This window comes from Actinia tenebrosa, unplaced genomic scaffold (assembly GCF_029948245.1).
Source record: "Actinia tenebrosa isolate PJP-AT-01 unplaced genomic scaffold, QUT_ActTen_1.0 utg344__unscaffolded, whole genome shotgun sequence".
NCBI classification, from domain to species: domain Eukaryota; kingdom Metazoa; phylum Cnidaria; class Anthozoa; order Actiniaria; family Actiniidae; genus Actinia; species Actinia tenebrosa.
Genome location: NW_028292606.1, coordinates 1 through 72,089, shown reverse-complemented (window position 1 = coordinate 72,089; position 72,089 = coordinate 1). Strand labels below are relative to the sequence as shown.

Sequence of the window (72,089 nt, the reverse complement as noted above, 5' to 3'; positions counted from 1 at the left end):
CTCAAAGTCAGAGTGATGTATGGCACCTGCTCAGAAAAAAAAGGGTAACAGCAAGCAAATTTGGCATTGTCGCTCGCCGGGTGTCACATTTTGACACCCTTGTCAATCAGCTAAACCCCACCAGATTTGTACAAACTGCAGCAATGAGAAGAGGCATTGAACTTGAACCACATGCTGCCATGGTCTATGCTAGCAATGCAAAGGGTGGAAGAGTAAACCTCTTCCCATCTGGGCTGATTGTCCACCCAAAGTGCCCATGGCTAGGTTGTAGCCCAGACAGGAAAGTTTATGACCTTGATGCCGTAAATAATGGTCAGAATCCCTTTGGCTTGTTAGAAATAAAGGTCGTTAAAGAGGGGGAAACATCATTTGACAATGTGAGGTATCTCACCAAGGACCAGAACACTAACCAGTACAAACTGAAAACAACAGACATTTATTATTACCAGATCCAGTGCCAGCTTGGACTCACAGGATTAGAATGGTGTGATTTTTTCAGTTACATTGACGAAAATTTGTTTGTTTGCTCTAGAATTAATTTTGATTCAGTGTTTTTCCAGCAAGCAAAGGACAAAGTTGATAGTTTTTTCTTCAATTACTATTTACATTAATACACTAAGATTTTTGTTGTTGTTCTCAAACCATGGCCAGATTTCTTATGATAACAAATATTATATTATTTTTATTAATGACAAATCAATTCATAATCTTAATTTATTTTTTATTATATTTATATCATATTAGTATTATATTTATTTGTGCTATTTAGATTTTGTGTTTGTTCATTAGTTTTTTTTTTTGAGTTTTCATTTACAAACAAATTGAAATAGTTACAAAAAGCAATCCAAGACACATGATAAACCAACCTGCATTAAAGATTATCTAATGGGTTATGTAAGCCACATTAATCATACATTCACCAACTTCTTACAGACACTATGCCTCATTATTACCATTGGATAAAATAAGTGGGCCTTGAAAATTTGTAAGGAGGCAGGCTACAGTATATAACTGATTGACTGAACCTAAAGTGGACAATGGCACATCTGAATCAAAAAAGTGGTACTCTTTGACTCTTCTTATTGCCCTCTCGACATGAATTCTAAGACTTGCTAGTGTCTTTGTTTTTTGAACATCTGCGGCCTAGAATTGTTCCTGACTTTCAAGAAACGGAGGAATATTTAACTCTACCCGCTTCTCCCTAAGTAAATCTTCAATGTCAAACCCTTTGTCTGCCATGACTGAATCACCAGGTTCTAACAAATCTAGAATGCCGCTGCACCTTGTGATTTCCTTATCACTAATCCCCCCTGTGTAAAGGCTAGAAACGAAGCTAATAGCTCCATTAGGGGTAATGCCTATCAAACCCTTGAGTGTAGTATTACTCTTATAACTAGAATAAAGCTGCGACTGAAGTAGTAGGGAGGTAGGTGTTTGAACAAAAATCTCTGTACAATCTAAAATGACACGTGTGCTTGCATAAAGCTTTTTAAAACCTTCTGGCATAAACCTATCAACATCTTGCCTTGAAGGCCAGATCACTTGACTACCAAGAAGAAAATACAAAAAATTAGTCCATGTGATCAATTTCCTGCAAACTGACGATTTATGTATTCGGAACCTATGAGCTAAATCCTGTCCGAATAGACCTAGTTTGAGGCGTACACAAAACATAAACAATTCATCCACAAGAAGCATATTTCTTGAGTCTGGTCTACTTTCTCTTTCTCCAGAGGCATAACAATATGTCATTTGTGCAGCACATGGCTGCAAAAACTTAAAAAAGAACTGAATATGTAAATAGGATGGGAAACCTGTATAAAATCTTATGATCTCATTGTCTGTGCCAAATCTCTCAAGCCCAAATTTATTAAGTGCTAATTGTTCTGCAGCTTGCCTCTTAATGTCCTCAATTTCTTTTGCAGCTTCAACTTTAACCCTTTTTATTTCAGTGAGGGCAGCTGCAGTTTCATTTCTACTTTGTTCAAGTTGCTTTTGTGCATCTTGGAACTGTGCTCTGAGTGACTGGACTTGTGCTTGTAGGTCATCCATGCTGAAGGTTGTAGAAGTGCTGGGACTATTATCTTCATTGTCATCACTTTCATCTGTCTGAGTGTCTCTGTAAAAAGGTTTTGAAATTATGATGACACTCAGTTCACACTCAGTTCACACTAAATAAAAAATTATAAAAGACTAAATTATTAAAATTATAAAATTATTTTGGTTTAAACCAAAATAAACATCAAGTACAATTCCATCAGTCAAGTCTAAATGAAATGTATTGAAGTAGAAATATGTGATATTCATTACCTATCTACTTGTCGAATTATCTTTCTTCTTGCTTTGGATTTGGTTGACCAGTCAAAGATTGATGGTACAGCTTCTCTTTTTAGCAACTGACGTCCAGAATCAGTGGGAGGATTGTAATCTTCCTCAGTGAAGTGTTTTGAGCACACTCTGGTACTTTTGTTAACCTATTATAAATCAAATGTCCTTTTAATAACAATGTAACTGTATTCAACTATTTTTATCTTCATTACAGTTTTTTAAAGATCCACAGGCAATTCGTATTGTGCATTGATATTGTTAGATTCCTATATACCTTGAAGTGTGGGCCCACATCTCTTCGTATCTTCACCAGCCATTCCTTTTTCAATTGCTCATCCCTTGCACGGCCTGGTAAGCGGTGAAACTTTAAATCAGGATGATATCGAGAATCTCCGTTACACAAGGGAACACAACAATGGTACGAAGAATTTTTCTTGGTATGTGATGGCTCGTCGGGAGTTCTAACATCTACAGCGAATATATGTAAACATGGGTTAGTCTTGACTTTAGACGTGGAATCACTCTCACAAAAAATAAACAAATCGTCCATTAAAATGCCGTCCAATTACAATCGATCACCATTCACAATCTAAACTGTTATTTTAGAGATTTTAGAAGTCCAATAATTGAAAAGAAACCACAAAAAAGGAGAGTTTTGAAGTACATACCTTGCGAAGTCGCCATGTTTTTCAGCCGTCGAGCGGGCCGGCGGTGACAATTTTTTCGCGATAACGCGAAGAATATCGTTACTTCGAACCAAAAATCGAGTCCAAAGGAGAGAATTTAAGATTATCTTACTGTGTTTGTAGATAGGGCAAAAGGATTAAGCGTTTTGAACGATGAAACTATCGTATAAAACCACGCGTGCTTGACCTATTACAACTTTTGTTTACTGGAAGGCTTGCTCTCCAGTTTTGTGTTGCTAAGCGGTATCCAAGCACGTGACCACTAGCTGCAAAGGGCCTATTGTGACCGGAAATCTTCCATCATTAGATATACTTATCTGTCATCTCCCACATACCACAATCGCATGGGTACTTGGATAGGAGAAAGTAATTCGACGAATTGAGACATAACATATTTGAGAGTGCTTTTAGAATCAGTTCTTATTTATCTGTATTTATCTTTGAACGTTTTTAGGTATCTTTTGATATTTCTTGTCCAAAAAGAGAGATAACATAATTTTTTCGCCAATTCAGCACTGAGAAAAAGCAATTCCACTTCAATCATATTTAGACAACACGCCAGAATCGTCCAGAGAAATTTAAAATAGCTGAAAATGTAAGTGTTGGTTAACCCCCTTACTGAGGCATGGACAAATATCATTTCAAAGAAAATAATGTAAGCTGCAAAAAAAAAATGTATTTTAAAGATTTTTCATAAACTATGTTTATTCAGCTTTCAGAAAATGAATACTTTGTTTTTGTTATACTATAAAGCAGAGGAGGAGTGACTACTATCCCACAGTGCATTGCGAAAGCAAGTATATTGTCGAATTTTTTGGCACGTTGATCATTGTGTTCAAGTCACTGAAGCGTTTAGACCAAGAGATTTCTGTCAAAATATTCTTCAGAATAGAAGACTGTTTCAAATTTCTGCTCCTTTTTGCTCAAAAAGAAGAGTTTTTAAAGCATAGATGCCTCTTATTGAGCATCAACTTTCTTCGTAAGGCTTTTTGCCTGGGCTATTGTTTCAGTCTAACTTGAACATGGCGCTGCCCAAAGTAACACTATAATTATAAAGTCACGCTAAACAAAGATTTATTTCAAGAGAGTTCTAGAACCAAGCATCACATAGAATTAGAGAATTATGTTTTTTATTTAGCAAAATTATAGGCCATTCAAATAATAAACGTTCAGCTTTGCTGTGTTTCTAACAGCCTAACATTTTCTGATTGTAACTGGATGTCCGCCACTAATGGTCAAAGCCCGACTGAGGCAGTCAATGAGAAATTTGATTCAAGTTGTGTTTGTTCGACTTGGGTCATTCTGAAAAACAAAATGAAAGTCTATGTTAGAAACAGAGGCTTAAACAACCACATGACCAGTGATATTGATTCATTACTTAAAATTGGAATAGTTTCGATGGCGAGCGATCTGTAGTCATCAGCATGAAGCAAACGCTTCGTGACAACTATCTTCAGCTGGTAAATGTGAAAATAGTCAAATATAATGCAACATTTCTTGTTGAAAACCTGGGTCAAACTAAGTTCACTTTAAAGCTACAATGACATAACACATAACATGAGATTGACCCTCAAATTATTAAGTTATACATAGAGAAAGATACACCAAACTATCAAAAATAAAAAATCTCCCGAATGACAATAACATTGAAGAAAATGTAATATTATACACTCGTCTATTCAAGTCCAAAATTACACCAATGATAAATTATTATCTCCAGAACTTACTTAGTAATGCAGCAAAGTAGAAACATCCCTCGTTACTAGAATAAAAGCTATTTTCGTGTTGCCATTCAGTGAAGGCAGCAACTAGCCGCCATATTGATAATATCCAATCGCAAAGCACTATGGGATAGTAGTCACTCCTCCTCTGACTATAAAGTAAGTTATTTAAGTTCATGTGCGCAGTGGTCATCAACGTATCCTAATACCTTAAGTGCTCTTGAAATGCCCTTGAAAATAGCAAAGCTGCTGGATACTCCTTGAATAGTCCTTGAAATTGCTACAGTTCCTTGTTTATTATGATTATCTTAAACCTAATTTTTGTTGACAATTGAAGGGGTGAAAATGAAAATGGCTTTGATGCCTCAAGTGAATTGCATTAACAGTCTGCTGTGTGTTCAAGCAGAAACTTTAATTCCACTTTGTCACTGTGAGGCTAATTTAATTGCAGCTTTTTTTTTACAAGAGCATGGTATTTTTTGGCACAAATATATATTTTTGGCTTTGCGGGAAGCTACGCATCCTTTAAATGCGTGTGCTCAAGCAGAAATTTTAGTATAATATGGAATAAAAACCATTGCAGTATTATGAAACCATTGTGTGCTCAAGCAGAAAATAATATAATATGGGTACCGTTGATTCCATGGATACCCCCCTCTTGATCTGCCACTTCATTGACAGTCTCAGTTTTCATAAGTATTTGGTTTCAATCTTACATTTTCATCCTTCTGTTTTCTTTTTTTCTTCGTGCTGATAACCTCTTGTCTGATGAGTACTAAATCTATTCTATCTTATAATGCGTCGAGCTGAAATAAGTCGCTGGCGGACTTGTAACTCGTCCGAAATATGAGGAAAAAGCCTTGGATGCCAGAAAAACTTTCCCGTTTTCCTTGATCTTCCATTCTCAAACTTAAAATATTGTTTTCTTAAAAAGGAGAAAAGCTTGAAAAACGAACATTAAATCCATATTTTCGTCTAAATCTTTTTTGACAAAAACAGAATGTCGATAGGTCGTAAAAGCAAGTTTACCTGTAATGTGAGGTTTGTTTTGGCGTGTGGGATTGTAAAGGCGGAAACAAACCTTGACAGTGACCACCTATCATGATTGTAAAGCACCTTTGATTATCCATATATAACTGAACTGTGCAGTATAAATCATAAATCATCTTATTTATTGCTGGAAAGAGTGAAGCAGGCGCTAATGTCAAAAAAAAATCGACAAAGTGTCCTATCGATTTTCGAAGATCTTTTTCTTAAACTGTCTACGTGCACAAGAAGACGACAAACAAGCAGGCCATCAGCTTTAAGCAGGTAAGTTCTAATGGCCCACCTGTCATTCAGTGATTGGATAAGAAAACAATTTCAGTCCTTCATGAGTAAAATGCTTAATCTGGCTAGCTCCAGACAATTCTAAGAAACACAGCAAGTCTCAATGTTTACTGATTCTCTTCATTTAACATTTTCCTTTAAAATCGACCAGGAATTTCAAGCTTGGGCTGCCTGTGTTTTCACAATACGCAAGACAACATGCAGACTGATTTCATCGTAAGATTTCGATTGATCACAAGAAAACAAAGTTAAAGAAAGAACACCCACTTATTTAGCTACAGATACCAATGTGTTGCCACTGTTCCTCGTCTGGTAACGAAAGAATGCAATGAGGAAAAGAGACCTCAGGGTGCACAACGATGCTACAAGGAATAATCCGGAGAAGAAAACCAAGACATCACAAAAAATGGCTCTTTTTAAGGCCACATTATGGTAGGTGTTTTATTGTAAAATGATTTTTTGAAAGCAGTCCACCCCCTCCAGGGGTGAACCACAAAAAGGACAGATTGCTACAAAGGCATCGCGTCCATGGGGTATAGGGACTGTTGACCAGAATCTGTAAAAAAAGAATGTCAATAATGTAAGTATATATATAAATTCTAAGTATAAATGCATTAGATGTAAAAGATAAAAAAAGATAAGGATTTATTCTTGGGGATTTACAAGGGTATTCCATAGTTACTGGCCTGTGGCCTCAGAGCAAACATGTCCACAAGGAACAAAGGCATGAGTTGGTACCAGTTCTCCTTTATAGAAAGCTCTTTCAATTCCAATTTGCAGTATAAAGCTGCTTACCTGCAACCAATCAATCAAATTTACAGTTATGACTTATCAAGTATCATTAACAGCCAGTGTAAGGAAGCCATGTCGGCAAGGTCTCGATATGGGGGAGGGGGTAACATGAAACTGCAAAGCGCGGGAAAAAGGTTTTGAAAACAAAGCTGCGCTGCGTACGTGACCAGCAGCGTTCGAATATTAAGATGTTTAGAATGCAATCTTTGTTTCTGTTTTATTACGCCAACCTTAAGTGCACTTTTAAGTCACATTCGAAAGAACCATAGAAACGAGTCCAATTTTCATGTCCTGTGTGGTATAGATGGTTGTGCAAAGACCTTCAAAAATTTTCTCTTACAGAAATCATTTTATTCGCAAGCACAACATCACGAATGATACACAAAACGATTCAGAAAATGATGACTCTGGTGTGTTTGAGTGCTCTAGCATTAGTGAAGCTGATCTGACGAACGAGGAGGGACAAGAAATTTAAGGTCGGGCAGACAATGGACAATTCGACGCACAGCGAGAAGCCGAAGAAATGAAAAGGGCAAATGCTCTTTCCCTGCTGGAACTTAAAGAAAAGGGTCAAGTGCCTCAGACAATTATAGATAAGTTTGTCCAATCTTCCACAGAAATCGCAAGAAACAGCATTGCAATGTTGAAATCTGGCTTGACTCTGCTGGAATAGATTTCGGTGCCGTTCCCGGACTTAAAGAACTGTTTGATGAATCAAATTTGGCAATGAATCCATTTCCTGATATCGAGAAGGAACCACTGCAGTATAGATATTACAAGGAACATTTAAATCTTGTTGTAAGTTGTATGGAATGGAATGCAGACCATCTTGGGAATAAAAGTACTGCTATTGACAGAATATACGCCTAATTGTTTTTATGTAAGGGTGTATTTGAACTATTTCCCTTTTTTTTAGGAGCAAAAAATAATTCTTGGAAGATATCACACCAAAGTAAGACGAGGCCATAGACTTAAAAACATCCAAAAAACCGATGATGCCCTCTATATTCCATTACTTGAGTGTCTGGAGCAACTTTTAAATGATGACTCTATAGTGGAAGAGGGAAAGAAATAGTGAGTTAAAAAGTGTAAAAAACAAACCTTTTTTCAAATAAATAAAAAATCTCGATTTTGGGTTGCTAGTAAAGTGCTACCTGGCCAGCTGTTATGTATACGAGGGGGAAAGGTGGGGGGGATTTTACCCAAATTTCAAAGCCCAATCACCCAGCTTGCAGTATGTTTTTGCCCAATTCGATTTCCCTTTTTTAAAATTATTATTTTATTATCCCAGTCCTGGAGCATCTAGTCAGTGTTTGTAACACACATCTGTAATATTGTCTGACTTATACTTGTACATATACATGAATATAGGTAGAAAACCTGCATGGAAGATATGATGATTTGCTGTGTGATTTTTGTTTAAAGATGTTTTTAAAACTCACCCCTTGTTTGGAGCTGATCCATATGCACTACAAATTCTTCTTTATTTTGATGAGCTGGAAGTATGCAATCCCCTTGGTTCAAGAGCAACAACACATAAAATAGGTAACATTAGCCACATGTATGACACCTTAACTGTTGCTAAGCAATATCTACACTATCTAATTCTGCATCGCAGTACAAATTGATCTCAAAAATGAGGCTGAGATATATTCATTTGTATGAAGTGCAAGATAAATTATTAATTCTTATAAAACTATAAAACAAATATCATAAGTTACTGCGTAAAAGTGAAATGACAACAAAAGAACACAATAGAAAAGAGTTAACTAGCTTGTATAAGGCTGGCGTGTATTTCACGGGTTTATGAAAAACCACTCTAATTTGAAATAAATAAAATAAGGACAAACATGTTTATTAATGTGCTGTATGTATTTCTTATGTAGGTGCATTCTATTATACAATATGAAATATAAAACCAGAAAACCGTTCACATTTACATACTATTCAGCTTCTTGGACTGCTTCCCAATAAAGACATAAAAAATTATGGAATAGATCCTATCTTGGAGGCCCTCATGAGTGATCTACATCTTCTAGAAAGGGTAGGTCTACATATGCAATGATGATAAATGTGAGACATTATTTTAAGCTCTCACATTAAAAATGAATTAGGAAATAAAATTTTACTTCTATGATATCTTTTTTTAAGGATGATGGCTATGAATTCACTATTGTAGGAGAGCCAAGATCATTCCGGGGAACTATTGCTCGGGGGACAATCTTGGGTCCCAACTTTTAGGTGGCTTCAAGCAGGGCTCCAAGTCACATAGAAAATGCAGAGTTTGTATGGGTGATCCTGAAGCAATCAAAACATATGTATGCAATATCTAAAATAGTTAATTGAAATATAATTCTCATAATTTTTCTTTTCAGAATATGTAAAGCATTTAATGTTTTTTATTGCTTACTTACTTTTTTTCCAATTCCATGAGGGTAACTTTCTTCTAAGAACTACAGAAAGCCATAGTCAACAGTTCCAAAGACTTGAATTGGGTGAACATTTCAAAAAGACCTATGGCATTAATCAGAACTCAGTTTTAAACAACTCCTTTCTATTTTACTCAAAAAATAGAGTCAAAACTACTCTGGTTGTTTCCGTCAAACATTAATTGAAAACAGTTTGGTCTATTTTCTTTATCTAAAAATTTAAATTTACTCCAGCATTTATAATGTACTCTTATGTGCTAATGTTGAACTGTTCAACATTTCCATAGAGTTACTTTTACTCGGAGGAATACAAATTACTCTCGGCATGGTTAAAATAACTCTCTTTTTAGAGTAATTTTAACTCTCAAGTTACTCCACTATGTAGAGTAACTTTAACTCTTTTGGTAGAGTTATATCAACTCCTGAAAAATAACAGTGTAAAGTAGAGTCAACGTTGCCTAAAGTATACGAGGAGTAAGCACTTTTTTACTTTTGAGTAGTCTTATTCATAGTATTATCAATATTTATTTAAAACCAAACCCTAAAAATACAACTAATTCCTTTAATGTTTGTTTACATTGGAAGTAGTTCATTGAATGTATGAGAAATTGTTTATCCTATTTATCATTGACATTGAATCAGTAAACGATTTAAATCAGTAAAAAGCACTAAAAAGGTGAACAGCAATTTAACAATAATAAAACAATGGCCGATTCAATTGCTTTGCTTTCAGTAAAAAGCACTAAAAGGTGAACAGTAACTTGATAATAATAAAACATTGGTCGATTCAAGTGTTTTGCTTTCATTGAAATGTTCATTTAATGTTTGCGTATTGTAATCATTTATCTTATTGATGATTTTCATGGAATATCCGCAATTAACTATGAAAATTGGTAATCACTTAATGGTAAACAGTAACATAACAATATAGAACATTGGTGAACAGAAGTGCTTTGTTGTACAAGGAGTTCAATGTTGCTCTATAATAGTATAAGAAAACGTTTGGTGATGACTGTTCGTTCAATTTTCCAACAAAACGGCTTTGATTACAACGCAAGTATTCTTTATATACATTACTTGAATGTTGTCAAGGAAATCTGAAGAAATTCGGCAATATTGTTCTCCTTTATCGTAACAACTTCTGGAGTTAAAAGATGTGCCAATATCTCATTTCCAAATTTAAGGAATATTGGATCGTCAGTGTTATGAAGTTTAACTTCTACTTTCAAGGTTAATTCAAATGAGCACTTACCTCCCTTCATTGTACTACATCGTTTGCACTTCACAATTTTAGTAGTGCTTCCTCGGTGAATCTTTCTGGAACATTTATTGCATTTCAAATATTTCTCGAAGTGTTCGATTGTTAGAAGTTGTTCGATTGTTAGAAGTTCTTCAATGGTCGCCGTTCAAGTTCTTTGTTATCCACTAGTGGGGTAATTAATGTGTTTTCAAGAGTGGAGAGTTTCTTAGATTTTGTTCCACACGCACATTTAAAGGATGCATGTGGTAAACTTCTCCAAGGGTGAATTTGTCGATGTTTTCTTCCCAAATGTCAAACGGAATAGATCCAGTGTTGTCCGTTAAAACGCCATCTTGCAACTTCAGCTTCTCGTTGCCGACGACTACGATGTTTTTTTAAATGTATTGGTAAGGCTGTTGCATTTTAATTTTATCATAAAAGAACAGAGAATACATGTGCTTTGATCTTTTTGTAGGCTAATTCTAATTCTAATACAGGTGACGCAATAAGATGGAAAGGATATCAAAACCCCTGTGTTTTCACCGTTGTTCAGTATGATATCTCTGAGAATCGATTTGCTTTGAAATACTTCAGACAATACTCCGTCTATAGTGAAATTCTACTCATAGAATCCCAATAAACAAAACTAATACGAAACAATGACACAACACTCCTTTGTTTGGCACAATGAGAAGTTTAATCCAACAGAAGAAAAATAAGGCCTGGTTATAAACTTCTCAAACCTCCAAACCCGCCAAACAAAGGAGAGAAGTGCGCATCGTATGTGCGACTTGGAATTTACACGACATTGAGAACTCTAAGTATGATTTATAAGCCTCTGAAGCCCAGTCCCCATACACTTGAATAAATTCTCCCGGTATTCCCGTCTTAAAGGCCCAGGTGGTAGCCCCTCTTCGAAATGAGTGACCGCGATATCTTTGTGCGTGAGGGATTCCCGCTAAGGTCAATCTATCGCGAAACTCTCGAATAAATATCGACTTTGTTAGGGCAAATGACTGTCCTGCTGAGTCCAGTAAAACGAAGGCAGGCATGTGGGGTCTGGAAGGGATAAGCTTGCACATAACATGATACAAATGTACCGGACAAATGGGTGACCCAGGGATAGGTAACAGAGGAAGTGAATGAACTCGTTTACCGCACTGCATCGTCTTAGACCACGTAAAGGAGCAACCCCGCTGAACATCTGCTTATGTCCTCTCTACATAAATGCACCTGGGATCAAATTTCTTAAGTGACGGCGGGACTATGTTAGACACCCTAGCAAAGAGAAAAAAGGTGAAGCTGAATGCGCACAACAAAACAACATCCCGTTCATTAGAAAAGTCGCAGTTCTTAGCTATGGTCAACAGCAATTCAGGGGTGGCTGGCAGGGCACGGACTGGAATATGCCGAGCCAGGCGCTCTATACCCCTAAGGGTAATTTTGATCTCGTAAGATTGGAACTGCGACACAGATTCCCCGAGGATAATGTGTAAAAGCTTAACACCGCTCAAATAATTGCGGACAGACTCCGGTGTCATGTTACGAGATAGAAACTGACAATATAAGGATAAAACCTCGGTTAACACCGGAATGGCACAAAAACTAAAATAGTTACAAAATAAGACGTAAGCACGCCATTGCGTCCTGTGGTTCTTCTGAGTCCCTTCAGCGTAAGCTGACCTTTGTGTCTTTTGTAGGTCGCGCTTGAGAGTCACCATCTCCACATCTGTAAGACAAGTCAAAATTCAATGCTGAATAAGAATAAATCATTTTCTACGATAATATCTGTCATGACTGCTGAATCTGTTAACTGCTTAAACTGTTGCTCAGCCGTGTGGTTGAGATGCCAACGCGATAAACAATCAGCTATGTGATTGTCGTGAGTTGAAAGATGAATAGCGCTAAGCTGAAATTGTCCCAGCGCGGTACACAAGCAGATCTCCCTAACACATTTAGCTAGCATGCTGTCCTTCGTTCTCCCGGAATTTAGAACCGCGACCGCTGCTTCGTTATCGCAATACACTGTTATGTTCAAGCCCTTCCATCTGTGACCCCATAACCGTACTGCCACCATAACTGCTATCATTTCCAATTGATGGATAGGCAACTGTTCCTTCAAGATAAATTCAGGAAACTTTGCATGAAAGTAAGAGTCTCCTGCTAATCCTCCGCAACCTGTCACACACGCGTCGGTTGAAAATACTTTATCTGGAGCTGACCAATGTAGAGACGGGATAAGAGAAACTCCGTTATATTTTCGTAAGAATCGTTGCCACCACCGAAGATCTTTATGAAAACCTGAGGTCAAACGTGTGCGATAGTGATTGTGTTTCAACGAGCATAACAGTTCCAACATCCGATGAAGAAAAATCCTGCTCGGTCACACACATTTTGAAATGAATACTAGCTTGCCGAGTAAGGACTGCAATTGTATTTTTGTACAGCTTGTTTTATTCTTCCAACCGTTGAGCAGTTCTTCGATCTCCTTAATGCGGGATTGCGTTACGGACATTGTCATCGCTATAGTGTCAAATTGAACCCCGAGACAAATTACCGACGTACTTGGCGGGCATGCTTTTGACGTTGACTCCCTGAGGCCGAGGTCACCGAGCAGATTACCTAGGGAATTGTACGCTGTCCATGCTGTGTCAGGTGACTCGATTCCCATAAAGTCATCTAAATAATTGAGAACATTAAACCCGTGTTCCCCACATATATCACTGCATGAAATAATGGATTCACCATAGGTGCAAATATGAAGTGAATTTCGCGGTCTATATTTGCTTCAAATTCGCGCTCATCGAAAAAGTGACTCAAAAATGATGTTTGATGTGAATGTGAATTTAAGGAAAAACTGATGCAAATGTATATCTTTGCATCATTTTTCGTCATGTTTCATAGCCTTTGCTAGTATCATGTTTTTCACAGTTTCACGCAACTTTGCTTTAAATTCGCGCTCTTTGAAAAAATGGCTTGAATATGATATTTGATGTCGATGTGAATTTAATGTAAAACTGATGCAAATTGATATCTTTGCATATGTATCCATTATGTTTCGTAACCTTTGCCACACAGCTATACATAACTTCGCTCCAAATTCGCACTTATTTTTTAAAAGAAAAGGAAGAGAATATTATGATATTTGATGTAAATGGTAATGAAAAGCATAATTGATCTAGTATCCCCCCCCCCCCCCCCACCACCACCACCCAAAAAACCACCCAAAGACGTTTGTACGATCTTGTGTGCATAATTATATATTTTAAAACAATTATTCACTGAAGGTGAAGTTATATAATAGGAATATCACAAGACATTTTAGGGACCACAAGCACGTACTGGTGGATATGTTTTCGTTAAAAATCTTACTGAATCTTTCTGCCAAGAGGTTTTAAGCTTCTAAGCCGGCAAAGCATCCTGGTCCGGGTACGTTTGTCCACTGCCCATGGTCCTTTGCGATCGTTTTTATATTGTCCGATCCCGAGTCGACTACAACTAGCACGCGGAGTGTCTTTTTACGAAAATAAATGAATTCCTCTAATGACACGCAAGGTTTGAGACGTTCTGAATTAATAACTGAACGGTAAGTTGATCTATATTTAAAATGGATATCAGAAAATATTATTAAAACATGTAAGCTAACATGCATGCCATACCATGGTATAAAAGATTATGTAACTTATAATATATAGCTTATTCTTTGCACTTCAATGGAATATTTTCGAAAAATATGCTGTTCATATGTATAATCCCCTTTTATATTTTTGTTCATGATTATCTTCAGGTTATCTTTGAAGTTTGAAGAGTTTAAATGCACTGATATCCACCACAAAGATTGTGTTTTTACTGACTTGGTTCGGGACGAGCTAGTTTCTTCGTTTGGTAATGTCAGCTACAATGAACAAGGATTTACAGTAAGTAACGTTTTCAAGCGATCAGTACGAAAACGAAAAGGAAAAGGACGAAAAAGTATATACTGTGGAGTTCGAATAAAGGATACTAGTAAATCAAAACAAGAATTGGAAGACAGAATCGAAGATATCACGAAAGTGCACGAAAGAGAAATCAAAAAAAGGAAATTTGCAGAACATGTTGCTAATAATTACTACGAAGAATGGAAAGCTGAGCGAAAGGCAAAGGACAAAGCTCTTGAAAAACTAGTTTTTATTACCACATCTCATCTCCCAGATTCTTTCTACATAAAGAATGAACTTCTTAATTTTGAATCGAATATTAATAGTATCATTGGCTCTGGTGTTTTTGGAACAGTGAAACTGTGTCAGTACAAAGGCAGCTGTGTAGCAGTTAAATGCTTGAAAACAGAAGAATCAGAGCATATCTCCAAAGAGGCTGCACTTAAAGCCATATTACATGAAGCCAAAGTAGTGCTCAACTTGAAAAGTCATGAAAGCATTCCTACACTTCTTGGTGTCAGTGTTGATGAGAAGCCATTTAAAATTGTCATGCAGTTTTATGGTATTCAAGGTCAATCCATCTCATTGCTGTCACTATGCAAATGTGATGACAAATTGATGTTAAGTGAGGAACAGTGGCATACTCTTTTATATCGTCTTGCTAAAGCAGTTGATCATGTTCACAACTGTGGTTATATACATAATGACATTAAAACTGACAATGTCGTTTTGTATGAAAACAACTGTCAATTTTTGCCAGTTTTGATTGATTTTGGAAAGAGTTGTAAACGAGAACAAGGAAGTGCAAAGCACCTTAAAACTGAAGAACAAAATATATATCTACAGCGGCACAAGCACATTGCCCCAGAAATTGTTAATGGAAGCCATAAGCAGTCAATTTACAGTGATATATACTCTTTTGGTTATTTAGTGTATAACATATACAAAACCACATGCAAGACTTCATTCAAACTGAAGAGAATAGCCAAAGAATGCTATAAAGTAAAGGGATGGAATTATCGTGCTTCATTTGCCAAGGTTTTCTTGATACTGGAGTCATAAAATATAATGTAAATTTAAAAGATGTATTAAGTTTTGGCTGTTGTTTTAGGTGTGGAAGAACCAATCCTATGAGATCTGAAGCTGAGTTGCATTAGAAAGTAGTGAGTGCTTTTATCATGCACTACACCACCCAATGCTTCCCTGGCTAAAAAATACCTCTCAAATCCTATTACACCTGGGTCACATGTAGGGCCGCTACTAAGAATTTCCTAAAAAATACCACCAAACAATTAAGTCCTTGAACATAACAGTAGACTGTCAACAACCCTTCTTTACTCAATTTTTAACTTTTAACTTGTTCCTTCAAACTGCTGAGACTGTTTTTCCTTTGTTGTGCACAACTTAGGTAATGGAGACTAGGAAAAGAGGGACTGGACAACACCCTCCAATTTGAAAGTTAAGACATGAAAAGAATATTTTTGACGCTTTTCTCATAATTATATTTTTTCAGCTATATAATATAAATATCGAGCAGATATTAAGTGGGGGCTTGTTGGTGCTCCAATGATTTTAAATGTTGGTTGTTATTAGCTTTATTGAACAGTATGTTGCAACCATTATCGTTGAAGTGCAACCCTCAAAGTTTGAAGTGTCGTTCGCTGACTAGTTTCAACAACAGTCAATCATTGAACTGAAATTAAAAATAAACAATACATTCCTTGCTTGATACAAAATATGAAACTGAATTAATAATTTTAGAATAATATTATTTTTTAATAAAAATGATAACAATAATAAAAACTTTAGAATATTAGAAGAAAAATTAAAATCTCCCTCAGAATGAGAATTTATTGTTGCTTTTCAATTTCAGTTATTGAATTCACGGTCGGTGAAATGCTAGTCGGCGCGAATGGCACTTGAAATTTAAGGGTCACACTTCAAAGATAATGGTTATAATACTGTAGATTACACAATCATATGTTTACAAAGTTTGAATTGGGCTAGTCAGACATCACAGACTGAACACATATTGATTGCTAATAAACTATATTGGAATACTGTTGATAGTACTAAATTTTTCCAGTGTTATAAAAATTTGTTAGTTCTTTCTAATGGTGATGCTTGTTTTTTTGGTATAATAATGACGACTATTGATTAAGCTCCTATCAATGTCAGATATGGTCTAGCAATTCGAGTACAAAAATATGAAGAGAAAAAAGAAGAACATTAGGAAAGTGTCTAAACTGTTCTTATACCTTTCAGAATAATGAATAATTAATTCAAAGTATATGTCTTTTCCAAGCTATAATATCAAATACCTTCATTTCTGCTGCTCAAAACAGCCTGAAACTGGCAGAAAGGGAGACATTGTTGTGTTCTCCTCTAATATGAATATTTCAAAACTGAATGGTACATCACACCAAGTACTCTATTCTTAGGTGTTATAATGAACCCCTTTATGCCAAGTCAAAGCAATTCAATATGAAGGAAAAGAAAAAAAATTAAATCTCATGACATTTGGAACTCTATTGTTTTGTCCCCCACAATAAGCTTCCCCCCAAAGTGCTGCATTGGATCTATTGACATTAGGCATGATTTTTTTATGAACCCTCAAAATCTCACCTGCACATGTCCTCCCCAGTAGTAAAATAAACTGCCCCTTATGTTTAAATTTAATGGTAACTAAAACAAGATATGAAAATATCAGCATTGCAATTTGCGTGGCAAGGGGCAAACAACTAAAACATTTTCATTATTAAGCACCTGAATCGCAGGTACAAATTTAGCATGAATTCTTTGCAATGGTATAAAATCTGCAGGGCCTTCTATTTCATAGTGGTTATTGCACCACACTTGCAATGGTGCTCCCAAAGCATCTCTTCTTGGGTGTACTTGGAACCATCTGACTTCAGCCAAGATACAGGTTTCCATACAACCATCGACCTCTACATTCTGTCTTATAAAGTGTGTTACTACTCCAGGTCGGACTTTAGTACCAGAGGTATCTATCCTTCCATTTACTCCACACCATGCTGCTAAAATAAACCCAGACCTGCTCTTTCTTGTTCCACTTGACCCAAATAGCTCACCAGCTACATTTATACCAGAAATCCTTTCACAATGGACTGTGATAGAAGATTCATTCACTTTATCTAGAAATGTGCTGTAGGATTTTTTGAGATAAGGAAGAGAGTGTATGTCAATACTGTGTTTAAACATGGGTGGCAAGCAAGTGATATGTTGTTTCTGTTGTACAATTGTCCAAGATAATCCCTTCCTTACTGGGCCAAGTGAAAGAAGACTTTCCTCAATGATCAAACTTGAGGAGTTACCACATGTTGCTGAATAGAGAGTTCCTGTATTAATGGGATTCATTTTACTCATAATTGGTTTGAAGAGATCACTGTATAATGTTGGTAGTGGTATGGCTTTCACAAATTGTTCAGATAAAAACTTCCTCATTATCTGGATTTCAACGGATCGCTGATTGGTCGAAAATTCTCCAAGAATACCATTATATCTTTCAAAACTAAAAAGCCAAAATGAATATACTGGACCATAGTCTAATATGCACTGAAGTATATGTGTATGTAAATGCATATTAGGAGTTACCTTGTCCTTACCATACAACTTTTCATATTCTGTGCAAAAATTCATGAGGTAGAGGTGTCCCAATTTTGTTTTGGTTTCAGTTATGACAGGAGTACACAAAATGCTACAAGCTAAAACAAAATGCCGCCACACTTCTAAATCATCCTCAGGCAAAACATCCCAAAGAGCAAAGATGGAGTAAATGATTGTCCATGCTTTCCATTGATCTGCTGTAAAACCACCATAGCTGTTGAGAATTTTCTTGGGTATGTTGCCCACCACATACATTTCCTTATAAAAAAGGTCAATTTTAAAAATTCATAACTTCATCCGTATTTATTGGATTTCCTTCAAAATTTCAAAATTTACTAATTTTAGGATGCTCTTTCCAGCTATGATATTTTGATGACCAGAGAAGCAATATTTGAAATGTCACGCAAGGTGTGCAAAATCCCCATTGATTTTGTTATTATTGAAAGTGGACTTTTAGTAACTGGGTTTTATAAATTCTCTTATATAATTGTATCTTTCAGCTTTGACTCCAAAGAAAATGCATCTGTGAATGATGCCATTTCAAGAGGTGTTCAAAGCACAGAGAAAAACTATCCATCAGCACAGTTAAGAGGTTTGTTTGATTTCATTGGGGGGGGGGGGGGGGGAGGCTGGTGTTGCATTTTCTGACTAGCATGTGCTGCTACAGAACTGTCTCAAGCATGTAATTTAAATTTAGATTACTTATAACTCCCTTGCCACAAGAGGTTTTCACTGGTTTCTTTAGATACCTCCTTCAAAACCAGTGCTGTTCAAGCAAACCCCACAGAAAGAGCACCTTTCAGGGATTGAGTAATCTCCAGTGATTCCTTTTGGATTTCAGCTGCAATAAGGACACATTTTAAAACAAAAAAACGGAGGTACGGAATGGAGAAAAAGAAGCTTTCACAGCAATATTTAAAGGCCCAAAGAACACGAAGCAGACTCAACACAGTAAGTGTATCTGCTTAGTTCATGCTTGACACATTTTTCATGGAGTTTTATCCTGGATAATTGCAAATTCAAGGTTTTATATATATTGTCCCTGATTTAGAGTGAATCCATTAAACCTTTGCAAAAGATATCAGACTGCTGACACTAATCATTTTCTTTTGTGTCTATTTGACTATGACACTATTTTTTTTATGGGTGTAATGTCTTCAGTCTATATAACTAGATATGCAGGGTTTCCACTGTCAGGGAAAAGTCAGTGAAATCCAAAAAAAAATTGTTCAAAGTCAGGTAAATTTGACTCTGATAAGTGAATTTTTGCATTTTACCCAAAGTCAGTGAAAAGTCAGGAATTTCATGAAATCATTTTAAATTGAGAATTTTTAGTTGGGCTTCCTTTGGTCTAGCTACCATAAGAAGATATTAATTACGGTATATTATTTTTCATAAAATAAGTGTCCACTGTGGTCATTGAAAAATGGTGTTTGGTCAGAGAAAAGTCAGGAAATTATATTTTACTGGATGATCACGAACCCTGATATGTTAGTTCACATGTGTTCCCCATCCCATCTCCCTCAGTTGATCTCTTTTAATGAAGAAAAAATGTCTTTTACCTTTCAGAAACGGCTGCAACGGCAAAAGGCTTTGAATTCTTCCACGTCCATACCAGAGGAAGAAAAGAACAGAATAAGAGTTGTTTTATCAAATGACTATATGTCATCAGAAGAATCAATGTCAGATCCATCTGATGTAGAAAATTCTTCTGGCAGTGAAGATGATGAGCCACATGAGCACTCCAAATCTAAAGTGCTCATAGTTAAAAAATTAAACTGGAGAAGCACAGAGCTCTCTAATATTTTTCATAAAATGGATAGGAGAATTGCAAAGAAAAGAACCCCAAAGGGGAAATCTATGTTGATGCAAAGGAAGCAAGGCCCAACCTCCTCCAGAAAAGCCCCAGAAAATGCCCCAGCTTGGGTCTTAAACAATGAAAATGTGGAGTGATTTTTTAAACATTTTTAAAGAAAAAATTAACAAAAGTGATTATATCATATGATATGACCTGTACAGCCCTGTTCAGATGTGGGTTTCTATATTATATATAATAGAGTTCATACTTAATGTATGACAAATTACGATGGCCAGAGAAGGAAAATATTTATATCTGTCATTTAACTGACTTGGCCTCAAGCCAAATATTTCCCTCTCTGGTTATCCCACTCAGTAAATGAGTACCTGATATTTTAATAGTATTTTTTTCCTAAAATTTAAATTTTTAAGGCATTTCAAATTTTTGAGGTTTAAAAAATGGGCTGGTTCCAATGTAGGTATTTTTATTATAATAATAATAATATTTTTTACAATTTATAAAGCGCTTATACAGTTCTGCTCTAGGCGCTGTGAAAAATAAAATACTATATAAATATTTATAAATATAATAAATATTTTATGATTTTAGAAGAATTCTGAAACTGGATTTATGTAATGAACGAAAGTTTAAACTTAGTTATGATAATACAGTTAGTTTAACATGGAATTTCATTGAGTGCTGAAACATTTTATCATAGAAGTTTAAATAAATTTTTTTCAATCCTTATCAGTTATCAATGTTATCATTTCAAATTTGAAAAAATATGATTTTTGCTGCAATACATGGCTCATCAAATCAAAGGTTAATATGAAATTTGCTGCATTATGAGGCTCATCAAATCTAAAGTGAATATGAAATTTGCTGCATTATAAGGCTTATCAAATCTAGAGTGAATATGACATTTGCTGCATTATTAGGCTCATCAAATCTGAAGTGAATATGACATTTGCTGCATTACGAGGCTCATCAAATCTAGAGTGAATATGACATTTGCTGCATTATGAGGCTCATCAAATCTGAAGTGAATATGACATTTGCTGCATTATGAGGCTCATCAAATCTGAAGTGAATATGACATTTGCTGCATTACGAGGCTCATCAAATCTAGAGTGAATATGACATTTGCTGCATTATGAGGCTCATCAAATCTGAAGTGAATATGACATTTGCTGCATTATGAGGCTCATCAAATCTGAAGTGAATATGACATTTGCTGCATTATGAGGCTCATCAAATCTGAAGTGAATATGACATTTGCTGCATTATTAGGCTCATCAAATCTGAAGTGAAAATGACATTTGCTGCATTACGAGGCTCATCAAATCTAGAGTGAATATGACATTTGCTGCATTATGAGGCTCATCAAATCTGAAGTGAATATGACATTTGCTGCATTATTAGGCTCATCAAATCTGAAGTGAATATGACATTTGCTGCATTATGAGGCTCATCAAATCTGAAGTGAATATGACATTTGCTGCATTATTAGGCTCATCAAATCTGAAGTGAATATGACATTTGCTGCATTATTAGGCTCATCAAATCTGAAGTGAATATGACATTTGCTGCATTATGAGGCTCATCAAATCTGAAGTGAATATGACATTTGCTGCATTATGAGGCTCATCAAATCTGAAGTGAATATGACATTTGCTACATATTTCTATGGATGTTAAATATAGTGCTAATATATTATTTCCCTCACATTTTCTCCCTAAGGGAAATGTGTAGCAAATGTGGTATTCACCATCTTCACAACCTATAGCAAATATAAAGTGAACATCGTATTTGCACTGTCGCAAATATGGGCAAATACAAGCAAATATGGTATTTGCTTAATATTTACATCATATTAATCCTATAGTGAATCCGATATTTCATGCAGTGTATATGACACACCGGACGTGGCGCGCTGACAAGCCATAGCCGCGCTTCGAAGTCCCATGGGTAGCACGACATCAAAATACAATAAGTCATACCATCGAAATCCTAATAAAGGATAATCTCTAGGATCTATTGGGAATTGACGATAAGCCTTCCTTAGAACACGTTTGTAGATGAGACATCCTGGTCCAGATTGTTGTATTAGCTCCGCTATTGTATCAACCGAGGGATATGTCAGCAAACAAGGTTCCCCGTCATAGGTATCAATAGGAATGCCCGTATTAACCGATGCCCGTAAGGGCCAACTGAGATCCAGAATTATTCTCCTGTCATCGCTATCTGTTTTTGGAACTGAGTTTAAAGGCGAAACCATAACTTGTCCATTATTGAACGGACATGAAAGAAACGGACCTGCTACTGTTCCCTTAATTAACTGCTGTTGTAAATAGCGAGTTACTTCGATGTCAAATAACAAGGCGCCGTTGTGATTTCGCTTATCGCCCACCGGAAATTCGAAATTTGAGTAATCATAGTTAACTGGCCATCCAAATTCCAATAGGTCACAGATAACAGAGTCATGATAATTACGCAAAAATAATCTCCAAGTGGACATTGATAAATTAGACGGCACTGGTATCCGTGCTCCCCTGTAATTAGGAACCGAGAATTGCGATACGCGCTCATGAAGACGTACAAAATTACAACCTTTTGTCGACTTTTCACGTGAGACTCTTTCCTGAATGAGTACATTGTTAATATCCTGTAAGAGGTCCTGTGTTGATATATCCTGTAATCTATCATCTTGCAAGAAATTGTCCTGAAATACATTGTCCTGAAATACGTTGTCCTGAACTGAATTGTCCTGAACTGAATCGTCCTGAAATGAATTCACGTTATCAATGTTGTCCTGAAATGAATTGTCCTGAAATAAGTTGTCCTGAAATAATTTGTCCTGTTGTTCAATTCGAACGTCCCGTTCATAAAGTTGAATGAGTCATCCAGGAAAAGATTTTCCCGTAGGCAGGGGACCTGCCGCTTCAGCTGCGAACAACGGGCATTCCGCTGAATACTCGGAGTGCTTTTCAATCTTTTTGTTTGATGTCCAACACTTAGCACATATGTGTTGAACCCACTTTTGAACTCCCTTTATCATCCCGTAGTGGTCCTTGTTGTGTTGGCATTTACTTTTGTTGAAGTCTCTACAAAAGAGAACACTTCCCGTCTTGACATCGCGATTTGTTTTGGGTCGAGCTTTGACTTTTCCAATCAGAGCTTGTTGCTCCATGTGCGAGAAGAGTCGCTCCATGTGAGAGACCCTCGTTCGATCTCTAACAATACAGTGCCATGAAAGTCGCGCACTGCACTCCATTCGTAATTGAGTGGCCAGGTACATCAGTCGGGTTAGATGTTGAAGCCTAGCTTTACTTTCTAACGATGATGTTTGTCGAAGACTCATGATAGTAGTAAACCCAGCCACAAATTCTTCAATTGTCAGGTCGTCATACCCGACATCCTTGCTGACGTAACTCAGTGATAATTCACTGTGTGGCCATATTTGTGGGTTCACCACGCGAGTGGTGATCCGCGCTGTTTTTCCCGACTTAAGTTTATGTGCTCTCTTACCTGACGATTTCTTCTTCCTCCAGCCTTCGTCGTTGAATTCGTCGTCCGACGAATTTGACTGAGAACTTTCGTTTGAAATATCTGCTCCAAACTTTCGCAAGTTCTTGTCGGCTGCTCGAGAAAGCTCCTCCATTTGTCTAAGATCGTCAAGCCCTATGTTTGAAGCAAAATGCTTGCGCGCTTTTCTAGAACTTGACCTTTCTTTCTTATCTTTTCTCGGGAGCTTTGGTGGCGTTTCCTTTACTAAGGCCGCTAACCTCTTATTATCAATTTGCACCCGTTGCATCTCTTCGGTTATATGTCTCAGTAGGGCAGACTGATCCATCTCCGGTTTGAGCCTTTCTTTGGTTTTGTTTGTCGAGCCCTGAGGGTTTGGAAGTCCTTCAGACCCCGCACGTGGACTGCTTATTTGTTGTAGGCCTTCAAATCCTTGGCTATCAAGAGCCGCTTTGTCAATGGGTTTTCTAGATCGCCTTTCCATTTGGGAAAATTAAAATTAAAATATGTCCGCACCGAAGGCTAAGATATACAACTGAGGCTACACACGAGGTTGAATGTAACCCTATACAAACCGACTATACTTAAGACCGGAAATGACGAACCGTTCGGTCTGGGTAGAATTAAATATTTTGACGTGGCTCAAAATAGGCCCATTATGTAAATGTCAATCTACCTCTACTCCACAAATATCAACTGTTTTTGGTAAATCTTCTGGTGTTATGTAATAATTTAAACTCAAATTATGAAATAATTGTTCGCCCCCATCTATAACACTGGATTGCAATAGCTACATGGTTTCATAATTGAATAGCAAATAGGATAAATCGCTATAATATAATTTCAAATTTCACATTCCGGCTGCGTTACCAACGTGGTTGGTCCTTGTGGTGTAGTGTTTAAGACATCGGACTGGAATACCGAAGACGTGGGTTCGATTCCCACCAAGGGCATTTGATATGTTTCTCTTATTCTCTCTATTTTATTACACTCACCCAACGCATAATTTATTAGTACTGTACTATGTCTATACTTTGCGTACATATTTACGGTGTTCAACTTACCTATAGAGAAACAATATCGCTCTGGGATCCTCATGAGTACCCTTCATTTCATATTCCGGCTACGTTACCAGTGTGGTTGGTCTTTGTGGTGTAGTGGTTAACACATCGTACTTGAATACCAAAGACGTGGGTTCGATTCCCGGCAAGGGCATTAATATTCTTTTTGAAAAAAAAAGCTGTCTCAGAGTTATGAATTTCTTCGCTTACTGTTTTGCATTTGACCTTGGCACTTGTGGCAATAGAATTCTTCCTCTTCACTGTAAATCTTCAGTACTCCTGACTCGGTTTCAAGGACTTCTATCTAAATTTCTTGTACATAATTACACTTATTAAACTCATTAATAATTTCATGAGGAAAACACAATTTTTAATGCTCGTCCATACTTTTTTGCCACTTCTTGAAATAAATAGAAATAGGAAGTTGTAAAACTGTTAATAGTGATATTGATGATGATCGGATAGCTTAACTTATTCTTGAAATACAATTGAAGGTCATAAGTTTAATCATAATTCGTAAAAGAGCAAAGCGCACAGGCAGAGGATTAACAGAAAAATGTGAAATATCTTTCAAGTTATCCAAATCAGACTTTGCGGGCATAGTATCAACAATTATTGAAGGGTTTACATTGCTTCTCGTGGCAAGAATTATGTCCATCAAGTCAAAGAACTTCCACGGCTTTTGGCTGGAAGCACCAGTCTTTCTTTTCTTTTTATCCTTTAATTCCTTTTACTTTTGTCGCAGGGTTTTCAATTTATTGATAAGCCCTTTAGGCCAAACTGCTTAAAATGCTTTGCTTCCATCTGAAGCTATACATGGGTAACAGCTTCTGGGAAATCATTAACATAAATAGAAAACAGTCTTGGGCCAAGTATGGTTCCTGAGGTACACCATATTTTATTATTCTAGACTCAGACTTTTCCCTTCATAACTGTACAAATTGGTGGCTTCCAGAAAAGTAGTCAGTAAATCAGGACAGCAAGTTTCCTGATACTCCCATTGCTTTAAGCTTTTCCTGTAGAATGGAATGGTTGACAGAGTCAAAAGCTTTTCTAAAATCAATTAAAAGCACACCTACTTTTAACCTCTGGTCCAAAGCCTCTTTCTAGGTTTCTGTTAGATGGAGTAGGAGACCCTCTGTTGAGTAGTTTTTGCGGAATCCCCACTGATTGACTTAACAGACTTTGGGAATCTATATGATTGTCCAGAGTGGGTGGTATCGTCGTGTACGGGTTAACCATCTACGTCATTTTCGGAGCACCGATGGGTTAACCATTACGTTATATTCGGGCAACCATCGGAACAAACTACTATTCGTGTCCTCTACTACTCTTTTCTACCTCCACTGCCGGAAGTCGAGTAGTCTAATGTTCGCCTACTTCACTTTTTTCCAAAATCCCTGTGACACTGTGACACTGCTGGAAGTCGAGTAGTCTAATGTTCGCGTACTTCACTTTTTTCCAAAATCCCTGTGACACTGCGACACTGCCGGAAGTCGAGTAGTCTAATGTTCGCGTACTTCACTTTTTTCCAAAATCCCTGTGACACTGTGACACTGCCGGAAGTCAAGTAGTCTAATGTTCGCGTACTTCACTTTTTTCCAAAATCCCTGTGACACTGTGACACTGCCGGAAGTCGAGTAGTCTAATGTTTGCGTACTTCACTTTTTTCCAAAATCTCTGTGACACTGTGACACTGCCGGAAGTCAAGTAGTCTAATGTTCGCGTACTTCACTTTTTTCCAAAATCCATGTGACACTGTGACACTGCCGGAAGTCAAGTAGTCCAATGTTCGCGTACTTCACTTTTTTCCAAAATCCCTGTGACACTGTGACACTGCCGGAAGTCAAGTAGTCCAATGTTCGCGTACTTCACTTTTTTCCAAAATCCCTGTGACACTGTGACACTGCCGGAAGTCAAGTGGTCTAATGTTCGCGTACTTCACTTTTTTCCAAAATCCATGTGACACTGTGACACTGCCGGAAGTCGAGTAGTCTAATGTTCTCGTACTTCACTTTTTTCCAAAGTCCATGTGACACTGTGACACTGCCGGAAGTCAAGTAGTCCAATGTTCGTGTACTTCACTTTTTTCCAAAATCCCTGTGACACTGTGACACTGCCGGAAGTCAAGTAGTCTAATGTTCGCGCACTTCACTTTTTTCCAAAATCCCTGTGACACTGTGACACTGCCGGAAGTCGAGTAGTCTTCCAAACAGGGATCCCAATCAGTATACATTATTGGTCACGTGCTGAGTGAATTTTCCGCCATCTTGAAATTTGAAATGTGCTATCATCCATGTGCTTATATTTTAGGAAAGAATGAAAGTTATACTTCCACAGGTAAAGAAATATTTATTGGAGGTAACGAATGCATACGAGCGATGCCCACATGGTCCTGAAGTCATCAAGCCACCGCCAGTATTGCCATCGAATGCAGAACCGCCATCTCCAGCAGATTATTTGTTACCTCCTGTGATCGTTTGGGATCCCTTATTACAATTTCGAAATATCCTTTCTGGGAATTTGTTTTGCCCAAAAAGTTGTCATGCCACCGACTCTGTTCCTCTTAAAGCAGGTAAATGGAAAAACTGTGTCGGAAGTAGGAATGAACCAAGGAAAATCTACGGTAAAGACGAGATTGTTTTGCTAGTGAGTCGTGTGTATACCTGTAGTGATGGACACGAACTGATTGCACATGATCCACTTGTAATGGACAACATCCCTCCTGAATGTTTACAATTTTTTCTATCCCACAAAAGCGGGATTACCACGGAACTTTCACGTGCCGTTACCGTTTTGGCAAATGCAGGACTGAACTTTACAGAAATTGAACGTAACATTGCTCAAGAGTATTATGATGCTCACTGGGTAAGGGAAAGTAAGTTTAGTAGACAAGTAGAATGCTATGTGACTCAAGAACACGGCAACGGTAAGAATAGTAAAGATGTTGACATAGATGCATTCCCAAAATGTGAAAATTGGGTAGAACTCCCATCAGATGACATCATCATTGGGTGCTTCATTCTGCATTACGAAGAGAACAAAATATTTTATGCGAAAAGAATGTGTGACTTGTCTGCTGTTCATATTAGTGCAGATCACACCTTTAAAGTAGCAGCAAACATTGGCATTAAATTACCAGACAATAAATGGGTAACACAATATGATTCTTTATTTTGTGTGCTAAATGAGAAAGGTCAAGTTTTTGCCTGGCAGTTGACTAAAGGAACATCCTTTGACCATGTAGATAGTATTTTAAAGGCACTTAAGATTAGACTTGATAATCAAAATTCAATTTTAGACGCCATTTATGTTGACAACTGTTGTCACGTCCGAGGAAAGTTGGAGAGAGTTTTTGGAACTAATATACCTGTCAAGTTGGATCTATTTCATGCAATCGCAAGAATTACCCAGAAAATGTCTAAAAAGGCAAATCATTATATGAATAGGTCTTGCATTACTGATTTTGGAAATGTCTTTCGTGGAGACACTGATAAAGAGGAAGAAAGGAAAGAAAAAACACCATCTCCACAACAGATCTCTGAAAATTTGAATGCTTTCATCAAGAGATGGGCTAACGTGAAGCATGGTGAAGATGAGAAAGTTCTTACTTCTGCAGTGCTCCACGAAATAGAGTGCCTAAAGAAACACATCCAAAGTGGCTGCTTGTCAGACATTCCTCCTGGAGCAGGTTCAGAAAGGAATGAAAATCTACACAGGAACTTGAAACATATAGTATCTAGAAGCAGACTAGGTGTCAAATCAGCTCTTGCATTGCTCACATGCTTCTTTTATCAGTGGAATGAAAGGAAAGAGAACAAATTTGTTAAAGGAGTCATCCCCCCGATATCATATTATGCTAATCCAACCATTCGTTGCAATCCTCCAGTTGAAAGTTTTGGAATCGTGTCATCCGCACATTTCAGGGGTACAGTGGGCCAGGGGATTTTGGATGGTCTTGAAGCACATACAGATATATTTAAAATGCATCGTGTCCTTCAGTCTACATGCGGTTCAGATATTTCACAACCTTTGAAGCAAGTGTTAACAAAATGTCTCAACTATATGCTAGTAAAAGAGGAGATCACAACTATGAATAATTCAAGATCAATCAACACCCGTTTGATTCATTTGATGCCATGTACACTGACCCTATTCAGCAATCACAAATATCCCATGGTTAAAGACCCACAGGAAAGCAGATGTTCCCTGGAGAGGCTGTTATCAGAGTTCAACCTTAAGCTTCATGGACATCCTGCAAATCTACAACAAGAAGACAGCTTCTTTTTCTCAGTAATAACTAGTATCAAGTCACTGATTGATAAGCTTCCAAATCCTAGTGAGGAATATGATGAAGTTCAAGCAAAACTTCTCAGCACTAACTTCATTACAAATCCTGACAAGATGATGATGAGTATAAAACAATTACGGCTTGAAGTAAGTAAGGAATGGGCACACAATTCTTCAGAGTATCAGAAGTTATTGATAACATCAGAACTGAACTTTACAGAAGAGACACAAAACTTCACAAGGAATGGCTATTTCATTGGTAAGTATTTTTTTCTTTAATAACAGCTAATTGTTGCCTTTTTACTCATACCATTTCTTTCTTTATTCTTGCCTTCTGCCTTCTGCCTTCTTTCCTTTTCTGTTTCTTTTTGCTAATGATTGCTCCAAGTGGATATTGTATTCTAAGGGACTGGTCTAAAGTCCAGTAAAAATAAGGGAGTGGCTCACTGGTTTCATGCATTCAGAAAGGGATGGCATGGTCTAAGAAACACTATTCACAGTAAAGGCCTGGAGCATTACAGTAAATGTATAAATCATAAATTAAAAGTGGACCATTCCATATTTTTAATTGAAAAATGGGGATGAGCCATGCAACATCATTGCAAAATAAGAAGGTGGGTCACATAAAACCAGCCTTTAAGAAAAAACTTCTTCTTGGCCATTTTTTTTTTTTTCAATGGTACCTTGAAACCAGTCCTTACCAATAAATTATTCTTTTTCAGGTGAACTGGGCAATCTACTAGCTATTGCTTGTGCAAAGATACTTCAGATCAGCTTTGTGATCTTTTCTTCCTTAGAGCACCTTCCCATTATTCCAGTTGTTCCTGCTGGGCCAGCAATCACAAGCAGATGTGTTTTACTTGGATATGATGTTGTAAGTAGTACCTACTACAGTCTAGAAAAGAGTTGCATTAAAAGTGGTAGTGTTTCGTCTGATGTACCATCTACCTCTCACACATCGCTAAGTGACATTGGAAGCCAACACTGTAATTGCGGTAGAGGGGCAGCGAAGAAAGATGTAGAACGTAAATTTTGTAAACAGACTGTTGGTGGGCTACCTTCAAGATGTTTATGCTACATCAACATGAAAGGCTGCAATCACAGATGTCGCTGTAGCAACTGTGATAATCCATATGGTTCATCACAGAATGCTAAAGCTATTTATCCTTTAACAAGAGTAAGGAACGCTTCCAAACTTAAAGGCCACAAGAACCAAAGTGATGTCAAGTTTCTTTTGGAAAGTAAGATAACCCCCCTCCTTGGATGGAATGATTTTGAAAGTATGCTGTTTGACTGCATGGTGGACCACATGATAGCTGAGGGGATTGAGATTGGAGCCCATACTTGCCTTTCCAATTACAATGAACTGCGCAAGATGTCATATGAAGAGGGTATCAAAAGTATTTTTCCAAAGAATATCAATCAGATACAAGGGAAATTAATGCACGTTAGGAAATGTGCATCTGTTTTTGAGGCCATGTATAAGAAGCAAATTGCATTGAACTGGTTTGAAAAATGAACAAAAACCTTGACATTTTGATGGCTACTTAAACTTGCCAATGTCAGATGTTACTGAATACATTACAACAGACATTGTCACAAGAGGGAATCACAGATCTTGTGCCTAAACGTCTACACAAATTTATTTACAAGTTTTATTTACCTTCCCATTTACGAGGCAATATTTATATTCTCGATACCGTACAGTCTTGGTCAGGTAATTTCAACTCACATTTCAATAACATTTTTTTCAAATGAATGTATGGATGAGTTTATCACATGTACAAATTCAGTTTAGTATGATTTGCATTACCATATTTACATCCCAATATTCCAAGACTATAACGTTTTTTCAACAGAGCTTAAGGTTCAAGCTAAATACTGTTGTTTTCTATGACCACAGACTCATTTGCACAGGCTTAGCCTAACCTATGGCTCAGCTATTCACAGATAACAGATAATAGTAAACGTCTGTGGGTTTCCAAAATATTAGTGCTGTTCAACTTGTACATTCTTTTCATTGCTGTTAACTTAACAATTGATTTGCTATTAAAGAAGGCTTAATCCTGTGCAAATAACTCAGCCTACTGTTGATGGCCATAATTGGATGATAATAAAACTATTTCAATAAAGAAATTGTATATTACATTTCATGAATTTTTAGCAAGACAAAACAAAACAAAATTAATAGCATGCTTTATCTTAAATAAAATTTCTTTTGATGAATAAATGATGTTTATTATATAGATATCGAGGAAATACCAGGTTTTCTCTAGTGTCGAAAACTTAATATCTTTCACCAGTGGAAGATACCATATCTTTCACACGTGAAGATATCGCTGTTGAATCGGCTTAATGCTATTTAAAAATTTTTTAAGCTTTTGTTTTATTTCAGTTTCATCGATATCTTTATGATAAACAGAACATTACATAGGTGCACGGAGGTACGAATTTTATCTTCTCATGTTCAATTGATATCTCATGAGTCAGCGCAGCGAACGAAGATAAAATTCGTATCTCTGTGCGCCCATGTAATATCCTCTATACATCCAAGCTCAGAAGGCCTATCAAGCTGGATAACGAACAAAACCATTGGGACATGTATTTACAGTTTATCTATTAATAGCCATGAAATTCATTGTTACTAAATAAAATCTATCATAATAGCCATTTCTTTTGATGAAGAAATCATTAACCTTAGAAAATGAAGGTATGCAATGTGAAAGCATTATATCCAAATTTAGATCGTCTGGTACCAATGGTCTATGCAGCTGGATAATGAACAAAACCGTTAATTTACCTAAGGACATGTATTTACAATGTATCCATTCATATCCATAAAATTCATTGGTATTAAAAAAGTGTTGGAGTTACTGGAAATATCTTGCTACTTCCACCTGTTGTGGGGCATTTAACAAAAGGGTGGACCACTGATTGTCAGAGAGGCCATTCCTCTTTCTGAACTCATTGGTATAAGAAATGATGTCCATACCATATAGCTCTAAATTAGCTTCATTTACATGGATGGGGGGTTGCTTGAAAAAGCAATTGAGATCAACATTGACCTCCCCAAGCTTTTCCTTTTCAAGCTTTTTCATAGCTGCCATTACAGCTGCTGTGCTTGTATGTGTCAGTCTGCACATCATCCGTGTGGTCACAAAGGGACCTGGCGCTTGTAGTATTTTCTTGGCTGTACCAAATGAGTCAGGTGTTCTTCCATTGCTGACAATCTTAAAGGAAGAGACAGAGAACATCTTTGTAAGACTGTTTTTGTGTGTTTTCTAAAATTAATGCATTTAATCATGGGTGAATGTGAGAGATACATGCCGAGAATGGGGGCTGTAAGCAAACATTCAAGGTATGTACTTCTTTTAAGCTAATAAGAATTGAGTTTGGATCATATTTGATGTCATTTCTATGTTCGATAGCAACAAAGACCATAGAAGGGTCACTCCGATTTATTAAATCCCCTAGTTTCTTTATTTGAAATACACCATTGATGCTGATAATGTTCAAATTTATAATTATGAACACTCCAAATTGTGTAGTTAGATACATCTAACATTGTTCTCATGTACAATTTCAATCTCTTACCTAGCAAGAAACATTTTGCAAAAGAGCCTATTACTTAATAAACCATCAATATCAACTGTACTCCATTAGATAAAATTTCTCCCCTGAAAAAACCTTGACAAAGCTGAGACCAACAAACATTTCATAATATTTACCTTCTCTAAGATATTTCTGTTGTCTAGGAACCAACTTCCTAGATGAAATGCACGTTTCATTGTCGTGACACCAATGACGGTGGGTATTACTGGTGCTGATGGCATTCCAAGGGACCTCGACATTTGGTGAATAAACACATGAAGTGTTACAGCCAATCGCAGAAAGAGCTTGGCAGCCTTTGATATATTTTGTGGAAGGTGCTCAGAAGGCCCCCCACAGAAAATCTTGTTTTGCGCCTCCACCAACTCTTTCTCCTTCTCTGCAAAGTAGGTAAATGCCTCTGGTGACAGTGTATAAACAACAGGTGCTGCATCATTATGTCTATGGCAAATGTGTTCATAAACTGACTCCAGGTTGTGCACCTCATACTGCTGGAGCTGCTGTACCTTTGCATTTACTTCAATGCGTGTCAAGCGTAATGGCTTGGGACAACAGCACAAGATTCTGTCAACCAGCCCATTCCCCTTTTTTGCCATCTTCTCATAAATATTAAAGAAGCTGTCTGGCTGGCTAAGACCAAAGAAGGCCATGCCAGTGCGCAGAACGCGATCTCGCTTGGCTGTATTACCCTTGTTGACTGTCCACTGAGAATTATCAAAAAATTTGATCAGGAGGTCTTTATCAATGTCAGTGTTTTTCCCTGTACCAACCATTTTTTCCATCACAACATGGACTTCATCTTTTGCAAACACCCCCAGACCTTCTGTTGTTTTTAGATGCACAAAGACACCACTTCTGGTGAAATCCTCCACAAGGATTGGCTTATCTGTGGTTTCTTCAAGAGGAATTATTGGATTAACAACTCCAGCATGAAGAGCGGAGCTTTTTCCTGCTCCAGGTGGTGCAAGAACAATTGTGAAGAGATTCACAGGCTCAAACTCCATCTCACTTATTTGGAGAGTGGTCTTGGGTGCCATAAGCCCAGAGATTGCCGTTAAAATTCCTGGGAACATGATGTCTTTTACAACATTATGGGCACTCGAAAAGACATCCAACCACTCTAGTAAATTTTCTGGGAGAACTTCCGCCCAGTTTAACTCTGTTTCATGGAGCTCTTTTATGGTTTGTTCCATAGTTGGCTTGGCTATATCTTCCTAAAAACAGAAACCCATAATCATGTTATAATCATTATTCACATAATTTTCCCCTCTTTCATGTATAGCCCTTTTATTTATCTCCTAACAAATTATAAGCTAAAAATTTGCTAATTCATTTGCTGACTTTCATGTGACATAATCAAAAACTCAAAATCTAAACTATACAACTTATAATAACATTTCTAAAATAGGCTTTAGAAATCAGTGATATGAGTCACAGGAAAAAGTTTTGAGTCATTTTATATTGTGTCACACAATACCGTCACGTGTATCTGAAGATCTAAGAAAATCAAAAATAATTTACCCTAGATGAAAGATTTTGCCTTGTGTATGTTTATTAACTCTATTTCAAGTATGTTTTTGTGGAATTTAATCGAAAATATTGAATATTCTATTATTTCAGCCATCGAGGTTTCGTACGCTCCATATCAACTTACATTTTTACTAAAAGCACGTCATGTTCGCCCATAATTCCGCGACCAAATGACTTTACAGCATTGAAACTTTACCAGCACATGTAGCTTTGACTAATTTACAAGATTTTAAAAGTCTTATTTTATAATAATGCGAATTTATGCTTTTGAAATTGAAGATGAAGTAGGTCAAAGCCAGCAATACTAAGATAATCAATTCGGCGCAGGATGCGGGTTTACAAAGAAATAAATACCTAATAAGAATACGAACCACTTAGACTATAAGTTTTTTTCTTATACTAAATTTGGCTTTATCCTAAGTGGGAATGACCAAGGGGTTTCGGCTGAGATTAACCTCCCAAATGTTATTCCATATTTTGAACATGTATAATATCGTGAATAGCCACAAACAATGTAAAGTATATGAAATTATAATGCGAAAGAACGGTTAAATTTCTATGAATAATGCATATCTTACTCACTTTTTTCAACAATTTAGGTGTAAAGGGATCCCTGATGAAGTAGATTTTTGAAAAACTTTACTTTTAAGGAGGATTCTTGAATGATCAAAGACACAATGTAAAATGTAGTATGAACTAGTAGCTTTCCCGCGCAAATATAAAGATTGGCGCGAAGGCTATGAAATACGATACTTCTTCGCACCAACTACAAGAATGGTTTTATTTCCGGCAGCGTCACAGTGTCACAGGGAATTTGAAAAATGTGGAGTACGCGAACATTAGACTACTCGACTTCCGGCAGTGTCACAGTGTCACAGAGATTTTGGAAAAAAGTGAAGTACGCGAACATTAACTACTCAACTTCCTGCAGTGTCACAGTGTCACAGGGATTTTGGAAAAAAGTGAAGTGCGCGAACATTAGACTACTTGACTTCCGGCAGTGTCACAGTGTCACAGGGATTTTGGAAAAAAGTGAAGTACGCGAACATTAGACTACTCGACTTCCGGCAGTGTCACAGTGTCACAGAGATTTTGGAAAAAAGTGAAGTACGCGAACATTAACTACTCTACTTCCTGCAGTGTCACAGTGTCACAGGGATTTTGGAAAAAAGTGAAGTGCGCGAACATTAGACTACTTGACTTCCGGCAGTGTCACAGTGTCACAGGGATTTTGGAAAAAAGTGAAGTACGCGAACATTAGACTACTCGACTTCCGGCAGTGTCACAGTGTCACAGGGATTTTGGAAAAAAGTGAAGTGCTCGAACATTAGACTACTCGACTTCCGGCAGTGTCACAGTGTCACATGGATTTTGGAAAAAAGTGAAGTACGCGAACATTAGACTACTCGACTTCCGGCAGTGTCACAGTGTCACAGAGATTTTGGAAAAAAGTGAAGTACGCGAACATTAGACTACTTGACTTCCGGCAGTGTCACAGTGTCACAGATTTTGGAAAAAAGTGAAGTACGCGAACATTAGACTACTTGACTTCCGGCAGTGTCACAGTGTCACAGATTTTGGAAAAAAGTGAAGTACGCGAAAATTAGACTACTCGACTTCCGGCAGTGTCACAGTGTCACAGGGATTTTGGAAAAAAGTGAAGTACGCGAACATTAGACTACTCGACTTCCGGCAGTGTCACAGTGTCACAGAGATTTTGGAAAAAAGTGAAGTACGCGAACATTAGACTACTTGACTTCCGGCAGTGTCACAGTGTCACAGAGATTTTGGAAAAAAGTGAAGTACGCGAACATTAGACTACTCGACTTCCAGCAGTGTCACAGTGTCACAGGGATTTTGGAAAAAAGTGAAGTACGAGAATATTAGACTACTCGACTTCCGGCAGTGGAGGTAGAAAAGAGTAGTAGAGGACACGAATAGTAGTTTGTTCCGATGGTTGCACGAATATGACGTAATGGTTAACCCGTCGGTGCTCCGAAAATGACGTAGATGGTTAACCCGTACACGACGATACCACCCCAGAGTGTTACAAATTACGTCCTCTAAGATCTTTCCTGAGAGGTTAAACAGGGAGATGGGTCTGTAGTTGTTTACATCAGTTGGTTTTTCTTTTTTGAATATTGGATTGACGCGAGACAGCTTCCAGTTAGGAGGGTAAGTTGCTTCATCAATGCTTTTCTTGAAGATAGGTAACAAGCTATTGTAATAAGTCAGAACGATTTAAGATGGCGAGCTCTGTCCTGCTTTAATACCACAGGGATCCCGTGCACACAGGTATCCCATGACATCTCCCCCTTTCTTTTTTTTTTTTACCAATTCTTTCGCTAAAAAAGCTACAGGACCAAAATCACTAGACTACGTGACAAGGAAAGGACAACAGACGAAACAAGTCCATTTTTTTTATTGCGAGCAAGGAGATATTTTGAGCTGGAAAGGGTCTTTTTGGATATGCAAACGAGATCTCAAGCGAACACCAAGGTAATGGCTAGTACTGAAGCTAGAGCCGAAAACCCGGACCTGCTGGATAAGGAGCAAATAGTGGAAATGGAGAGGACCGTAGATATCTTTGAAGATAAAGATAAGGAGTCTGAGAGTGAATATGACAGTGAAAACGAAGACAAAATTTCTACATCTTATGAGCTTCTTGGCCCCAAAACTTCAAAACTAGAATTTAAATTAGATGAGACAAAGCAACTTCTACAAAGGGTCCTCAACGAGTTGGGCATATTAAAAGATTCCCATTCCGCACTGCTTATTTCAAACAATGATTTGCGGGATGAGCTCATTAACCTCCGGAAAGAAGTGTCAAGTGATAGAGCCGGCCAATCAGAGTGCCCTGCTAAGTCAACCAGCATATTAAATATTCAGGCGACTACTGAGACTACATTTTGTTCTGAGAATAGTTTCGCGCCTTTGTCTTCAGTCGAAGAGCCATCAGAAGCTTCAAAAATTGCAAACTCCATAGCAGATGAGTCATCATTAGACAAATCACTAGACCAACAGCAGGAAGATCCAAAGCTCCGCGAGGAGCGAGAGTTATGGCAAGTAGACGCCGAAGAGGCTCAAATTCTAATCGGTGGCCAATTTAAAGAGTACCAAAATCGACAAAAGGCCCGCTATGAAAAAGAAAGGGTTCAAGATGCTGATATCCTTATAGTTGGAGACTCTATAATAAAACATGTAGATGAGGAAAAAAATCAAAAACGCTCTTGGAAGAAAAACTGAGGTCAGATCTCTGAGTGGAGCTACTATCGATCGCCTTGCATCAGAAATTCGCTCCTGTGTTTTACAAGGTTACAAACAGCTCATAGTGCATGGTGGAACGAATGACTTGACAAGGATTAAAAACGTACGTGAGATCGAAAGAAAGCTGGAGAACCTAGTTATGGAGTTCAAGCCGTTGTTCGACGAAATAGCGATCTCGGGTGTTTGCATGAGAAGGGATACTAACAATATGGCAGGTATCAGGAACAAGGTGTCTGAGCTCAATAAGTCGATCTCAGAATTATGCGAAAAACACAAGATTGGCTATGTCAATAACAACAACATCAAGGCTCACCATCTGAATGGGTCGAAGTTACATCTAAACCCGAACGGAGATAAAACTCTTGGAAGGAATTTTTGTGGATACCTAAGATCGGGACGCAAGAACGAAGATCAAGCGTGTTTTCGAGGGTCACGCAACAACAGAGACCCGAACTGGAAGTCCTACTTGGAACTGGTAGCCAAAATAACGCGACGTTGATAAACTCGGACTCTAGTCAAGTCAGTTGCAATAATAGCGAAAATAAGAATTATAATGAATCTATTTCCCAGAATTTAGGGGCCAAGGGGAGGGAAGTATCTGAGGCAAATCGGCAAAATATGAGCTCGAGTTCATTAATTGATAAACCCAAACTGTTGCCCAGCAACGTTGTTCCAAGTCTTTCAACTAGTTTAAATTGGATTCCAAGTGGCCCAACAAGTCGAGGCTTTAAAATGGCATTTCTTAACATAGTTAGTATTCCTAAATATATCGACGAAATTCGTATTTCAAAGTTGCTCAATTCTTTTGATCTTATTGGATTTAGTGAGACAAGACTTGACACCTCTATTTCTGATGGGGAAATAAAACTTCCCGGCTATGACATCGTCAGGAAAGATAGAAAACGTGGTGGCGGAGGAGTTTGTGTTTATCTCCGTAGCTCTATTAATTATCAAATCAGAAATGAATTAGTTCCTGACGGTGTTGAGGCCGTATGCCTAGAAATTTGCAAACCAAATAGCAACCCTTTTATAGTCACTGTTATTTATCGACCTGAATCCCCGATTGAGTATTTCAATAGCTTCGAACAATTAATCAAATCAGTGGATGATGAGGACAAAGAACATATTCTGCTAGGGGACCTAAATTGCTGTTTCCTAACGAAAAGACCAACAGATAATTGTACCAAAAAGCTCAAGTCATTATATGAAGCTTACCAACTTTCTCAGTTGATAAAAGAACCCACGCGCATTACAATTAATTCAAAAAGTCTAATTGACCATTTTGTTACTTCATCTACTGAGAAAATCAACTCATCAGGGGTCATTCACATAGGTCCCAGTGACCATAGTTTGATTTTTGGTATACGGAAAATAAATCCTCATAGAAGCTCTCATGGAAAAGCGAAAACTGTAGAAGTGCGCAACATGAAAAATTTCAATCAACTAAGCTTTGTTCAGGATCTTACCTCTCAACCATGGGAACAAATCGTTTTGTGTTCTAACACGAACGAAATGTGGGCTTTGTGGAAGCATTTATTTTTAGGTGTGTTAGATAAACATGCCTAAATTCAGTCTAAAAGGAAAAAAGCCTTCAGCGTCCAATGGTTGACAAGTGAAATAAAGGGATTAATTCTAGAGAGGGAAAAAGCTAAACGCAAGGCAATGATAACAAAGCTGTGTGATGACTGGGGATCATACAAAGCCCTTAGGAACAGTGTTGCCATTGCCTTGCGTCAGACAAAAACAAGTTATTATCGCAATAAGATCTCGAGTGAAAATAATGATCCCAAAAAGGCTTGGAAAACAATCAATAGTTTGCTTGGGCGAACACAAGAAAATACCATTGTGAATGAACTTAAGATTGATGACCAAATTCTTAACTCTCCTGAGGATATATCAGAAGCTTTCAATTCATATTTTTCTAAAATTGGTCCAAATCTAGCAAGCACAATGGCAAGTCCCGGCATAACTTTTGAACACTTTATCAAGCCTTGTAATTCAAAGATGTCACGTTTTAAACTCGTTTCAGATGCAAAAGTATTGAAACTCCTGAACAGCCTTTCAAATTCAAAAGCCACTGGCTTAGATAAAATATCTGGCAAAATATTGAAAATAGCAGCCTGTACGATTTTTCCTTCACTAACTCACATTTTCAATAGTGTCCTAATTTCAAGTTGTTTTCCAGATGAGTGGAAAATGGCCAGAGTCCTGCCTCTTTTCAAAAAGGGCTCAAAAAATATGCCGGACAACTATAGGCCTATTTCAATTTTGCCAGTTATTAGTAAAATAATGGAAAAAATTATTTATGAACAACTTTACGATCACTTCACTGAAAATAAAATACTTTCAAAGCTTCAATTTGGATTTCGCAGACAACATTCCACTGCTTCTGCTTTACTAGAGAGCACAAACAGCTGGTACATCAATATGGATAGAAAACAATTTAATTTGGTTGTGATCTTGGACTTGAAGAAGGCATTTGATACCGTGGACCATGGAGTTCTTCTTCAAAAACTTGAACTTTATGGTATCACTGGAAATGCCCTGTCACAAATAAAATCATACTTATCAAATCGTAAGCAAAAATGCCAGCTTAGTGGTGTAATGTCGTCTGAGTGCCAAATTACATGCGGTATTCCACAAGGATCCATTCTCGGCCCACTCTTCTTCCTGATATACATTAATGATCTGCCAGAGTGTTTGAGGTGGGCAACTCCTCGAATGTTTGCCGATGACACAAACCTTACAACATCTGGGGAGACATTACCGGAAGTGGAGTTGGCCATGAATGATGACCTGGAACATTTGAAAGATTGGTTGTTAGCAAACAAACTTAGTCTAAATGTGGCAAAGACCGAATTCTTATTAATTGGCTCCCATCACAAGCTTAGAAACATTCCCTATCAGCCCTCTATCCATATCAGTGATAAGAACCTAAAGCGGGTTCATCATAGTAGGGTTCTTGGGGTCGAAATAGATAAATATTTAAATTGGGACCAGCACATAGACAATGTTGCTGTTAAAGTAAGCTGTGGAATAGGGGCCATGAAAAGAATTCGGGACTATGTTGATCAGGATACTTTAGTTTCTATTTATAATTCAATAGTTTATCCCCACTTTAATTACTGTAGCGAAGTGTGGGATACCCTCGGCCAAGGGAATTCAAAAAGACTCCAAAAGCTCCAGAATAGAGCAGCAAGGGTAATTACGAGAACATCAAATGACACCCCCGCCACTGAAGCTTTACATGCTTTAGGCTGGGTCTCTTTAGAGTCCCAGAGGGGAAAAAACAAAGCTAAGCAAATGTTTAAAGTGTTAAATAATATGGCCCCAAGCTGCCTTTCTGAACTTTTCGTCAAAAAAGAAACAATCACAAATTATAACCTTAGAGGGTCCTCCACTTCGCTACAGTTACCATTCCCTAAAACGGAATACATGAAAAAAAGCTTTAGTTATGATGGGGCTAAGCTTTGGAATTCACTAACTGAGGACTGTAGAAATCAGAAAAATACTAAATCGTTTTCCCAAAAAATGGACTCGAGCTCCCACCCATAACAAATACATGACCTCTTTATTTCTTTATCAAATACATGAAATCTCTATATACATATAATTATTACAATTGAAATAATAAGATTTTAAGCATATTATAGATAGTTAGATAAATAGCTTATGCTGTATATATATATATATATATTTATTTTGATGTAATTCTATTTTTAGTCCACACGCCCCTTGTGGAAATCAGCTAAAAGTTGTCGGGGCAAGCGTGTTTTAAATAAAGTTGACCTACCTTTTGGTTACAAACAATATAATCTCGAAATACCCTATAAGGCTATGGCTGCCATACAATCTACATGTGGTTAGCATGCTCGAAACGCAAAGGTAATAAACGTTTTAACAGTGTCCAATTGTCTTTATCTCGCAACAAAAACGATAAGTGTTTTGACTAAATGTTAAGTTTAACTGGGGGCTTAACAAGCCTTCCAGATCTTGTCCTTGTTTCTTCAGGTGTGGAGTTAGGTTGGCTTTCATCAGCGACGACTGTGGGTTCTTTAACAGCTTCTTGGGAACCCTCTTCTAGGACTGGTTGTTCGACCTTCTGTAGATGCTTTCTGTTTCTGCGAACTATTCCTCTTTGGGTCTTGATGTTGTAGGACCTTGGTGTTTCTGCCTCCCCAACCACTACTGCGGGTTCACTCCACTCATCGTCCTTCTCAGTTTTAATTCTCACGGTGTCACCATCACGAAGATCTGGTAGTGGGACACAACCATGTCTTCGGTTGTAGTAGTATGCGTTATTCTGCTGAGACTGTAGATGCCTCTCCTTCAGTTTAACCTCGTCGTAATCTCTTTGTTCCTGTCTAGGAAGACTTGGAAGCATGGTTCTCATCGGTCTCTTAAACATGACTTCTGCTGGGCTCACGCCTGTCGAGGACTGGGGTGTTGATCTGTATGCCATCAAGGCTAAGAATGGATCTTTTTGTTTCAAGATCTCCTTTGCTCTCTTGACAGCGCTTCCTGCTAGCCCGTTAGACTGCGGATAGTATGGACTCGAAGTTGTGTGCTTGAACCCATACTCCTTCGCAAAACTTGCAAAGTGTTCTGCCGCAAACTGTGGACCATTGTCGCTGACTAGCTCTTTCGGTATACCCCACCTGGCGAACATGCACTTTAACTTGGCAACCACGACTTTGGATGTCGTACTGGGTAAGTGCACAAGCTCCATGTACCGCGAATAGTAATCCATCACGACTAGGAATTCTTTTCCATCAAACGTTAATAGATCAGCTCCAACTCGGCTCCATGGACTGTCTGGCAAAGGCGATGTTATCAACGGTTCTCTCTTCTGAGCAGGTTTCTTTTGATGACAGAGATGACAACGGCTTACCTTGTCTTTGATGTCTGAGTTTATGCCAAACCACCATACAGATGTGCTTGCTCTCTCTTTACACTTGGAGATACCCTGATGGCCTTGGTGGATTAACTCGAGAATCCTTGGTTGCATTGCTTTAGGCACGACAATTCTTCCATCAAATATTAACAGTCTGTCGGCCACGGACAAGTGGGATTGGACGGAGAACAAGTCGTGCAGGTGGTTTGGGATCTCTCTTCCGTGTGTCGGCCATCCATTGATCGTGAGCTTAATTGCTTCGTGCAATGTGGTGTCGGCTTCAGTGGCTCGTCTAAATTCCTCTAAGCGGTCTTGTGACACAGGCCAGGTGCTAGTCACTGTGTTAACATATACGTTGACTTCTTCATGATCTTTAGTATCTGATTCGCTTGGACAGTTGACTGGATGTCTAGACAACGTGTCCGCTATGACGAGTTCTTTTCCTGGCACGTGCTGTGCTCGAGGGTTGTAACGCATCATTCTCATCAAAAGTCTTTGACATCTGACTGGTACAGCACTCAGGTCAGACCCATTGATAAGTGGTACCAACGGTTTGTGGTCTGTAAACAATCTGAACTCCTGTAGACCTCTGATGTATCTGTCGAACTTTTCACACGCCCACACTGATGCCAGACATTCTTTCTCAATCTGCGCATACTTTGTTTCAGCAGGCAGCAGCGAGCGAGAAGCAAATGCTATAGGCTTGAGAACGTTGTTTTCTTCCTGAAGTAATACGGCACCCAGCCCATAGCTACTTGCGTCCGCCGAGACGACGGTAGGCCTTGAAGGGTCGTAGAATGTCAACGTTGTGGCTTTGGTGAGGGCTTCTTTGACTTCCTTCAGTGCCTTCTTTTGTGGCGTTTTTTCCAGTCTGGCCATTGTAATTCTGCTTTCATAAAATCGAGTGATTTTGGCGGTTTTATCTGTGACATCTTTTCGAAACACACGTCCAAAAAGATTCTTCTAGATATGAGGTACCTAGTTTTCAGCAATATCTGTCTCCATTCGTCAGGATGGCTAAGATATTTTGAGATTTGGCTGCCACCATGTAATAAGTCAGAACGATTTAAGATGGCGAGCTCTGTCCTGCTTTAATACCACAGGGATCCCGTGCACACAGGTATCCCATGGCAGCTATGAACAACTGAATCACCAAGTAGCTTGAGATCCTTAGGTGATACAAGATCTGGGCCAGGGGCTTTCTTGGAATTTGCAGGTTTGATCACTTTTTGTTTAACAATATCCCAGTTCAGGTTGGTGCTACTTATTGTAGGAGTGACTCGACTAATTTGAGTTTTTAGAAGTGAGGTATCCATAGGCTCCTGGTGTTTAGTGAGATTTTCACTAATATTCACAAAAAGTCATTGAAGTGTTCTGCTTTCTTGAAGTCATCAATTATAGTATTATTGTTATTGTCCATGATTGGGCCAATGGTTCTAACTGTAGTTTTCCTAAGAACTTGGCTAGTTAGTTTCCAGAATTCTTTTGGATTTTTTGAGTCCTTAAAGAGCTTGTGCTAGTAAGTAGCTTCTGCCTTCTTCATCAGTTTCTTTACTTCATATCTCTTCTTCTTGTAGAGTTTATATCTTTGATTCATTTGCTTCCTAATGGAGGTGTTGATCCATGGTAGGGATTTATCTCTGATCTTAACTTCTCTAGATGGTACATGTTGATTTAAGACATCATCATATAGGTGTTCCCAGAGATACGAACTATCATCAATGTTGTATTTTAACCACAACAAGAAACAAGATGGCCACACTTATTCTGCTTTATTTTTCCACGTGCAGTTATGCTAATGAATTACATACATGCATAATATACGGAAGTAAATCTCTCTAGTAAGCGGAAGTAATATCTTACAATTACCCCCTCACTAATTCTGGTAAACTCAACAAGTCCTAGCTATCTTTGAGCTAATAGCTTAATGTTCAAAGTCCTTAAATCTAGAGGGCATTCGCACAACCCTCCCAGATCTGGTAGTCTTGACTTTGGGTGGTACTTCTTCTGGCACGCCTACCACTGGCGACAATACAGGTAGGGTCTTGCTCCAGTTGTGGCACATCACCTGGTGATTGGTCCGGTTGGTCCAGTTGACTTGGTTGACCCAAAACTGCTTCTGTGGTTGAAATCCCAACTGTCAAGATCGGTGGAGGTATGATGCATGATACAGCCTCGGTTTCACCATCATCAGTGTATTTGGCTACTCTTGTCCGTAACTGATCAGCATGCCGCTTCCAGACCACGCCCTTGGCACTAACATGATATAGCACCGGACCCAACTGTTTAACGACTTCACCTAGGACCCATTTGACACCACTAACAAAGTTTCTGGCCCAAACCTTGTCTCCAACAGTGAACACTTTCATGGGTTTGGTCTCGCTTGTGAGGAGCTTTTTATCAACTTGTCTCTTCGCTTCAGGCTTAAGAAGACCAAGCTTTGTCTTCAGTTTCCTCCCAAAAAGGAGCTGTGCGGGACTCTGTTCTGTGGTGGCATGGGGTGAAACACGGTAGGCTATGAGGAAGCAATCAAGTTTGTGCTGTAAGTCTCGACCAGTCAAGTCTGCCTTCACAGCGCGCTTGAAACTTTTAATCAAACGCTCAGCCATTCCGTTTGTAGAAGGGTGGTACGGTGCGCCCCTGATATGGCGAATGCCGTTGGACTGTGCAAAACGTTTGAACACTTCGGAGGTAAATTGGGGCCCGTAATCTGACACGATTTGCTCTGGCAACCCCATTCGGGCTAGAAGCGTGCGCAACGTTGCCACTGTTTCCTCTGCAGTAGTGTTCTTCATTAAGAATATCTCCGGCCATTTGGTGCTTGTGTCCACCACGACCAGTAACATTCGGCCCTGAAAAGGGCCTGCAAAGTCTATGTGTAGATGTTGCCAGGGCGAGGCTGGATACTCCCAGTGATGCAATGGTGTCGGCGCGGGATTGTTCGCGACTTGTTGACATCCATCGCACTCCTTCACTGTCCTTTCTATGTCTCCGTCCATCTGTGGCCACCAAGCGTAGCTCTGGCCCAGCCCCTCCTCCACAAATCTGTCCACACGAGCAAGATCAGGATCCCTTCGGGTTTCCCGTCTCAGGTCCCTTTCAGTGACTGGAAGGGTGTTTATTACAGTGGAGTAGAGGAAGCTAACACTGTCCAAACGGTCCCTTGGGGCCGCTGGTGAAGGTAGTCGGGATAATCCATCACAGTTTGCATGTTCCTTGGTTCCGCGATACCCAATCTCATATGAGAACGCGCCCAAAAACAGACACCATCGCTGAATTCGGGCTGCACTTGTCACTGGGACGGCTCTTTTTGGATCCATTAGGAACTTCAACGGTTGGTGATCTGTAATCAGCTTGAAGTGCCATCCTTCGATACTAATCGGTCTCTCAGGCGATCATTTCGCATGGCATTACTGAACTTACACTCACTTGCTAGGTGCTTTAAAACAGCTACGTAATCTTTAACTGACTCACCGTCCCTTCTAGATCGGTTATCGAAGTCAAATCGTGCTACTAAGGCAGATTTTTCCGGCTTGACATGATTTTTAAGTCGCCCAAAAATAACATCATATGTCGTACCTTCGTCGGTTGGTTTGGCGGTTATAAGTAAATCCTTTAATAACTGATACATCTCCGGCGACAAATTTGCCAGTAGAATTGCCTTCTTTGTCTTGGGGTCTTCTATTTTATTCGCAATGAAGTAGAAATCCATTTGTTCAGTGTAAGTTTCCCAGTCGGTACCCTTTTGATATTTCGCTATTTTGCCGTAGCAAAATGAACTCACTTTACTAGGTGCTTCTCCGCCCGGCATTTCGACACAATAGCTGATTCGACGGCTTCTTCGCTGAGAACTTTTCCTTAGGACCTTCTCTCCCAACTTTAGGCTGATTTGGATCCCGTCCTCGTCGTCAATTTGTTGTATTTTAACCACAACAAGCAACAAGATGGCCACACTTATTCTGCTTTATTTTTCCAGGTGCAGTTATGCTAATGAATTACATACATGCATAATATACGGAAGTGAATCTCTCTAGTAAGCAGAAGTAATATCTTACAATCAATGTCATCGAATATACCAGCTATATTGCTTACTATCAATCACGTGACTTTTTGGAGTTGACTGGGGGGCAAACAAGCGGTTGACTGGGGGGCAACTAGCGGATGCTAAGTCAAAACACATCAAAATAAGTCCTCAAACTATTGTATTTGACTATTTTCACAACATCAAACCAGAAAACAAGAGATCAAAACAACCTCCAGGATTCTATAAGCCATCAAAAAAGAGCTATTACCGGAAGTGACGTCTATTGATAGCAACCTATTGCCAAGGTGCCTGATCAAAATCATATCTTAGTTGATTTTTGTCCACTGACTTATAATCCTTTATTTTAATGACCTTTGGCTTAGCATTACTTCTTGCAACCTTTAGGACAGCAAAAATTAGATGATGATCAGAAGTACCAAGATTAACAGAGCCAGATTTTTGGACTTTTGATGGTTGGCTAGTAATGATAAGGTCAATTAGTGACTGGTAGTTGGCTGTGATACGAGTTAGACTGCTTATAACATTTGCAAGACTAAAACTTTGCATGATATTCTTTAGTCGTCTATCAAGGTTGGATTCATTGTTACCTGAATTATTGAGCAGGTCACAGTTAAAGTCACCAATGAGAACAATGTTCTTTCTCTTCAACCTGATGTTCGCAAACATTTCTCTAAAGGTTCCAAAAAAGGAAGTGTTTTGTAGACTGATTATACCTCTCTTTTCGTAAAGCTCTAAGTACGTAGAGGGACCTATTTGCCTTAATGAGTTTGGATTTAACATTATATGAGTATTTACCATCCTGTTGGAAAGTAACTCCTAAAATAACATTATCTTTACACTGTGGAATATTTAAAATAGGCTCATAAAGGTCGTTATTGCTTTTCTCTTACGGAAAGTGATCTCTTTACACTTTGTAGAGTTACAAGACAAAGAATTTTCTTCCGATTTTGTCAGTCCTGCACCATTTCTGTTAACTGAAGCAATTGCTTCCTTTGTCCTTTCAGCAACCTTGTGATGATAAGCGATTGTTGATCTGACATCGTCGCTTGCAAAGAAGTCTTACAGTTTCTGACACTCATGACCGTTGATGTGCTGTGCTCTCTTCTCGTACACTGAGTGTTTGATACGTCCTTTCTGTTGCACTTCCACAATCCCGAGTGATGCATTTCTTTTGCTCATTGTTAAGAGCACTTAAATGGGACAATTGGTAAACTTGCAAACGGCCCTTGCTGGGAATGCAACATCTTCGCATTTTTGCTTTCGACTGTTGTCCGAGGCAACATAGTAGTCTTTCATTGCTAATACGCAGTGTGGGTTACATTCTTTTTGCAGATACTGCAAGAAAATGGATGTCCACGTTCGATGTAACTTATTGGTTTGGTTGATCTCTTTTTCAAACCTTCCCATACGTCAATGGGAATAACAAATCTTTGTGAGGATTGCTAGGGAAAGCTGGACAACCTGCCATATGTCTAACAGTTTCCCTTGAAAATTTTTCCTGTAAAACGGCAAATGCACCGACTATGAAGGGAATTAAATAGTCCCGTATTTTTTACACAGGCTATAATATGATTCACTACTATGCTTCACATGATATTCATTGCTCATGTTTTGCAATTTAAAGGAAAAGTCGAAAGCGAAGAACACGACTTGCTTTTTATATAAATTTGAATAGATAATTCGCAAATACTTCCATCTCCATCGTTTCCCTCTTTCAAATTCTCACCACCGTCTTGTTCATCATCTGGTTCACCATGGTCCTTTTCTGGATCCTCCAACTCTGCAATCCAGGCACCAACTACATCGTTGAGCTCATTTGCCGGTGCAATTGCCTTTTTCCAATATTCTTCTGCCTCCCGAAGTTCGTCGTCCTCTGTAATGCGGTCAGCATACGCATTGCGGGCGGCGGCAAAATCTTTTGTTAATTGATCAAACTCCATCATTCGTTCCTTTACTGCCATAAGATTGCAGTCAGCAATCCACAGCTATTATAATTCTTGTTTCTGCCGCTTTTGCTAAGGCACGACGTGACTTGAGATGGGCAATTTCATCTTGTAATTCATTAGGTTGTTCGACGATCTCAACATTTTCTTCTCCAGACATATTTACACCAAATAAACCCAAAACAACGGCACAAATATAACTTGAATTGATATCTACTTCGTGATATTATACAAGTATCTTGAATTCGGTACCTGTCCTAACGGCGATAATTCCAACCACGGCGATAATACTTCCAGAACGATTATAATATTTCCAGCGATAGCGATAATTCTTCCAGATTGACGATAATATTTCCAACAATGGCGTTAATTTTTCGAACTGTAACGCACTTATCAGGCCTTAGGGTACACGACGTTCAAACGAAGCCATTAAACCCAGTATTTTGAACACGCCTTTGTAGTTTAATCGACAAATGACATGGTTCGACACAAAATTACATGGTTCGAAAACTACAAAAAAAAAAAAAAAAAGAAAGTAAATAAAGGTTACAAAACTACAATAAATAAAGAGAAATTACAACCAAATATATAGAGGAAATCCTTACTTACATTACTGGGCCTTTTGGTAATGAATAGAAGTCGGGAAGTAGAAATGAAACGTACAAAATATAATAACAAATTATATTATTGGCACATGGTTTCTTCTGCCTTACGTCTCCCCCAAAACGTTTTTTATACGTCTTATTCTTCCGCGCGACTCCGCTGACCGGAAGTGCCAAAAGAAAAAAGTCCGAATAAATTATAACAATATTAACGACAAAACGGTTCTGTTTCAAAAAATGTTCAGCCATTACAATGGCAAATTGGCATTTGCTGAAGCCATGCTTAAGACCTGGTTCACTGGGGTACGTAACGAGGCCATATTGCCTCCCTGATGTGTGATAACAGTTTGGGCATTTGTTGAAGCCATGAAGAATTTTAAAACTATCGTTATTTAATCTCAACAGGGGCACCCAGTTTGAGGGCTTCCCCCTGTTTTTTTTTTTCTCGTGGTTTATTACTTGAAAACAGATGCAATTAGATCTTTGTCTTCATCACTGAAATGACAAAAACATATTGGTATTAAATTAATGAACACTAGACATTTTCCCCAACTGTCCTCCAGAATGGTTAGTTCAGTTACATATGTTCATTATCTCCCCACACCTCAATACATGTACTCCCATGTCTCTATAGGTAAACGTACTTACATCTGGAGACGTTCTTCCTTTTTGATTTCCTCTTCCTTTTGCGTAGAAGCAAAACAGATTCTAGTGTTAATTGTTTGGAAGAAAACAATTAATTCCTTTCTGCTTATTTTCATATTTCTTTGGTCATCTGATGTATTTGAATAGACTTGTCAGACGTTGCGAAAAGAGCCTAAATATGATTGATGCAATTTTCATCTTGGGCTTTTGGTATATGTAAATAATCTGATAATCTAACAAAACACTCAACTTCGTTTGCTTATGCATAACTTCTTCACACATTTGAAGGGACTTGAGCTTATATAAGTCAGTAAAGCTGTCCTTATATGGAGTGGAAAGAAATGTTTAGGATGGTAAGCCTGTGACCTGAACTTTCAAGACTAGCTGACTAAGACAACCACAAGTTTCAGAAACAAAAAAGAACATATCCTTGAGTAACGTGTTCAAATACATTAAAAAAATTCAAAGGCTTTTCGTAATTGCCTTCATATTTTTGTACTTCTTTCCAATTTTTAAGATTGAAGGTTATCATAAAGACATCTCAAATTACCTGGTGAAGTATTTGGCCATGTTCAAAGCTGCTTTGAAAATCCAAGGACAGGTTCTTCAGCTTGACTCGAATTCAGCAAATGTTGCTGATAAGATGTTACCTCGATCCACACAGATGTAATTTGTCTCACCCACTGAGGTCTCAGCATCATCAACCACCTCAAGGGCCCTTCCTTTAATCATGTTCTGTTGTAGAAACCTCAAGATTTCTGTGGGGTCAGTGAGTGACTTCTCATTGATTTCTTTGATCAAGGCATCATAGGTATCATAGGATGTGTCATCAAGGGTATCATGTACTAGGACATTCTCATTGAGAGTGTTGTTATCACTGACAGTTTCACTGGGTGCCTCTTCATTCTTTGCTTCAAGAAAGGTTTGTTTTCTGTTACAGGGGGTGGACTATCAGGTACAAGGATAGTAGTCTTGCTATGGCTCTCTTCTTGCTTTAAGGCAGACTTCATTAGGTCTTCATCATTTGGGTCATCAATTTTTTCAGAGTAAAGAAATTGAAAGCCTTCCTTCACTTCCACGTACAACAAACGTTGCCCTGCTAGTTTCTTGACAACAGAAAAATTGGACTCGGTTTTGGGACCAAGTTCCAAAACAGACACTTTTTTCTGTCAGACTTTGACGAAACCAAAGTCATTCTTGCCAGTAATTGGGAATTTCTTGAGAAGGGACTGCCTGATAGCTTCTCTGATGGATTTTTCGTCATCCTCTTCAGAAAGCATAACCATACAGTTTGCAATAACGGAGTCCCACTTTAAATTGTAGTCTTCTTCTTCTTCTTCATAATTCTGACACTTAATCAAGGCAAATTCCATGGCTTTGGTTTTGTCTTTCTTGGATTTTGGTTGCGTGTTTTTTGACTCCGCAGTACATCTTGTGTATGGGGCTGTGGCTCTAAGATCGACTTAGTCTTCGATAAACCCCACCTGATATGCTAGCGCTTAGTAATTTTCTAGCTTTCTGAACAACCTCTTGAGCAGAGCTACAAGAACCGGCGTTAGAGTTGGAATCACTTGAGCCACCACGTAAGAGTTTGGAAGCCTCCTCCAGTAGTTTTGAAACATACTGAATCCGTTAATCTGAACTATTATTTCCCATCGCCATTGTGTTCGTAAAGGAATGTGATAAAAATATAGAGCTGTTTATAAAAAGACTGCTTTAACTTTTAAAGTAAAAAGCTATAAAAAACTAGCAAGACGAAAGAACCAGAAGGTAAACATGCACTACACTACCGTCACACAACACCGCGGTCAAACGTCTGCGCATGCGTCAGCCTAAAAAACAAAATGGCGGTCGAAACAGCACATGTTAATTGCCGAAAATTATTTTCATCGTTCAAATATACAATTTTAATGAACAAAGATCGTGGAATCAAACATCTACATACCAAGACGGAAGATCAAGGTTATATTTCAATTTCCCACGGCTTATCCCATTGGATGGCGAACAATTTAATCTAAAATCTACTAGCACAAGTCAGGATGCAAGGCTCGACATCAAAGCTGGATCGTTTTGGGCACAGGGAGTAACTGCATTTTTTGATGTAAGAGTATCGCATGTTAATTCCAAGAGCAACCAAAACAAATCCACTTCTACAATCTTCAAGGATCAAGAAAGCGAAAAAAAGAAAAAGTACCAGCAAAGAGTAATCGATGTCGATATGGGAACTTTTACGCCCTTAGTTTTTGGTACAAATGGAGGGATGGGGGCAGAATGCCAGATTTTTCTAAAGCACCTTACTGAGAAATTAACCAAGACGACAGGGGACAGATATGCAAGTACTATAACATGGATTAGAACTCGATTATCTTTTGAAATAATTAAGTCAGTACACATGTGTGTCAGGGGGACAAGAACCCCTTTTTTTAAGGACAATGAATTCTTGAATGACTTTAATCTTAACGCCAATGTAGCGGAAATTTAGAAATATTTAGATTTTAACAATAAATGTATAGTTTTAATATAGTATTATATCAGTGTGAAGAGGTGGACTCGTGTTTTGAGCTATTAATTTATTTTACAAATATGTTTTCTTAGATAACATAAATAAGTAAATATGATATATATTTGTTATTTTATATTTATAATCTCTCCTTTTTTTGTTTTATAATTATAGCAATATTCTTATCACGTCTCATATTATAATGAATTGTTAGTTAATTATTATTGTCAATAAAGTTATGATGAATGTTAGGATATATTTGGTAAGTAAATATGCAGGCAATGATGAGAATTTTTTTAATGCGATACGCTTCCCATCTGGTATATACGTACGCAAACTGGACCAACTTTTTCGAATCTTTACATCATTTTCCTAGCTCATCTCATTAGATTTTTGGAAATTATTTCCTCCTAAGTACTTAACTTTAAGCTTTAATAATCTGCATACTTCACATCCTTGATTCAATGAACTACAGTTATTTAATAACTTTCAGGGTGTGATTCAGATCGCAGAATACTCTGGTAACTGATCAAAATTTTCCGGCTAAAATTACCAGCGTCTTGCGTCATGACATGATTTTATCCGGCTAGTTCATGATCTTCTCTATCATTAAAAAAGTTAAAGAAAACCCTGAACTTTATAGGCTCACAAGTCAATCTGTGTGCTCTGAAAGTCGTTCCTCTCAGCTCACTTACATAGGTATGACATTATTATTTCTTGTCAATGAGTAGAATGGAATGGATGATCAGTGAAACTGGATGAACGTCAGGGTGCACAGACTAATTCGTGGGCTGATGATACGTTTTAACCAAATCAAGAACTCCTCTGTGTGAGCAATGTCTGACTGGCCAACTAAAGCCCCATAATTGCCATGTTTATGGCTGTCCATGATGATAACTCCTTGACCAGAACCAACAAATGACACAGTTAGGTCATTAATTATCACGATAGCAGCTACATTGGGTTCATGAGTCAATCTTTGCAAGTAGAAGCCTAAAGAGGAGTGTAACACATTCAGGTTTTGTAGACAGAATTCCAAATCAAAAGATTCTTCCACTGTAACATTTCCAAGTTGCTGTCTGACATGAGGGATGGCCTCAGTTACTGAAAAATTGATTGGTCATTGACCTGTGACTCTGTCATGAATTTGGTTTTTGACAATTTGAAGAGCCATTTGACCAAACCAACTTGATGGGAGAGTACAGACATTGGGATTAAAAAGAAGATTGTTCCTATTTGTCATGAAAGATTTACAAAGTAGTAGAGAGATGAATGTACATGCATTAGAACCTTGCCTGTTGTTGAAGTCAGATTGTGATAGAAATTCTGGAAAATAGAACAAATTAAATCCATTATTTCTTTGCAGTGAAATTTGAATCCTGAAATTGTTTCCAGCTTGAGGTTGTGCAGAATTGGATAAAGTAGCTGTAGCACTAGAAGTATTTGCTGACCGCTGTTGAAATTGATCAAGCTGTGGTACATCAAAGCTGTCCAGAACAGAATCAATTTGCTGCTGGAACTCTGGGGAATCATAGAATTCGGGATCATGTTGATTGTTACTATTATTCACGTTGTCATCCTCTGTTATTTCTTCTTGGGCAGTACTTGTTGTTGATGACTCTTTTGTCTTTTCCAAGAGGGATTTATTGAAAGCCTCAGAAAGTGTACCTGCAGTTTGTACTAGAAACGCTTCACAATTTATGCATCTTTCACAGCATTCAGCATGGTAGGTATGGCCACAAGCCATACATTGTACGTTTTGATGATTTTGAATGTTACAATGTTGACTGTCACGAAATTTGCTGATGTCAGGTAAAAGACTTGGGTTGACTGGTTTTCTCTTGTCCTCAGATTTATAGGCCAGAGGTAAAGCAGTTGATTTTACTGTAGTGTTAAAGGAAGTCAGATGATAATTGGCTTTTCCTTTGTATTTTGTTCCTTTTTTGTTCATCTCTCTTGGAATCTAGAATGACAAAATATGTAGGAATTTAAAAATGATATGCACCTATGTCTATGTATTGTTGTACACATAAGTATGCATAGCTAGCTGAGTAATCTTTTGCTTTCCAAGTTTCTGTATCTCCCAGAGTGCTTATACCACAGCACATGTTTATATGTTTTATATTTCTTTTTATTAATTTCCCCTAACATTTAATAGGAATTATCCATTGTAGATAAAGACAGTACTATCGGACTATATCTGTTTTGATTTTCCTATATTACCAGCAATATTTTTGAATAATTCAAGGAGGAGCTCTGCTGTTTTTCCACTGATGAGTCTGAAGTCTTGATCACACAGGCCTCTTTTATATGGTCTTGTAAATGATTGGTAAAAGGTTTTATTGGACTTGGATTGGGCAATGGAGATTGCTGCATTCCTTATTTCATTAGCATTATTCTGTGGTTGGATGACTGATCTCAGTGCAGAATGCCGTATTTCAACCTTTTTCTCAGTTATCACAGAGAGAAAATTTTGCTTTAGCCTGTAGTATTCTGGAAAATTAAGATTCTGATGGTATAGGTCACTTAACATTGACAACGTGGCCCTGTCATAATGGTGACGTTCCCATATAATAAACAGAATAGTTATGCGTGCCATCAAAGGAATGTAATTGTCAAGGTTTCCTGATCTAAATAAAACAGGATAGTGGAAAAGTGCCATGGGTACAACTTCTTCAAGAATGTGCAGTATGCAGACATATTCCAAGTCTTTGCAAATTTTAAATTTTGTCATCACCTTCTGGCGGATATGAAGCCAACCAAAGTAAACAGCCACTAGGAGGACATAAGCTCTTAAAGGTTTCAGTTTCCTTGGCATCTGTGTTTCAAACACTTTTTCATAGATATCAGAAAAGAAAAAGTGGTATTCTTTGATCACATCTTCATTCATATTCAGTGAGACATGAAAAGGCCCTTGCTCAGGAATGAATGGCAGTACTGGAGAAGATTCATTTTCTTCTTGTGATATTATTTTGTTGGTGAAGTACCATGTTGGCCAGTCACCAGGCATTGGAACAACAAAGGAATGGAGATATTGAACTAATTGAGGACACAAAGAAAGGCAATGTTCAATGGCTTCCTTATAATTTTCCATGCTCTTCAATTGATGCTCAAACTCGTCAATCAATAAACATGAATCTATTGTTTGTAGATCATCATGAGATGTTTCAGAGTAAACCCCAGAACAAATAAATAATTAATTTCTAATCTCTTTCTTTCTCAATGTTTGACCAGAGAAGGGAGATTGTAGAATAAAGAGGAAAATTTACAGAACATTCTTAAAACATTTGGCACAAATCTTGCATCTACAATAATGTAATTGTTGCATAGAATCATTAATTAATCAGAATACATATATATATATATATATATATATTATATGATAGATATATATATATATGATATATATATGATATATATACAGTGTATATATACACTTATTTCAATAAAGTTAGTCACCAAAAAACCTAGAAAGCTGAGATCACCGAGGATCATGGGAAACTTTTAATATAGAATAGAATAGAATACCTTTATTTAAACACGATAAAATTGAAAGCTAAAAGCTTGTGGGGTCGTGCATAAAATAAATTAAATAAAATATAATATAAGTATGAATCTGTAAAAATATAGCTAATTAACTTAGATAACTTTAAATATCTTATATATAATTCTCACACACATTCACATACACAAACTGCGCAAGCTATTAGACCCGCCAGGGGCAGAAAACACAGACAAATGCGGTGAACACCGTGTCAATAGGCATTCACCTCATCTGAACAGCACCCGCCACCCATAGCGAGTCCAACAGCCCGCGCAGTTACATTCACTCCATAATAAAAATAATGTTACATATATACAAAGTCCTTTTTTCTAAAGCGAGACGTCGAGGCAGTAGAGTCAAAATTGAAATTTATAAAATAGTCCTTGGCACTGAGCTGTACTTTGATGTCCTTAAAATTTGAATGTGTTACCTTATCAATATTACAAATTATTAGATTCCATAGAACTGAGCCTCGATACACCAATGAGTCCTTTAAAAATCTGCTTTCAAACCTTGGAATTGCGAGAGTTTCATTTCCGCGTAAAGAATATTTACCATTGCGCTTTATAAAAATACTTTCTGATAAAGATTCTGGTAGACTACGATTGCTTGCTTTATGAAAAATCTTAAATATTTCTAATTTATAATCTAACTTAATTGTTGTCCATTTGTCAAATGCAAGTACATCAGATGACGCCATATCTTTGGGTAAATTGAAGATAATCCTAGCTGCCCTACAATGTAATCTCTCGATGGAATTGAAAATTTCTGAATTACAGCACGAACCCCATAAAACTAAGCCATATTTTACAGAGGGCAAAATTACTCTAAAGTAGAAGTTCCGTAAGATATCCTTAGGTAGAAATCTTGAACGTTTTAGCAGTTCTAATTTGTTGACAAAGTTCTTCTTTAGTTCCAACGCATGTGGTACCCAACTAAGCTTGCCGTCCACAGTCATACCCAGAAGACGCGTTTCTGAAACGTATCGTAAAACTGAGTTGCCCAGAAGCACAGGAGCTAACGGTCCAGTAATGGTCTTCCTGCTAATTATCATCACTTCGCTTTTTCCTGGATGTGGTGTTAAACGGTTGACCAAGCACCAGCTATAAACTTCTCGTAAGGCTTTATTGAGATGAGAGACAGCAATATCTGCAGATTCGCCGATACAGAAAATTGTTGTGTCATCTGCATACATATACGACGATCCTGAGACAACAACAGATGGTAAATCGTTAGCAAATAGTGTAAAGAGTGTTGGACCTAACACGGATCCTTGAGGAATTCCGGTAGACACTGGCAGCAGTTCAGACAAGTAACAAACAAGTAAAGCTTTTGATACAATTTGCAGCTTGAGGACGCCCAGAAGAGGTGAGACTGTAACTGGTAAAAGATCTAAAATCCATCAACAGTTATTAAAGCGGTTGAAACATGTAAAATGTAACTACCAATAATCCTTGTTGGTCTCAGCTTTGTAGCTTTTCAGGCGACTAACTTTATTGAAATAAGTGTATATATAAACACTAAATAACTTACCTGAATTCTTTGATTTGTTTTCTCAGGTTGTTTGGAGATATCAATTTCAAATCTTGTGGCAAGGTTTCCAAATATGTGTTTTTCATGGAAGAAATGCAATCTTTTAATGGATTAATGACATATCGTAGTACAATTCCACCTCTGCAGAAATGAGAACTTCCATTTAACTTCACCTCAACGAGACTGTGCCTGTTTGTGGTACTTGTGAATGGAATGGCATTTACAGATTTGTGGATATCCACCAAGCAGCAGTAAGGGGGACTCGCGACCGCCTCCGCGAAAGCCCCGAATAACACGGGTATTACAGGCGTTAAAACGAAGGGAATGCCGACGGCGGCCTTGGCGAATGCCTCCTTACTGCTGCTCTTTTAGGTAACTCAAACGATGGTTAAGATCTGCCTGTTATATATGGATGCAATTAAGAGCATTAAGAACAAGACTGTGCGTAAGCTCAGGACTCAGGTGTTGAATAATCTCGATGCCGACTTTGCCTTTACAACATTCATGGAAGGTGATACAGATGAAACGATGACCGATGAAAGAGCAGCAAGAATAATCGACTTAATACCTGACGGAAATTACCGTTTGGAGTTAACTTTCATAAAATACATGGATGGCGAGTGGATCATTGAAAAGGGACGTAATCCTATTAGAGCGTCCGGAAAGAAGAACCTATTCGTTTTGAACCAAGATACGCACCCAGGAGCATTGGTAGGAATTGATATGATGTTCTACGAAGTGGCTTACCCTGTTACCGTAGTCATTTACGGGGCGTATGAATTGAAAACGCCCGACACAAAGAAGTTGAAACCAATGAGACATCCTGGTAATTGCGTAGGTAAGTTTGTAAGGGAGTTCTTTGAAGATTCCTCCCGTGGTGGTAAGCTCACCTTAAAGAGGCGAGAAGCCATTAGGAAATGGGAGAACGCCACTTATAAGGCAGGAACTACTATTGCCAACATTAAAAAGTTGGAAACAGCGTTGGAACGACGCATCCACGTAAAGGATATCACAGACGGGTTCATTTACTCCGGAACTCATAAGTACGGAGGTCGTGGTGCTCCCATAGTCATTTACCAACACAATGCACACGCCTGGCGGGAACTAAGGTTTCCCAAGAAGAAGGAAATCAAGGTCTACGAGACGTCTCCGTTAGCAGATCTGATTCATGAGAATTCTATCTGGTTAATGGATGCAAACGGATCCCAGTTTATGACACAAGATGGTACTTTATACAGGCCCGAGATAGAACAACAACGCATACAGAGTGCTTGTGAGTCTTTGGGAGAGGATTTCTCCGAGGAAGTACTTAGTTCCCGTAGCCTAGATTTCTTAGCAGCCAAAAAGAGGAATGGTTGGAAATCTACTCCAGTGGAGTTTCAGGACATAGCCAAAGCCTGCGTAGAACACGGTCACGGTGGTTTATGGAACATGGAATACGACGAAGGTCAGTACGTCTCCTTGGATATGAAACATTGTTACCCTGCTTCTTTTAAAGGGCTAGGAGATTGTAAAGAGTACTATGGCCGTTACGGACATCCCGACTCGCAATTCTTCCGTGTTGCTTTGCCGGGTCATTACGACGCTCCAGCAACTGGGTTCGTACGCCTAACCAGCTGGAAGCTTGCCAAAGGATTACATCCCATCATTTACGCCTGGTACGGAAAACACCTCCAAGAAAAGGAATGGATTCCTGTGCCGCTTTTGAAGTTCTTAGAAGAGCGCGAACTTCTCACCTACGTAGCCCACGAAGCCATACTGTTGTCACAGTGCCTTTACCAAATGGTTACCAGAAGACAATGCTACCGCCCGCATAGTGATAGGCAAGTTCACTCAGGGCGCAAAGGAAGGTGAGAAGCACATGCAGCGACGCTTGGTAACCGACGAAGGCGAATTGAGCTTCCTTATCAAACGTGCTCACGACGCAGGAACAATGGTTTCCTTAGAAAAGTGGAATTACTTCATCGAAGACGAACAGAAAGAACACCAATGGAATGCTTTATGCTACTACCAAGATCATAGACCGCAGTATTACCACCTGCGTGCTAGCATGCTCTCCTACGCGCACATCAATCTCCTAGCAATGCTCTTAAGGTTCGATAAAGAAGATATCCCGCGTGTAGCTACTGACTCTTTGTACGTGAAACCTGAGGTGTTAGAAAAGATGCAAGAGTTTTACACCGAAGACGAATTAGCGGAGAGCGGGCAATGGCGGGTAAAAGATGAGGAGATTAAGGCATGGAGGGAAAGAGTTACCTACCATGGTGACCACACGAAAGGTAAAGTAGAACCTACAAAGGAACCTTTACCAAGTGTCACAGACCCTATTTCTTACAATCGCTTCTCTTACCTTTACGGAACGGGAGGCAGCGGTAAAACGACGCGGGTATTGCAGCTGTTCCCCAAAGTAAAGGTGTTAACTCCTACCCATCGTTTAGAACGTGAACTATGCAGCCTTGGATACGATGCACAGACTTACCATAGCTTCTTCCGCTGGAATGGCCAAAAATGGGTTCCTGAAGCAATCCACGACATCCCACCAATAATACTTTGGGATGAGATCTGTACTGTGCCGCTGGAAATCTTAAAAGAGTTCGTAGAATTCTTAAAAGGTAAATCCCAGGTGATCTTTGCAGGCGATCCATGCCAGCCTCCTCCAATAGCCGGAGAGATGCCCCACGAATGGCTAAAGGGGTTCGTAGACCATGCGGAGGAAATTAACACAGACTACCGCAGCAAGGATCAAGTAAGAAACCTGAAAGCGGAATTGAGGGGCCTCAGTGACGCCGAGCAATGCAAAACACTGCGCAAACGTGTGCGAGCGAAGAAATACGAGGACTTCCTTTACACATGGCATCCAAAGGATCTGGTGCTGAGCAGCAAACGCGCAGCACAGTCTCGCATACAAAAGGATTTGCTAAATATACACCGAGAGCGCTTCTCTACGCATCTCGTACCTGTTTGCTATAAGCCGCGTGACACCCGCATGCAAAAAAGAGACGTCTGGGTACCTGGTACTGACATCCAACTGCAGAACGCAGTAACGCATGACAAAGCCTGGGTACCCATAGAAAAGGTGGAAAGAATTACCTCCCATCCAGACTGGCGCTTGGGTTATTGCATGACAGTCCACAGCGCGCAAGGGCTTACCATAAAAGAAACCTTATGGATCATAGACCAGCGGCTGTGTTCGAGCAACCTTATCTACACCGCCGTAAGTCGTGTGGAGTATGCCAAACAGTTAAAAAGAGCCTGGGGTCCGCAATTGCGCTACGATAAGACGCCAGAGGACGTAGCCAAAGAGAATATCGCCAAGAAACTCCTTCGCTACAAGCGGCACGACGAAGAAAAAAATATGACGTTCGACCTATGCGTGGACGACGTCTATAAGAAAGGGGCAAGGTGTGCCAAATGTAACATACCTCTACTATGGAGGTTTGACCCAAATGACGATCAGCAGTTCTCCGTGGATCGTATCAACAACAAACGCGGGCATTGCAGAGGCAACGTAAGACTGACATGCCTAGAGTGCAATCGGGCGCGTGGAGCTGCGCTACTCTGAGTCTTTGGGGACTATGAGCAGCTCTTCCTTGACGAATCCACGACTTGGGCCATCTAGGTAATACAACACGGGTTGCCCCTCCTTGGTGACGGACTTCGAAATCTCATACGTTTCCAGGGGCCAGTTAGGATCCGTGGCTCTCTTACTGCCACCTTCGAGTTCCCCCGGCTGATAGAGGTATCTGACCACTATGTTGCGGGGTAGCTTTTTTTCCTTCAGTCCGACCGCCCTTGAACTTCTGACGTAGGACTTGTGTTCCACGTGTTTCTTTTTTATGGCATCCCTAGGTTTCATTCCCGTAGCTCTGGCCGCCTCCTTGTTTAAAGCCGCGACGACCCCGGGGAGCCTCTGAGTCCATTCCATGTTGCGTTTGGAGGGATCCTCCAGCTCTTTCCAATACTGGTACCCAAAGAGACGCTCGGCCAGGGTCTTATTGAATCTTTCGACAATGCTCTGACCCCTGTGGTACTCTGCTTCGGCTCTCCTAATCTTAGTGTCGTGGTCTTTCAGGGTCTTAGTAACCACGCCCATGAACTCTGTCCCCGCATCCACTTGCAGCAGCTTAGGCCATTTCAAGACGCGCTTATAAATCCTACCTAGGGCTTCTGCGACTTCCCCAGAATCCTTGCTGGTTATGGGTTCGGCGTCCTTATATCTGCTTGCGATATCGACTACGGTCAAAGCGTACCTATAGGTCTTTCTTCTCACCTTGTCGTGCGGTAAGAAAAGCAAATCTGCCTGATGAACTTCATTAGGGGCATTTACGGTGAAGCTGGGCCTGGGAATGTACTTGGGCACGGGAAGATAAACCTGCCAGAGGGTTTGTTTTCTTAACCAGTTCTTAGCCGTTTCTTCTGATACCCTGGCCGCGGGTCGCGAGTTTCTTGATAGCTGACGCTCCTTTCCAATAGCCTTCGGGCCCATAGTAAATCCTTTTGAGTTTGTCCTCTGTTCGACCCATTATATGAATTCCAAAACAAGATTGATCTTTCGCCCGTTAAAATCCACCGTCTTTCCGTCCACCTTAATGGTGATGTTTATGCTTTCTACCAAATTAGACAAATCATAGCTCAAAGAAATGGGAGTGTATTCTATTGGGTCGAATGGATTACCTTTGGGCAGAAACTTGGACATAAGAGAAGGCTTTTCTCCATTGTTGTAACTATGGACCAAGTCGCAATAGACTTCATAAGAGGATGCGACTTTCCATTTTACGTCAAGTCGACCATTTATCGTGGTACTAGTAAGGCCCAGGAGTTCTACCAATGAACTGTCCTTTAAATTAGCGCTTCCACTATTTTTCTTGAATGTCATTTCATGGGGTAATCCTGTGGTAAGAGTATATCCATGCTTTGCTAGCTCCTTAGCCAGTGTTATAGGGGTGTAATGGGAATCTGGTATTTTGGTTTGGTGCCGGAAGTTCCGACGACAAAGCCATTAATTACATTATACCAAGAATTGTACAAAGAGCAACTAACCAACCGAACCTTATGGGCTTTAATGGGGGGATTCAAGTAAGTGGTAAAGTCATTCTTGTCGCTTTCCAAAAAGACGATCATATATTTCGGGAAACACAGTTCCCCACTAGAGGCTAAGCGCAGCTTAGACTAAATACGCCAAGGCCACGCCTCCTGCCAGACCTGCAACTCCTACGAAGACCAATTCGCTATCTTTTTGTTTCTTAGAAGGCTGATAGTAATTCTTAAACTGAGGCTTTCTCAACCCCGTTAATGCCGCGGGGTGTGCTTGCGCATAAAGTTTGAAAGCGTAGTCTGTGTTTTCGAAGTTCTTATCCGCCTGCATTTTGTCTTGGTAGTTCTTATCCAACCAATCCCTGTAAGCTTGTCTTTTTTCATTCCAAGCCGCCACGTCTCGCTGATATTTCTCCAGCGCTAAGTCGTGCCTTTTCCTCTCAGGGGCTAAATCTCCGCTGCGATCACCTCTAACTAATCTACCCAAATATTGACCGCCATAATTAGCTCCAGTGAATGCTAAAGCTGCGACGACTCCACCTATGACCACGCTAGCCATTATATATTACGCCGTAGGCAGGTACTTTTCCTTCCGTAGGTAATCCTTTAGCATGATAGCCCCGCCTACGGCAGCGGTCATCTTAGCAAAATTAGCGAAGCTCTTGCTTGGGTCTTCAGTAAAGTCTTCTTTGAGCACTTTCTTACCTACCCAACCAATACCCGCAACGATGGAAGTAATAATAGCTGCTTCTTCAACAGTTTTCAACAACGCGGTCGACATTATATTACAAAGCGAGAAGGTTATTCCATTACGGGTATTTTGCTTCTAGGCTCCTGCACGGGTGCGCGATATGTTGCGGCCTCCCACTTTACTTTTGGCTTCGTAGCCCGCCATTGTAAGTAGAGGCTGCCTGCTGCTATAGCAATTCCTATCGCGCCGATGACGTACCCAGGATTAATAAAGGATTCCTCTTCCTCTACCTTTTCCTCCTTTTTTGCTTTGTTCTTCCTGTTCATCTCTGCGAGCTTCTTTCCCGCGGCAACTCTGCCTGGAGATTTGGATTTGGTAATCTTGGTATCTTCTAGGGGTGGTTGTTCTTCGGTGCCACTCATCTTATATTTAAGGACTTGAAGGACTTGACAAGTAACTTGATGACGACTTGACAATGACTTAAGGACGACTTGACAATGACTTAAGGACGACTTGACAATGACTTAAGGACGACTTAACTAAGTACTTAAGGATGACTTAACTAAGTACTTAAGGACGACTTAACTAAGTACTTAAGGATGACTTAACTAAGTACTTGAGGCGACTTGATCAGGTACCTCAGCAAGTGCTGCCTGGAAGACCTTTTCGACTTCTCTGTCCTTCTTGAAGTCTTTCCAAGACACCAGTACCTCCTTCAAGTCGACATGCTGAGCTACGTGCAAAGCCACAGAGGCGACTGCCATTAACTTACCGCACTTCAAAGACAACCACCCGCAGGTTATCTTAAGTTCTTGGGCGATGACATAGTCCTCGCTAATGTCCTTCCGTAGTTGCTCCACGTCGTCTATGGGCAGCGCAAGTCCAAGGAGTTTGGTGGCAAGTCGGATGGCGGAGTCTGCGACGGCGTCGGTGGTCTTACTTGCAAGGGCGGCCTCGTACCTCTTATGGAACTTCTTAACCTCCTCTTCTGACAACTTATTAACTTGCTCATGGGTAAGTTCCTTACCTATCATTTCTTTACACTTCCCAGAAGACACAAGGATGTTAAGTTGTTCCTTAAGGTTACTTTCATCTAACTGTGTGGGGACTTCATCTAAGAGCTGCTCAATCTCCATATATGTTAATGGAATACGGAAACCTCAAAGAGAAGATCATCTTGGAATGTTGGTGCGTCTTTAAATGCCGCATGTATTCGTGTAACTGTTCCTTGGATATCTCACCGCCGTAGTCGCTTAAAATGGTTTCCAGGTCAGACTTGCTCGGAGTATAAAATACAACAAGCGAACCTATGTTTTCCCTAAAAGGCTTAGAGACGCTGGTAAGCTGCTGCAAGAGCAACCAAACGCTAATATTGTCGTGTCTGCCGCTAAAGGCGAGTTTAACGAGCTCGGAGGTGCGCCTTTTTACGTCGTCCCCACAGGCGATGTCATCCAATATGAGTAAAGTCTGTGTATTCTTGGGGAATTGTTTGTGCCATAACTTCAAATGGCTGGATAACTCGTTAGGATCTAAGATATCCACAAAGAAGTCGTCATCTTTCACTCCTATGCCTTCCCAGGTGCGGTTATTCACGTAGGTGGGGCATAATAGCACAATATAGTCGAAGCGGTATCTAAAGGGTCCTAATAGCTGCTCCACTACGAATTGGGTCTTTACGCAGCCGGTGGGTCCTACTATCAGGGCATTGCAGGGAATATGGTTCGGATCCATTATATATACGATGGACCCAGTGGACGCAGTAAGAAGGATTGCCGGCGACGCAAAGGATAAAAGAGACACCATAGAAATGCAAAGGGAGGAGATCGATCGGCTGGGGGAGCGCGTGCAGGAATTGTACGATGAAATGTGCAGCCTGAAGCGCGCGGAAAGGTTTGGTGCGCTTTTGACGATGGCCGGTTGGGCAAAAGAAAGCGTGCAGGACTTCATGCGATATCCCCTGTAGAGCTGTTTTAAAAAAGACACTTCATAATGTTAAGTATGAGGTTGTTAAATTGTTAAGTATGTTCGCGCATGCTGTTTAAAAGACACCTCAGAATGTTGAGTATAAGGTTGTTAAATTGTTAAGGATGTTACTCCTAAGAAAAGAAAGATACCTTAGAATGTTAAAGATAAGGTTGTTAAATTGTTAAGGATGTGCTGTTTTCATTAAGAATGGGATTTACGCAAACCTTATTCTGAGACGTCTCTTAAATAGTAGTCTTAACAATATAATAACCTTATACTCAACATTCTAAGGTATCTTTTTTTTCTTTTAAACAGCATCCTTAACAATATAACAACCTTATCTTTAACATTCTTAAGTGTCTTTTGAATGACTCGTGCATATATCTTTAACAACCATACACTTAACATTCTTAGGTGTCTTTTAAACGCAGCTGTATGCTCCCGTAGACCTGTTTAAAAAGACACTGCAGAATGTTAACAATAAAGTTAAAAATACGTTATATTGTGGTTAAGGTACACTTAAAGTATAAATGAACTGTTCAATGGTAAAAAGGTGTTCAGCACCAAGCAAAGACTACAATACCACGTTCGTCGTGGGCGTTTGCACAAAGAAACCATTAGTAAAGTTTGTAAGGATTGTGGTAAAGAATTCAGTACCGTTCAAAAGATGCGACAACATCAAGACAAAACGCATTTGTGGGCTTTGTAAGGGCTGTAATAAGGAATTTCCTAACACCTCCGAGCACCTGAAAAGGGGCGTCTGTGAACAAAGCAGACAGTGTAGTTTCTGTAATAAGATACTTAGTAGTCGTCAACGTTTACAGACGCACCGGAGAACACATGAAGGTCAACTATCGATTTCTCTTTGGGAGCTACGACTTGGAAGGCGTGGATTGCTACCAATGTGCGGATATGATGAGTCGCGCTGCCCGCATAAAGAGGATTACTTAAGGAATCGCATAGGATTACCATAAGAAGATAGTCCGTACTTTCCCCTCTTTTGAACGCGCAAGAAGGCGTTCCGTGGACTAAAAGGGAGTATTGGAGGCAGGAGTGTGATCGTTGTGGTTGTGTTAGAGAAGAGGAACATATCTTCAACTGCTCTCGACAAATAAACGTCCTTAACACATAACAACCTTATACTCAACATTCTGATGACCCTTTTAGAATGGGGTTTGCGCAAAGAGTCTCAAATCCCATTCTTATTTTTATTTATTATTAAGAATAATGAATTAAGGATATTTAATAATAATAAATAAAAATAAGGACCCCCTTTAAAGGTATATGCTAGCCTACGCAGCCGCATTCTTTGGAGGATTCCTAATCGCCCTTTCATATATGGACTGTATTACGGTGCGAACCACCTGCCGACTGCATTACGCCCCCAAAACCGCGTAAAAAATACACCTGCCTTCATTGCGGCAAGGTATTCCTGGAAGGATCCTTCGTTGGGCATTGGTGCTCGGCGGATCCTAAAGCGCAGCGGACTTTAGCAGACATTACGAATGCAGAGGACTCTCAGGCTCATACTTGACTACGTCAAATACCCACCTGCCATCCTTTTTACCATGACTCATAACATGGGTAACGTCCTGCCCTTCGATGGCGTACCTTATCCTATCAGGCGCCCAAAGGGTGTATGTTCTTTTTTTATTCTTTAAGACCAAACGCAGGCGGTCCAAGTCTTCAAAGACCACGTAATTCTTTATCTCGTAGATTTCCCCCACCACCAAATCGCGCCAGTGCGTTTGTATGAACTTTAACTTGTTAAATTTATCCTTGTCCATATATTCTATGAAATATCTTTAAGTGTGTTGCCAAAGTCTCCGAGGTTTTAAAGCCCTTACAACACCACCTGCAGGGAATTCGTAGTGTTCAGCATACGCAGTGATCTCCCTGCAAATGACATCGTAGTCGCTGCTTATGAGCACCTTATGGCCGTTTTTCTTCATACCTCTGTAAGAGTAGTTGCTGATCCTCAGATAACCTGCCATTGCCTTTCGGGGTCTTTAGCTCTATGCAGAATCCACAGTAATGTGTTGTGCGCATTCAAGATCATTAAGTCGGGCTGTCCTCGTTGATATCCTTTATGCCAGCAACTTTATGCGTTTACCGTCCGAATCCTGCAGTTCACCTAGACCAGGGGTCACGAGGCATTTGGGGGTAAAACCTGCGGATGTAGTCCACTACCTTTTTATGCAGGTCGAATTCATTTTCGATCTTAAAGACTAACTTTGTTCGCGGTGTTGAAGCGCCGTTCAATTTCATACTTACCAGTCTTTCTTAATGTCGGAAGAACTTCCTCGAGCACCCAATCCTGGAATGCCTCTGCCTTTTGGCATTTTAGAGCTAAATATCAGCTGATACAACCCAGATTCGTTACGTACAGGGAATGTGGGTGTGAATTGGAAGGGAGGCGATTCACCTCCATTCTAGTTCGCTAAGCCTTTTCTTATAATTTTCACGAACGTGCACCTTAATCGCATCTTTTGGGCGTTCATAGCCCAACGCAGACGCCACCTCCTTGCCTTAAAGTACAGTTCGTTGCCTTGCACTATGCATTGCAGTTTGGTGTCGTTATTTTCGAATACGCGTAACATGGTATATTAGGCAAATATTTTAATAAGCAACGCTCTTTAGCTGATTCATTTCCTACGCTCAGTTGCGCGTCAGACACGACGAAGACGTAGCAGTTTATTTGTCGCCGTCGCCGGCATCGGTGTTCTTGGTGCGCTTGATCTCCAATGTTATACCATCCTGCGTATTTACCACCGCAAGCCCTGACCATGTAGGTCTTCGTCGTTAATAGGTGCGCATGTCAATCCATAACGCATATTTGTCCTTAAAGAATTCCTCGGGACTTACCTGGTCGCCAAACTTACGCTTTACTTCTCTGTACACGTCTGCAGGCTTTATTCCCTGGGAGTATACCTTGTTTGGGACCCCGTTTATGTTACCCCGACGTTAGTAATGTTGGGGTTATGGAAGGCTTCTGAGTCGCGCTTGCCGGCCTCGTAGGGTTTGGCAAACACCAACATCAGCCCCGTGAGACTTCTTCGGGGGAGGTTAATGCTTTGGTTGATAACCTCATCCGTCTTATCCAGGAAGCTAAATGTCTTATACATCACTACGTGGTCGTAAAGGAATGCCTTGTCTGGAGCTGTATTCCATACCGGCGCTACCGTGCTAAATCTTCGCTGTACACGGTCTCATACTGCAGCTCTCAGTTGGTGATAGAATAGGGATGCCACGGCTCCACTGATTGCGCTGTCCATGCCTCCTATGACATTCGTAGTGTCCGCCAGGTTACTTCAAACTGTAACTCACTTAGCTGTCTGGGATAATACGCGCCATGATTCGTAATCACCTCAAAGTCCAAAGGGATAGACGTATTTGGTACCGTACGCAGTTTACTACCCTATGTGTGCGTCTTCTACTTCTGCGGTTGCTCCCTGGAAGTCAGTAGGCGCCGGGTTGGTGTCGCGCTGCGAAGCTTACGAAGGATAACGCTTTCCGATTCCCTGCTCTATCTTTTGTGCACGGTCAAAGGCCGTCAACCATAAATCTTTGTACGTGGTGTACAGATCGTACCTATTTAAGTCTAAGAGGGATTCCCCTGCGAACTTGATTCTCATCTTAGAGACGAGGTTCCTACCCAACATTATTGACGGTATAGCGCTTGTCCTTGGTGCTTGGTTGTATTGTTAGGTCGAACCTTAGCGCCAAGGTGCCAGGAACTAAGACTAGGTTATCCGTTAGACGGGGCACGCCTACGTACAAGGTTTCTCCTGCTTTTGCGCTAGAAGGTGTGAATGTAACCCGGTGAAAGGTGCGTTCTGCTTTCAGTCCGCCAACCTGCTTAGGTAATACGTTGGGGTTTAACTTTGAGCTTATCATATATAATGGAAAGTAGAAAGAACAGACCCCGAATTCGATCCCACCACTGAGGAAGGTCAGGCTGACATTAACGACGGTGATGAAGAACCGCTGCTTCCCCACCCAACAAGTCGACGATTCCCCTAAGGGATAGGATTGCAAAGGCCCTAAGACATCCCAAAGCACGCGAGTACACGTTTCCGCGTGAGCACATAGAGCTTCAAAACTGGGCGAGCCGGAAGCAGACGCGTCGGGAAACCGTAGAGTGGGCAACGCAAGAGCTAAGGCAGCGCTATTCCCGCTTCGAGGCTGACGACGTAAGGCTCACATAACGCGGAAACAAAGTCCTCATAAGCGTCCAAGACCTTGAGATTTCCTGACAAAAACCGCTGGACGAAACCACAGCCCCTTTTCGACAAAAATGGCGAAGTTAGGGGTAACGTGGCGAGATTAAGAGATTTTCAACTAGCTACCCGAAGTGCGTTAGAAAGGTTGGCAACCCTGAACGAAAGGGTTGCGTTAGAAAAACGCGTCGAGGAGCTGCAAGAAACGTTGGAAGAAAGGGAAGCAAATACATGAGACAGAACCAACTGCCATTGATTGCTCAAAAGAGAGAAATCAACGACAAAAATCAGCGAATGATCGAAATGAGAGAACAAAGAGACAATGCCCTGCGCGATAGAGACCAAGCCCAAAAGGCCTTCGATCTTACCCTGCAAGACCTGGACATGAGCAAGGAAGAACTAAAGACTTGCATATCACCATAGCCGGCTCTTTGGAGGAACGGCGGCAGTTGGTTGCCGAAATCAATACAAAGAAGAGCAAATCCGGCAAAGAGATCAGGCTATTGAAGACTTGGAGGGGCAAATAGAGCGGCAGCAGGAAGTAGTTGCGGACCAGACTCGTCCCGAAGAGGAAAGGGAAGCAGCTCAAAAGGAAGTAGGAACCCTTCAGGAGAGAGGTTGCGGAATTACAGGCGCAAAAGGACAACCTGGAAAAGGAGCTGGGGCTTACCACCAAGGAACAGTTAAAAAGAGCCCTTTTGAAGTATGGCGTTCCGCTGGCGTTTGCGGTCGCTATTAGCACCGTAGTAGGAGTTATCCTATCCGCGCTTAAGGCTACAGGCGCGGGCGTAAGAAAATTAGGCAGTGGGCTGACGGACCTTGGGAAAAAAGATGGCAGCCGGTCTTCCTGGGCTGCTGGGTTCGGTTGTTTCCCTTTGGCACTGAGGGCCGGCGGCGAACTGTTAAAGTTCGTGGGGAATAACATTTGGATCTTGGTTGTCGCTATTGGGGCGGTACTACTCCTGAAGAAGATGAGGGTTAATCTTATCCTTGTGTATTATGTCGGGCTTATCGTCGTCGGGTGTCCGAGGCGTCCTCGACTGGGGTAAGTAATATAGTATTCGCGCCGCCTGATAATCGGACTAGCGGCAGCACGCTCATGGTGCTAATGGGCTTATGATTCCAAACAGCATCGGTTGAGAGATTTTTTGACGGGCGGCATTTATCCAAGGTAGGCAACGTCGTTGGGAAGAACCTGAAGCTTCGCATTTGACAATGGCTATCATGTGAAAAGTTACGGCGTTAAGTCTTCTGTGCTTAACGGTGGGGCTCCGACGAGAAATGAGCTGGGTTCCTATTATTATCTTTTTTTCTGTAGGGTAGTAATGGGTGGTTATCCTCATCGACAATCCTAAACCCGACATTACACGAATACCCCGTCGAAATGCTAAGGTACCATATCAATCCCAGGCCCCCAACCTTCACCCACAGCCGTGTCATGCCAATGCTGTTCTAAAGTAGTCCTTCTCCTCCAAAAAATGTAGAAACCAATCTTCTCTTCGCGTGTGGGTTTCATATATTTAAAGACTCAATCACCGTAAGAGTGCTAATGGTTGCGTGTTATAAATAGTATCCCTTTGATTTTCTATGCTATTTTACCGTAACCTTTCCCGTATCGTCTACTCTTATCTGCAGTCTTTACCTTCCCAATGGGCATCGGCGACCATGTTGTGAGAAAGTCCAAACCGCTTAGATTTTCGGCCTGGCTGGGTTGGGCCTCTACGGAGAAATGCGCAGCTCTCCCTGTTGTTTCGTTTTCGTACGCATATAGGCCTGCAGTCGACGGCCATTCTCATCCGGAACCTAAAGCCGACGTTGGCGTGGCTGCTCGTGGCCAATGCAAATGCTGCATATTATAAGCTTCTTTCCTGAGGATAGTTCAATTCACAATCACAGACTTCCCGGTGACATCAACCCAAGACGCCTGGGTGTATGGTTTTTCTCCGCTGTGTAAGGTCGTATAACACACAATCTCTAGCTCCAGCTACGTAGGTTGTTTGTTCCATCGCCAATATAATAACTCAATTCAGACCCAATGCTTTGCGTACCAAGCCGGCTGTTGTAATTTTATGGTCATATCCTCGGGTTATCGCGGTATAAGACCGTCTTTTGGGCTGTGGGCTTGGGAATGTGGTCTCTTCTGCGTGTTCCTTTTTTTTTTGGCTTCTCTAACGAAGTGAGGAATGCCCCTTGGTCATGTTCAGAGTTCACGTCATTCAACCCCAAACTTCATATCCTTATTAGCTCGCTTGCAGCTTGTGTGTTATAACCCCAACGGAATTGGTGTAATAACAAGTTACTTGGCGTATTAACCACCAACAACCAGACTCAAGGCATAAATCTAGGCCCGCACTTTAATTGTCTGCAACCGCTAATTGATGCTCTGCACTGAACTTTGGATAATGTCATTTTTCTTTATTGCGGGACTCAAACAGGGTTAGGACTTCCTTTTGGTTTCCCGCGAGCAAAACCTTGGGATCCAACAGTGGGCTGCGTTTTATTACCTGCGCGCCCATGATGCAGTGACAAAATCTTCAAATGCTGCGGTGATCCTCTAGGTTTCCTCTTAGGCCTTTCCTTTTAATAATACAAACGGATCCCAAGGACTGGGGTAAATTGGTCTCATCCTATCGATCAGCGGAGAACGTCAGTCTCTTACGACCACCCAGTCGTAAAACTTTGACCCGGGGTATTTTTGATGATACATGTCCTGCCGGACGCACGCCGTCAACGATGCCAAGCATAATAGCCAAGCCATTCGGGCGGCCCTCGCCGATAACGAAATCTTCTTGCTGCGGCTTAAACTCATTCATTAGCTTTTAGGGCAACCGAATCGTAGTTGTTTTCGATTCGATTAACATGGCTTTCTCGCCCTGGCAGTGGCCCGTGCAGCTCCTTCAATATGCGGCGCATAGTACAGGCAACGTGGAACCTTGAAAGGCAATGTTGAACATCTCCGCGGCAACCCCGCACAGCCTTTTGTAGCCGCCCAGACGGCAAAGTTAACTGCTGCGCCAGTACTTAAAGTTAGGTCCCTTTAGCCATTCGTGGGCTTCTTTCTAAGTGTGCTAAGCTTAAATCCTTAAAGATAGCGCTTATACTACGTCAAAGGTTTGCTTACCCCCTGAATCTTTAGGTTTTGTTACCAGCTTATCAAAGTCGTTTAATGCCACCTTCGGCATCATAAAAGGGTAATCTTCCTTGGTTACAATAAATTCATCCGGAAATTGAGCTGTACCTCCTCCCTTCGTTATTGACCCTTGCCGCTCGCATTACCTCTTCAATTTTTTTTGGTTTCAAATCCTCATTGCTGTACATCCTAGA

General features: G+C 39.6%; 4 protein-coding genes and 5 pseudogenes across 6 annotated transcripts in view; 5 read left to right on the top strand and 4 right to left on the bottom strand.

Annotated features, from left to right (window-relative positions):
* Positions 1-654, top strand: part of LOC148904273 (uncharacterized) — a 2,173-nt gene extending 1,519 nt beyond the window's left edge. Inside the window, exon 3 of one of the 2 annotated variants that reach the window (XM_089025465.1) lies at positions 1-654. This exon is cut by the window's left edge and continues 726 nt beyond it. In XM_089025465.1, coding sequence (XP_088881591.1) covers positions 1-611 — 611 coding nt within the window. In that variant the 3' untranslated portion in view covers positions 612-654. The other variant, XM_089025466.1, reaches the window with a different exon arrangement.
* Positions 655-704: 50 nt separating this feature from the next.
* Positions 705-3,292, bottom strand: LOC148904272 (uncharacterized). Of its 2 annotated transcripts, XM_089025468.1 has the most exons (4): positions 2,997-3,292; positions 2,603-2,796; positions 2,311-2,474; positions 705-2,119 (listed from the first exon to the last, which is right to left on the bottom strand). In XM_089025468.1, exons 1-4 carry the CDS (start codon positions 3,010-3,012, stop codon positions 1,144-1,146), a joined length of 1,350 nt encoding a protein of 449 aa, XP_088881594.1. In that variant the 5' UTR covers positions 3,013-3,292; the 3' UTR covers positions 705-1,143. The 2 variants fall into 2 exon arrangements, with proteins under 2 accessions (XP_088881594.1, XP_088881593.1); XM_089025467.1 differs by lacking the exon at positions 2,997-3,292 and having other exon boundaries at positions 2,603-2,951.
* Positions 3,293-6,715: 3,423 nt separating this feature from the next.
* On the top strand, positions 6,716-10,060 carry LOC116307661 (uncharacterized; annotated as a pseudogene).
* A 298-nt stretch (positions 10,061-10,358) lies between these two features.
* LOC148904271 (uncharacterized) lies at positions 10,359-12,246 on the bottom strand (annotated as a pseudogene).
* Positions 12,247-12,266: 20 nt separating this feature from the next.
* LOC148904270 (uncharacterized) lies at positions 12,267-13,944 on the bottom strand (annotated as a pseudogene).
* A 327-nt stretch (positions 13,945-14,271) lies between these two features.
* LOC116288048 (uncharacterized) lies at positions 14,272-20,376 on the top strand. Its single transcript, XM_089025493.1, has 4 exons — positions 14,272-18,477; positions 18,570-18,661; positions 18,911-19,020; positions 19,639-20,376. Exon 1 carries the CDS (start codon positions 14,299-14,301, stop codon positions 15,502-15,504), a length of 1,206 nt encoding a protein of 401 aa, XP_088881619.1. The 5' UTR covers positions 14,272-14,298; the 3' UTR covers positions 15,505-18,477; positions 18,570-18,661; positions 18,911-19,020; positions 19,639-20,376.
* Positions 20,377-26,581: 6,205 nt separating this feature from the next.
* LOC148904269 (uncharacterized) lies at positions 26,582-31,623 on the top strand. Its single transcript, XM_089025471.1, has 2 exons — positions 26,582-29,002; positions 29,466-31,623. Exons 1-2 carry the CDS (start codon positions 26,773-26,775, stop codon positions 30,260-30,262), a joined length of 3,027 nt encoding a protein of 1,008 aa, XP_088881597.1. The 5' UTR covers positions 26,582-26,772; the 3' UTR covers positions 30,263-31,623.
* A 4,564-nt stretch (positions 31,624-36,187) lies between these two features.
* On the top strand, positions 36,188-37,681 carry LOC148904268 (uncharacterized; annotated as a pseudogene).
* Positions 37,682-49,884: 12,203 nt separating this feature from the next.
* Positions 49,885-51,672, bottom strand: LOC148904267 (uncharacterized; annotated as a pseudogene).
* Between the last annotated feature and the right edge of the window lie 20,417 nt (positions 51,673-72,089).

Excerpts from the sequence above, each read along its gene's own strand:
- LOC148904272 (XM_089025467.1), bottom strand. The coding sequence starts at position 2,878 with ATGGACGATTTGTTTATTTTTTGTGAGAGTGATTCCACGTCTAAAGTC. Across the intron at positions 2,475-2,602 it reads ATGTGGGCCCACACTTCAAG|GTTAACAAAAGTACCAGAGT; the intron begins GTATATAGGAAT and ends GATTTATAATAG. Across the intron at positions 2,120-2,310 it reads ATAATTCGACAAGTAGATAG|AGACACTCAGACAGATGAAA; the intron begins GTAATGAATATC and ends ACCTTTTTACAG.
- LOC116288048 (XM_089025493.1), top strand. The coding sequence starts at position 14,299 with ATGATTATCTTCAGGTTATCTTTGAAGTTTGAAGAGTTTAAATGCACT.
- LOC148904269 (XM_089025471.1), top strand. The coding sequence starts at position 26,773 with ATGAAAGTTATACTTCCACAGGTAAAGAAATATTTATTGGAGGTAACG. Across the intron at positions 29,003-29,465 it reads AAGGAATGGCTATTTCATTG|GTGAACTGGGCAATCTACTA; the intron begins GTAAGTATTTTT and ends ATTCTTTTTCAG.